The 72,089-nt window shown below is 45.4% G+C and overlaps 1 protein-coding gene across 2 annotated transcripts; it reads right to left on the reverse strand.

Moving 5' to 3' along the window:
- Window positions 1-21,856: 21,856 nt before the first annotated feature.
- On the reverse strand, window positions 21,857-47,134 carry AUNIP (aurora kinase A and ninein interacting protein). Of its 2 annotated transcripts, XM_069756446.1 has the most exons (4): window positions 46,944-47,134; window positions 30,956-31,100; window positions 30,598-30,711; window positions 21,857-23,107 (listed from the first exon to the last, which is right to left on the reverse strand). In XM_069756446.1, exons 1-4 carry the CDS (start codon window positions 47,034-47,036, stop codon window positions 22,554-22,556), a joined length of 906 nt encoding a protein of 301 aa, XP_069612547.1. In that variant the 5' UTR covers window positions 47,037-47,134; the 3' UTR covers window positions 21,857-22,553. The 2 variants fall into 2 exon arrangements, with proteins under 2 accessions (XP_069612547.1, XP_069612548.1); XM_069756447.1 differs by lacking the exon at window positions 30,598-30,711.
- Window positions 47,135-72,089: the final 24,955 nt, after the last annotated feature.

The raw sequence follows: 72,089 nt of genomic DNA on the forward strand, positions 1-72,089 counted from the left end.
TATGTCCATATCTTCTGATAACAAGTACGGGGTTTTTACACAGGGCATTAAGGACCAAGTTTAGGTCCCAAGGAGGAGTTGATTTTCTTACAAGAGGTCTCATTCTGTGTGGCCCTGGAAAATCTTGCTATCCAAGGATGGGAGGCTAGTGACATATCAAAAAATACGCTAAGCGCCGCAATCTGTACTTTTAAAGTACTAGGCCAGAGGTCCTTTTCAAAACCGAGTTGTAGGAAGTCGAGAATTCTGGGAATGTCGGGTTTTGAAGTATCCACAGGAACTTCCCCTAAAAAGGAACAATACCGTTTCCAGATCTTGTTATAGATCGCTGAGGTCACCGGCTTCCTGCTTGCCTGGAGTGTGGTAATTACATCCTCGGACAGGCCTCTGGATCTTAGGGTTCGCCGTTCAGGATCCAAGCAGATAGGTGTAGGGAGTCTGGATTTCTGTGGAACACCAGCCCTTGGAGTAGAAGTAGTAAGATTGGTTTCTCTGTTGACATCCTGGACAGTAGAGAAAACCAGCTCCTTTTTGGCCAAAAAGAAACCACAAGGATTACTGTTGCTTTTTCGTCCCGTATCTTCCTGAGTGTCTTCGGTATCAGAGGAAGCGGCAGAAATGCGTACAGGAGACCTTCTCCCCAATACTGAGACAAAGCGTCGACTCCAAGAGAGAGAAAATTGTAGTTACTTAGCGATAACGGTATTTCTCTGATCCCATGATGGCACCACGGAGAGAGGGGTCCGCCCCCAGGGACAGGAAACCTACAGGTGAAAAAGGGCATACCTCTCTCCCACATCAGTTGGATTACAGAGCCTTATACAGAACTTCAGCTGCAACTCAATATTTGCAAAAATTAAACTTAACCAATTTAACTTAACAGAGGCACTGTGACTAAAATTAATTACTAGTACATTACAATGTACACACCTGTGTGTGAAAAGGGAAGGAATATACGGGTGCCATCATGGGATCAGAGAAATACCGTTATCGGTAAGTAACTACCATTTTCTCTATCCCCATGATGGCACCACGGAGAGATTTGCATAGATAGAACTCTTAGGGAGGGACCACTGCCTCTAGAACCATGCGCCCAAAGGTAGGATCAGAGGAGGTCAAGTCTAAACGGTAATGTTTGAAAAATGTAGACTGGGAAGACCAAGTGGCTGCTCTACATATCTGTTGTATTGAAGCGCCAGCTCTCTCCGCCCAGGATGATGCCACCTCTCTGGTCGAATGAGCCTTTATATTCTCCGGGATGGCTGTCCCGCAGGATGAGTAGGATAGGGCGATTGCGTCTCTTATACATCTCGCTAACGTGGCTTTCGATGCTTTTTGTCCCTTCCGTGGACCCTGGAAGCAGACAAACAGAGCCCTATCCTTCCTGCACTCCCTAGTGGCTGATAGATATTGGACCAGACATATTTTTACGTCTAGGGTATGCAGTGTTTTTTCCCCCTGATTTTTAGGGTTGGGGCAAAAGGAGGGCAAAGAAATCTCTTGCGTTCTGTGAAATTGTGACGCTATTTTAGGGAGGTAAGCCGAGTCAGTTTTAAGAATGACTCTGTCCTCGAGTATCTGAGTAAAGGGTGGGCATGCAGATAACGCTTGAATATCGCTGACACGACGAGCCGAGATTAGGGCCACTAGGAGTGTGGTTTTTAGAGATAAGATCTTTAAGGAAACTTCTGCCAGGGGCTCAAAGGGAGGTTTGGTTAGAGTATTTAATACAAGGTTTAGATCCCACGGAGGAGAATTGTGGAGGGCAATAGGCCTGGACCTACTTGAGGCTTTAATAAATCGCATGACCCAGCGATTTCTGGCCAAATCGTAATTATACAGTGCTCCTAAGGCTGCTACCTGAACTTTTAGAGTACTTGTAGCCAAACCTCTTTCCAAACCTTTCTGTAGGAACTCAAGGATTTTCTCTATTGGGATCTCCCCGGACGGGTCTGCGCCCGATACCGACATACATTTTTTCCACACTTTCCCATATATTTTAGTGGTTACGAGTTTTCTACTCTGTTATAGAGTGGGCACTAGATTGGGTGAGAACCCTGTATCACTTAGAAGCCTCCTTTCAAAAGCCAGGCTGTCATGTGTAGATTCTTTACATTGGGGTGAAATACCGGACCCTGGGATAGAAGTTTTGGAGTGTCTCGTAGAACCCATGGACTTGATATGGACATTTTTCTTAGACAAGAAAACCATATTCTGCGGGGCCAGAATGGCGCTATTACTATCACTGTTGCTTTCTCCTCCCGAATTTTCCTCAACACTAAGGGGATGAGCGATATCGGAGGGAACGCGTAGGCGAGGTTATAGTTCCAAGGAATTGTTAGGACGTCTAGAGCTACTGGGCCCCCCGGGGATCGATTGAGCAAAATGTTTTTATTTTGTGGTTTTGGCTGTTCGCGAATAGGTCTATTTCTGGCAGACCCCAGAGATTCACGATTTGGTTGAAGACCGACTGGTTTAGTTCCCACTCCCCCTGCTTTAAGCATGTTCTGCTCAGGAAGTCTGCAGTTTGGTTTTCTGAGCCCTTTAAGTGGAGAGCTGTCAAGGACTTTAGACTGTGTTCCGCTATGTGGAAGATGGATTGGGATACCTTCATCAATGCTCGACACCTGGTGCCCCCTTGGTGGTTTAGATATGCAACCACTACTTGGTTGTCCGAAAAGACTTTTACGTGATGGGAGTGAAGGAGATATAGAAAGTGCGTTAGGGCCAATTTTACCGCTAACAGTTCTTTCATGTTTGAAGAGACTAGCTCTTGACTTTTGCTCCAATTCCCCTGTGCCACTTGATCGTCTATATGTGCTCCCCACCCCCAGGGGCTTGCGTCCGTCGTTAGGATTTTCTCCGTCGGTAGTGCCCAAGGAACCCCCTTGGTTAAATTCCCTGGGTCTGCCCACCATACTAGGGAGTGTATCGTGTTTGATGAGATACTTAATTGCCCGTCTAAATTTCCGTGCAGAGATATGCCTGAATCTAAAGTCTCCCATTGTAGGTCCCGGGAATGACATTGTGCCCACTGCACGGCCGGGATACAGGCAGTCATGGAGCCCAGCAGGGACATTGCTTTCCTCAGAGTAGTGACTGGGGATACCGTCAACTGTAACACTGCCTATGTCATTTTTTGAATCTTCCCCTGAGGAAGGTAACACTTCTGCGTCATCGAGTCTAGGACTATCCCTAAGTACTCCTGTACCTGGGATGGTACTATTTTGGATTTGGGTATGTTTAGCAGCCACCTTAGACTCGACAGTGAAGCCATGACCAGATCCAACTGTTGTTTGCAATGTTGGAATGAGGTCCCTACCACGAGGTCGTCCAGATAGGGAACTATTAGGACATTCTGTTCCCGTATGTGGGCTATCACTTCTGACATTATTTTCGTGAATACCCGAGGAGCGACAGCTATCCCGAAGGGGAGAGCCCGGAATTGGTAGCGTTTTACTTCCCCCTGGATATTCACTGCCAGTCTGAGATATCTTTGATGATCTCTGTGGATGGGCACATGGTAATATGCGTCTCGTAAGTCTAGAACACTCATGAAACACAAGGGAAAGAGTATTTTCACGCAAGATTTTATTGTCTCCATTTTGAAATGTTGAATCTCGAGGAAACTGTTTAATTTTTTGAGATTTATGATCGCTTTGTACGATCCGTCCGGTTTCCTGCGGAGGAAGAGGGGAGAATAGAAGCCCGTGCCTCTTTCCCGGTATGGGACTTCTTGCAACACTTCTTTCTGGATTAAGTTCAGAATTTCCTCCTGGAGAGCTGACTGTTCATGTGACTGTTTCTGAGGTGTTATCATGAAGGAGTTGCCAGGAGGGATACGAAATTTGAGTCTGAGACCTTCTCGTATTATACCTAAAATCCAGGGACTGATTGAAATTTTTTCCCAGGCTGGAAGAAACTCGGCTAGTCTCCCTCCGACCCGGGGAGTACCTTCATTGTGATTTTTTATTAACAGGAGGGGGGGTTTGTTGAACAAGAAGCTTCTGTTTTTGTTCCTTCTGTCTCCCCATCCATCTTTATTCCCTTTTGGGGGTCTTCTCCGCATGAATTTTCTGTTCCGAAAGGAACGCCTATAAGACTGGTTGGGAAACCCGGGGAAAGATTTCTTCTTATCCCCCGCTTTGTCAAGGATGTTGTCCAATGTTGACCCAAACAGAAATTCACCTTCGCAAGGTATTGAGCATAATTTGGTCTTTGTTTGCAAGTCCCCCGGCCAGCACTTTAGCCACAGGGCACGTCTTGCGGCGTTTGAGAAGGAGGCCGACCTGGCTGCTAATCTCGCCGAATCCACCGATGCGTCGGCCAAGAAGGCTGCCGCCCCTTTCATCATGGATACTGACTCTTGGATTGTCTCTTTTGAGACTTTCCCCTTTAATTGGGAATCCAAGTGCTCGAGCCATACCATTAAGGCGCGGGTCGTACAAGTGGCTGCAATGGCTGGTTTTAGACCACCTCCTGCTGCTTCCCAGGAGTTTTTTAAGAAAGTGTCAGCTTTTTTGTCCATCGGGTCCTTTAGGGCAGGGGTCCCCAACTCCAGTCCTCAAGGCCCACCAACAGGTCATGTTTTCCGGATTTCCTTTGCATTGCACAGGTGATGCAATTATTACCTGGGCAAGACTAAGGAAATCCTGAAAACATGACATGTTGGTGGGCCTTGAGGACTGGAGTTGGGGACCCCTGCTTTAGGGTACCCATGTCCTCGAAGGGCAGGGCGAATTTGCTATGGCCACATCCAATTTTGGTGCTTTGCTCCAGGATGAGCAGGCTGGGTCATCAAACGGGTATTTTCTCTTAGGAGTCAAGAGAACTTTTTTGTCCGTTTTTTTCCATTCTTTTTTGATCAAAGAGTGAATTTTTTCATTTATCGGGAATACTCTTTTGTTCCAATCCACTGAACATTATATCCTGTGCCGTTCTCTTAGGACGTTCATCTACCAGGCCCATGGTCGTTCTGATGGCCTTCATCAGTGCTTCTGTCTCTTCGATAGGGAAACAACTGCGTCCCCCCTCTGAGGATAGCGAAGAGGTCTCGGATGCTGAAGAGTCGCTAGAATCAGATGTTTCACTCTCTGACTCGTCTATACTAGATTCAGGAGACTTGTGGCTTGATCTGCGTTTTTTCTTTGAAGTTTTAATGCCTTTGAGGGCACTTTCCACCTGACTTTTTATTGATGATTTTAGGTCTGAGGTGAACGATGGAGATTCCTCCTGAATGGTTTTCTCTATGCACGAGCCGCATAGCTTTTTCTCCCAGGAGGAAGGTAGTTCTTCTAAACATATAGCACACACTTTGTCGTTTGATTTGCCTGTACATTTTCTTCCCTAGGAAAAAAGAGTAACCCCCTATTACATTAGTACTTTCACGTAGATCACTCACCCCTTGTGAATAAGAGATACCGTCTCTGGCCTGGGGACTATATCCACTGGATTTGTCACCGGTCGCGTAGTTTTTTCAGAGACCCGGCTGCGTTGTGACCCTGAGCGTCCACTGCTGCTGCGCTGCTGAGAGGAAGCGTTTCCCTTGCGCTGATGCTGTGAGCGCTGGTGCCGCTGTACCTGCACTTGCTCAGGAGACAATTGTACATACTCCTGTGCATCTTGCTGCTCCTTGACACTCATAGTGGCCCCACACTGCGTTTTAGCGAAGAGGAGGTTTAATCCACATATCCTCCTTGGGAATGCTCCTTTTTAAATTTGCCGCCGTCGGAAGTGGCGATCTGCGCATGCGCGCGCACCACTTCCGGTCCAGAGCACGGGCGCCCCATAGGGGAGATATAATCGGGGACGCCCGCGCGCGCGCTCTAGCGTTCCGCCTGCCTGTCCTGCCGCACCGTACTTCCGGTTTAGGCGGCCAGCGGTGCCATGAGCGCTTTAGTGCGCTCCTGCGTCTGACCTTCATGGAAGCATAGCCGCCGCTACCTCCATGTACCGATTAACGGTACGGAGGCTGTATCAGTGACCGCCGTCACCTGCCTCCTTCCTCCCCTTTTTTTTTTTTCTTCGGGGAAGGCAGGCTCGATCCTCTTCACTGCCTCCCCCCACCACACTCACCCATAGGGCCCGCCGACCCCAGCGGTGGTGCTTCAGGGCCGGAGAAAAGGGGGGAGAAAACCTGCTGGATCCAGCCGTGACGGGGCGCCCCCTGTCAGGAACCGACCGGACCAGCTCCCTGGAATCCCACGACGAATCCTTCAGGTACGTGCTGTAGGTTCCCCATCAGGGACAGGAAACCAACTGATGTGGGAGAGAGGTACGCCCTTTTTCACCTGTAGGTTTCCTGTCCCTGGGGGCGGACCCCTCTCTCCGTGGTGCCATCATGGGGATAGAGAAAAATGCTCTGGTCTTTGCATTTGACCTGGTGGCAAAAAGATCCACCTGAGGTGTTCCCCACTGCTGGCACAGACTGCTGAATATTTCTGAATTTAAGTCCCATTCTCCGGGATCTACAGGAGTTCTGCTCAAGAAGTTTTCTACTTGATTTTTGGCGCCTTCTAGTTGAACTGCCGAGATGGATTTGACAGATTTCTCCGACCATCTGAAAATCCGGTCTGCTAGGTGTTGCAGCGGTGGATGTCTCGGACCTCCTTGGTGTCTTAGAAATGCTACTGCTGTCACATTGTCGGACAGTATCGTTACGTGTCTGTCTCTGACCTGTGACTGGACTTGGTATAGCACCTTCCAGATCGCATACAGCTCCGTGAAATTTGATGACCTTGCAGAGATCTGAGGACTCCACTCCCCCTGGTAGTATGTCCTTTTTATATGTCTGCCTCATCCGAACTGACTGGCGTCTGTGGTAATGGTGACACAGGGATAGAGGACCCATGGAACCCCCACCTTTAGGTTCTCCGGTGTGGTCCACCATTATCAGCAAGTCGTCCAGATATGGCACTATGGCAATATACTGGTTCCTTAGATAGGCTACTACCTCTGACATTAGTTTGGTAAATATTCTGGGTGCTGAAGCAAGACCGAAGGGGAGACACGTGAACTGGAAGTGATACATTACTCCTTTGTTCATCAGGGCGAATCTCAGAAATTTTTGATAGGAAGCGTGTATTGGGAAATAGTAGTATGCATTGCTTAGATCTAAGGTGCGTATCACCATATCTTTGTCTATAAAAGGCGTTGTGGACCTCATAGATTCCATCCTGAATCTTTTGTACCTGATCCACTTGTTCAAGGGTTTTAAATTTATGATCGTTCGGGAGTCTCCCGACTATGTTTTTATTGAGAACAAGTGAGAATAATGGCCCTTGCCTCTTTCCGAGACAGGTACCGGGATGATTGCCTCTAACTCTAACAACTCCTGGATGTTTGTCCACATAGAGGAGACTAAGAGCGGACAGGGTCTGGTTACTACAAATCTTTCTGGGGGATGGTTTGCAGAACTCTAGTTTGTACCCCTGAGCAATTACCTGCAGAATCCAAGGATTTGGGGATATTTTCTGCCAACCCCCTAGAAAATTTTGTAACCGACCTCCCACCTTGATGTCATTTATTTGGCTTTGCTGCACTTGTATTTGGGAAGATGGAGTCTCTACCCTTTCCACCCTTGGGATAAGACCACCTCCCCGTCTTCCCTTTCTCTTTGTAGTCTGTCTTCTGACTAGGTCGGGATCTACGAAAGGGAACTTTTTTGTGTTCTCCTCAGGGAACCACTTCTTTTTACCTGAGGCTTTTTCTAAAATGTCATCTAGAATAGGCCCAAATATTTTACTCCCTGAGAATGGGATTCCACACAGCTTATTTTTTGATTGGACATCCCCTGACCAAGTCTTTAGCCAGATAGCTCTTCTGGCCGCGTTGGACAAAGACTCGTTTCTGTTGGCGAAGCGTACAGACTCTGCTGAAGCGTCCACCATAAAGGTTGTTGCGAGTTTTAGCACCGGAAGGGATTTGAGGATAACATCTCTGGAAGTCTTAGCTTTGAGATGTTCCTCCAAATCATCTATCCAAAAGTGCATGGACCGGGCTACTGATGTTGCCGCTATATTGGCCCGTATTATTGCCGCCGAGGATTCCCAAGTTCTCTTGAGCAGTCCATCTGCTTTGTGATCCATTGGCGGAGGAGTCTTCAAATGGAATTGAAGTCTTCTTTGCCACCTTTGCTAATGGCACATCGATCTTTGGAACTTCATCCCACACTTTAATATCCTCTGGATTATACAGTAAACGAAGTCTGAAGTCTCTAGGCACTACTAGTCTCTTTTCCACTTCCTGCCACTCCTCCAAGATCATGGAACAAATATGATTGTTCACTGGAAACACTTTCGTGACTTGAGCATGTAAACCGCCAAACATTTCATCTTGAATTGAGGTTTCCTCTGGCGTGTCCTGTAACTGCATGGTGCTACGTACAGCATGAAGGAGTTCATCCGTATCTGCCGCCGAGAAGAGATACCTCTTCCTAATGGTTCCGCTTTTCCTTCTTGGTTCGATTCCTCTTCCTCAAAAGGACTAGAGTCTCTCGGTCTTTTCCGCGATGTATGCGGTTCTGACTGGCTGGCGTGGGGAAGATTCAAGCTTGAGATGGATGCCTGAACTTCCTGACGTATCATTGTTCTCATATTGGCTAGCAAAGTAGTCTGTTCTTCCACAATGATCTTGGATGTGCACGTCTTGCATAGTGGCTTTCAACAATTTTCCGGAAATCTAGCTGCACAAATGGGGCATTTACTTTTCCCGGATTTCTTCTTTTCAGGTGCAGGGATGGGAGGCTCTGCCTAAAATACATAGAGATCCTAGTATGTAGGGGGATAGATAAGAAGCCTTGTGGTATGGGTCTGATTAGCCCACTCATGTGCCCCTGTGGCTGATCTGGCCCCTCAGATCTGGCTGCCTCCTCCATTGTGATAATACCTTAGCCGGGGTGCTCCCTATCAGGATGACCGGCGGCATATAGACCCCCATACATTGCTTTTATATATGTTTTACCTGGATGATCCTGCCTCCCTTACCACGTCCACGCGGCAGAATGTGCTGAAAGGCCTCTCCTGAGGACAGCACTGCCGCTGGCGTCCCGCTGTCCGGCGCTCGCTGCGACCGGAAGTGACGTGGCCGCTGTAGCGGCCGCATGCTACAATCGGCTGCTGTGCTGGAAGCGGTCGCCGCCACACCCCCCAGCAGACATACGCCTGGACCGAGAGCCCCCTTTACGGAGGAAGCGGACCCGACCCCAGGAGCAGCACTACACTGGGGAGACTGAGGGACCCCCCATGGCAGGTATCAGCCTCAGATAATTTGCAGTGGGGAAGGGAAAGGCTGGGCCCCCGATCCCCACCATCTGCACAGCACCTTCGGAGGGAAAGCTTGCCGTTCCTATCCACAGTGGGACAGAAAAAACACTGATGGGTGGAGTGGGGAGGGTCCTTTTAACCGCCTGTTGTTCCTGTCCCACTGAGGGTAATGGTGCTGTCAGGTGGTGAACTGGAAATAACATTTGCTTATGTAGCTGCAGTTTTGTGATAACTGTAGTTACAGAAGACTTTATGAAAAATTCTAAGTAAAACTGATGTGCGCTTTGGATGGCAGCTCGGACGTCACAGTTTTCAGGCCGGCGTCACACTCGGCGTAAGACAATACGGTCCGTATATTACGGCCGTAATACGCAGAAAAGTCCCCAAAATAGTGGTCTGTAGCTCCTCCGTAGGCAGGGTGTGTCAGCGTATTTTGCGCATGGCATCCTCCGTATGTAATCCGTATGGCATCTGTACTGCGTGTTTTTCTCGCAGGCTTGCAAAACCAACATACGGATATACAAGGGATCCATGTGTAAAAAAAACACAAAAACATATATACTGTCTATATAGAATAGGTGTGTATATATATATATATATATATATATATATATATATATATATATACAGTTAGGTCCATATATATTTGGACAGAGACAACATTTTTCTAATTTTGGTTATAGACATTACCACAATGAATTTTAAACAAAACAATTCCAGTGCAGTTGAAGTTCAGACTTTCAGCTTTTATTTGAGGGTATCCACATCAAAATTGGATGAAGGGTTTAGGAGTTTCAGCTCCTTAACATGTGCCACCCTGTTTTTAACAGGACCAAAAGTAATTGGACAGAATCAATAATTTTTAAATAAAATGTTCATTTTTAGTACTTGGTTGAAAACCCTTTGTTGGCAATGACTGCCTGAAGTCTTGAACTGATGGACATCACCAGACGCTGTGTTTCCTCCTTTTGCGATGCTCTGCCAGGCCCTCACTGCGGTGGTTTTCAGTTGCTGTTTGTTTGTGGGCCTTTCTGTCTGAAGTTTAGTCTTTAACAAGTGAAATGCTTGCTCAATTGGGTTGAGATCAGGTGACTGACTTGGCCATTCAAAAATATTCCACTTCTTTGCTTTAATAAACTCCTGGGTTGCTTTGGCTTTATGTTTTGGGTCATTGTCCATCTGTAGTATGAAACGACGACCAACCAGTTTGGCTGCATTTGGCTGGATCTGAGCACACAGTATGTCTCTGAATACCTCAGAATTCATTCGGCTGCTTCTGTCCTGTGTCACATCATCAATTAACATTAGTGACCCAGTGCCACTGGCAGCCATGCATGCCCATGCCATCACACTTCCTCCGCCGTGTTTTACAGATGATGTGGTATGCTTTGCATCATGAGCTGTACCACGCCTTCGCCATACTTTTCTTTTTCCATCATTCTGGTAGAGGTTGATCTTGGCTTCATCTGTCCAAAGAATGTTCTTCCAGAACTGTGCTGACTTTTTTAGATGTTTTTTAGCAAAGTCCAGTCTAGCCTTTTTATTCTTGATGCTTATGAGTGGCTTGCACCGTGCAGTGAACCCTCTGTATTTACTTTCATGCAGTCTTCTCTTTATGGTAGATTTGGATATTGATACGCCTACCTCCTGGAGAGTGTTGTTCACTTGGTTGGCTGTTGTGAAGGGGTTTCTCTTCACCATGAAGATTATTCTCCGATCATCCACCACTGTTGTCTTCCGTGGGCGCCCAGGTCTTCTTGCATTGATGAGTTCACCAGTGCTTTCTTTCTTTCTCAGGATGTAACAAACTGTAGATTTTGCCACTCCTAATATTCTAGCAATTTCTTGGAAGGGTTTTTTCTGTTTTCGCAGCGTAAGGATGGCTTGTTTCACCTGCATGGAGAGCTCCTTTGACCGCATGTTTACTTCACAGCAAAACCTTCCAAATGCAAGCACCACACCTCAAATCAACTCCAGGCCTTTTATCTGCTTAATTGAGAATGACATAGCGAAGGGATTGCCCACACCTGTCCATGAAATAGCCTTGGAGTCAATTGTCCAATTACTTTTGGTCCCTTTAAAAACAGGGTGGCACATGTTAAGGAGCTGAAATTCCTAAACCCTTCATCCAATTTTAATGTGGATACTCTCAAATGAAAGCTGAAAGTCTGATCTTCAACTGCATCTGAATTGTTTTGTTTAAAATTCATTGTGGTAATGTCTATAACCAAAATTAGAAAAATGTTGCCTCTGTCCAAATATATATGGACCTAACTGTATATATATATATATATATATATATATATATATATATATATGTCAGTGAGACACATATATGTATATATATATATATTAATATTTCATACAGCGCGAGATAGCTTTAAAGCCGGTAATTCAATTGCCGGCTTTTCCTATCTCCTTCATAAACCCGACATGATATGAGACCTGGTTTACATACAGTAAACCATCTCATATCCCCATTTTTTTTTTGCATATTCCACACTACTAATGTTAGTAGTGTGTATATGCAAAATTTGGCCGTTCTAGCTATTAAATTAAAGGGTTAAATGGCGGAAAAAATTGGAGTGGGCTCCCGCGCAATTTTCTCCGCCAGAGTAGTAAAGCCAGTGGCAGATATTAATAGCCTGGAGAGGGTCCATGGTTATTTTTTCTTTGTTACAGAGCGAGGGTCTTTAGATGGATTGAGCGTAGAATAAAATATTACAACAACCTTTGTGTTTATTTCATTAAAATACTTTTTAATAATGTGTTTTTTAACCCTTTACTACTATTGGATTAATAATGGATAGGTGTCATAATTGACGCCTCTCCATTATTAATTTGGCTTAATGTCACGTTACAATAGCAAGGTGGCATTAACCCTTCATTACCCCATATCCCACCGCTACACGGGAATGGGAAGAGAGTGGCCAAGTGCCAGAATAGGCGCATCTTCCAGATGTGCCTTTTCTGGGGTGGCTGGGGGCAGATGTTTTTAGCCGGGGGGGGGGGCCAATAACCATGGACCCTCTCCAAGCTATTAATATTTGCCCTCAGTCACTGGCTTTACTACTCTGGCAGAGAAAATTGCGCGGGAGCCCACGCCAATTTTTTCCGCCATTTAACCTTTTAATTTAATAGCTAGAACGGCCAAATTTTGCATATACACACTACTAACATTAGTAGTGTGGAATATGCAAAAAAAAATGGGGATATGAGATGGTTTACTGTATGTAAACCAGGTCTCATATCATGTTGGGTTTAGGAAGAAGATAGCAAAAGCCGGCAATTGAATTACCGGCTTTAAAGCTATCTAGCGCCGTATGAAATAATAATATATATACATATATGTGTCTCACTGACATTATATATATATATATATATATATATATATATACATATATATATATATATATATATATATATATATATATATATATATATATATATATATATATATATATATATAGAAAAAAACCAACCAGCACTCCCAATGTGAACACATGCAAGCTGCAAGCTGTATCATATAGATATAAAGAAACACAGCAGCACATGTATATGAATCTAGGCCATGTGAAAACACAGACAAATATTTGATATGAATCATACTACTCAAAAATATTTTTTCATAAAAAAATTTTTTCAAAAATTTTTTTTCATAAAACTTACAGTTATAGATAAAATGAAGATTCTTAGCGCATAAATTGGCCAATTCATGTGTGCCCATCAACCGCGGCAAGGTGATCTCCCTCTGATGGGTCCTACTCTACTGTACATGCCACTCTTGGGCCACCAGCCTACAACTTAGGACAAACATGTCACTCTGGGCTAAACCTACAATTTATGGGCAAGTAGAGATGATTACCGCCACCTGCAAGGTCAATGGGAGGAGTGCAAGATCAGGATGGATGCAGCCACATCCATACACTAAACAAAGAAAAGAAAAACCAACTTTCTTTGTTTAGTGTATGGATGTGGCTGCATCCATCCTGATCTTGCACTCCTCCCATTGACCTTGCAGGTGGCGGTAATCATCTCTACTTGCCCATAAATTGTAGGTTTAGCCCAGAGTGACATGTTTGTCCTAAGTTGTAGGCTGGTGGCCCAAGAGTGGCATGTACAGTAGAGTAGGACCCATCAGAGGGAGATCACCTTGCCGCGGTTGATGGGCACACATGAATTGGCCAATTTATGCGCTAAGAATCTTCATTTTATCTATAACTAAGTTTTAGGAAAAAAAAATTTTGAAAAATTTTTTTATGAAAAAATATTTTTGAGTAGTATGATTTATATCAAATATTTGTCTGTGTTTTCACATGGCCTAGATTCATATACATGTGCTGCTGTGTTTCTTTATATCTATATGATGCAGCTTGCATGTGTTCACATTGGGAGTGCTGGTTGGTTTTTTTTCTTTGTTTAGTGTATGGATGTGGCTGCATCCATCCTGATCTTGCACTCCTCCCATTGACCTTGCAGGTGGCGGTAATCATCTCTACTTGCCCATAAATTGTAGGTTTAGCCCAGAGTGACATGTTTGTCCTAAGTTGTAGGCTGGTGGCCCAAGAGTGGCATGTACAGTAGAGTAGGACCCATCAGAGGGAGATCACCTTGCCGCGGTTGATGGGCACACATGAATTGGCCAATTTATGCGCTAAGAATCTTCATTTTATCTATAACTGTAAGTTTTATGAAAAAAAATTTTTGAAAAAATTTTTTATGAAAAAATATTTTTGAGTAGTATGATTCATATCAAATATTTGTCTGTGTTTTCACATGGCCTAGATTCATATACATGTGCTGCTGTGTTTCTTTATATCTATATGATACAGCTTGCAGCTTGCATGTGTTCACATTGGGAGTGCTGGTTGTTTTTTTTTCTTTGTTTAGTGTATGGATGTGGCTGCATCCATCCTGATCTTGCACTCCTCCCATTGACCTTGCAGGTGGCGGTAATCATCTCTACTTGCCCATAAATTGTAGGTTTAGCCCAGAGTGACATGTTTGTCCTAAGTTGTAGGCTGGTGGCCCAAGAGTGGCATGTACAGTAGAGTAGGACCCATCAGAGGGAGATCACCTTGCCGCGGTTGATGGGCACACATGAATTGGCCAATTTATGCGCTAAGAATCTTCATTTTATCTATAACTGTAAGTTTTATGAAAAAAAATTTTTGAAAATTTTTTTTATGAAAAAATATTTTTGAGTAGTATGATTCATATCAAATATTTGTCTGTGTTTTCACATGGCCTAGATTCATATACATGTGCTGCTGTGTTTCTTTATATCTATATATATATATATATACACCTATTCTATGTGTACACATTTATTCTACCTATTCTACTGTAAGCTGTAACTGTACACCGCACTGAATTACCGGTTTTTCTCTCTAACACCGCTGCGTATTTCTCGCAAGTCACACTGCTGGTCCGTGTGTAATCCGTATTTTTCTGGCTTCCATAGACTTTCATTGGCGTATTTTTTGCGCAATACGGTGACAAAAGCAGCATGCTGCGATTTTCTATGGCCGTAGAAAGCCGTATAATACAGATCAGTAAAATATGGCAGATAGGAGCAGGGGCATAGAGAATAATTGGGACGTTTGTTAGGCGTGTTTTACAGACGTATTTTATGCGCTCATACGTCCGTAAAACTCGCTAGTGTGATGCCGGCCTCAGCCATTGCACTAGTTGATTAAGCCGGCAGTGCACCAAAACAAGCTATATCAGACCCTGAATATTTAAGGCCAGCGTACACATTAGACCAGTGTTTACTCAACCCCCCCACAGGGTAAGGAGTCTGGGGGTCTCCTGACTCTCCCCTGACAGATGCCAGAGGATATAAGAATCTGGCTTGCCTGGATTTTGGACTATCAATTCTTTTGTACTCCGTGAAATAAGTCGCCACCTCGTAGAGAACACTGGAACGCTCCTATGTATGGAGAAATCAGAAAGCCATCGTTCAGACAGCAGCTGGGACCTTTACATTTTCCAAATTCTAAAACAATAAAATACCAAATATTATTTAAAGGGAACCTGTCACCCCGAAAATCGCGGGTGAGGTAATCCCACCGGCATCAGGGGCTTATCTGCAGCATTCTGGAATGCTGTAGATAAGCCCCCGATGTTACCTGAAAAAGGAGAAAAAGACGTTAGATTATACTCACCCAGGGGCGGTCCCGCTGCTGGTCAGGTCGGATGGGCGTCTCCGGTCCGCTGCGGCGCCTCCTATCTTCTTTCCATGACGTCCTCTTCTGATCTTCAGCCACGGCTCTGGCGCAGGCGTACTTTGCTCTGCCCTGTTGAGGGCAGACAAAGTACTGCAATGCGCAGGCGCCGGGCCTCTGACCTTTCCGGCGCCTGCGCACTGCAGTACTATCCTCTGCCCTCAAGAGGGCAGAGCAAAGTACGCCTGCGCCGGAGCTGAAGATCAGAAGAGGACGTCATGGAAAGAAGATAGGAGGCGCCGCAGCGAACCGGAGACGCCCATCCGACCTGACCAGCAGCGGGACCGCCCCTGGGTGAGTATAATCTAACGTCTTTTTCTCCTTTTTCAGGTAACATCGGGGGCTTATCTACAGCATTACAGAATGCTGCAGATAAGCCCCTGATGCCGGTGGGATTACCTCACCCGTGATTTTTGGGGTGACAGGTTCCCTTTAATGCCCATCTATACAGGAAACTAATAAATCACTTGTTTTACATTGTATCTTCTCACAGTAGGAAATAAAGAAAAATCTGTCTGGGAAGGGGAACATAGGAACCTGCAGCTATAGTGGGAACCTGTCAGCAAATACAGTTTTAACTCCTTCATGACCCCAGCTTTTTTCGGTTTTGCGTTTTCTTTTTTCGCTCCCCTTCTTCTCATAGCCATAACTTTTTAATTTTTCCGTCAATATGGCTGTGTGAGGGCATATTTTTTGCAGGACAAGTTGTACTTTTGAACGTCAATATTGGTTTTACCATATCGTGTAATAGAAAAGAGGAAAAAAAATTCCAAGTGCGGTGAAATTGCAAAAAAAGTGCAATCCCATACTTGCTTATTGTTTGGCTATTTTGCTAGGTTCACTAAATGCTAACAATGACCTGCCATTATGATTCTCTGGGTAATTACGAGTTCATAGACACCAAACATGTCTAGGTTATCTTTTATTTAAGTGGTAAAAAAAATTCCAAAGTTTCTAAAAAAATAAATAAATTTGAGCAATTTTCCGATACCCGTAGCATCTCCTTTTCGTGATCTCGGGTTGGGTGAGGGCTTATTTTTTTGTGTGCCGAGCTTTTGTTTTTAATGATATCATTTTGATGTAGATACGATCTTTTGATCGCCCGTTATTGCATTTTAATGCAATGTCGTGGCGACCAAAAAACATAATTCCGGAGTTTAGAATTTTTTTTCTTGCTACGCCGTTTAGTGATCAGGTTAATCCTTTTTTTTTTTTTATAGATCAGGCGATTATGAGCATGGCCATACCAAATATGTGTATGTTTGATTTCTTGTTGTATTGTGTTGTTGTATATTGTTTTATATTGAATGGGGCGAAAGGGGGGTGATTTGAACTTTTAAAAAATATTTAAAACGTTTTTTTTTTTACTTTTGCCATGCTTCAATAGTCTCTATAAGCTGGCATAGCCTGATCGGCTCTGCTACATACAGGCGATGCTCAGATCGCTCCTATGTAGCTAAATTACAGCATTGCTATGAGCGCCGACCAGGGTGGCGCTCATAGCAATCTGGCATCAACAACCATAGAGGTCTTCAGGAGACCTCAGGTTGTTATGCCAACACACCACTGACCCCTGATCACGTGACAGGGTCAGCGATACACGCATTTCCAGCCCGATGGCCGGAAGCGCTAGTTAAATGCTATTGTCAAAGTTTGACAGCAGCATTTAACTAGTTAATAGGCGCAGGCGGATCACGATTCCACCCATGCCTACTGCGGGCACATGTCAGCTGTACAAAACAGCTGATATGTCCCGGCTTTGTTGCGGGCTCACCACCAGAGCCTGCATCAAAGCTGGGTTCTGTCCTCGGACGGACAATTCAATCCGAGGACAGAAAGGAGTTAACTCCTTCCCGACCTTTGACGCCACGTAGGCGTCATGAAAGTCGGTGCCAATCCGACCTGTGACGCCTATGTGGCATCATGGAAAGATCGCGTCCCTGCAGATCGGGTGAAAGGGTTAACTCCAATTTCACCCGATCTGCAGGGACAGGGGGAGTGGTACTTTAGCCCACAGAGATCAAAATTAAAAAAATAGTAAATGACCCCCCCTCCCCCTTTATCACCCCCATAGGTAGGGACAATAAAATAAAGAAAATATATTTTTTTCTTTTTCCACTAGGGTTAGGGATAGGGCTAGGGTATGTGCACACGGTGCGGATTTGGCTACGGATCCACAGCGGATTGGCCGCGGATCCGCAGCGGATTGGCCGCGGATCCGCAGCTGCAAATTCGTAGCAGTTTTCCATCAGGTTTATAGTACCATGTAAACCTATGGAAAACTAAATCCGCTGTGCCCATGGTGCGGAAAATACCATGCGGAAACGCTGCGTTGTATTTTCCACAGCATGTCAATTTTGTGCGAATTCCGCAGTGTTTTATACCTGTTCCTCAATAGGAATCCGCAGGTGAAATCCGCACAAAAAAACACTGTAAATCCGCAGGTAAAACGCAGTGCCTTTTACCTGCGGATTTTTCAAAAATCGTGCGGAAAAATCTCACACGAATCCGCAACGTGGGCACATAGCCTTAGGGTTAGGGTTGGAATTAGGGCTAGGGGTGGAAATAGGGTTAAGATGAGGCTGTGGATAGGGTTATGGATAGGGTTAGGGGTGTGTTGGGGTTAAAGTTGTGGTTAGGATTGGGATTAGGGTTAGGGTTGGGATTAGGGTTAGGATTATGGTTGGGATTAGGGTTACGGGTGTGTTGGGGTTAGGGTTGTGGTTAGGGGTGTGTTGGGGTTAGGGTTGTGATTAGGGTTATGGCTACAGTTGGGATAAGGGTTAGGGGTGTGTTGGAGTTAGAATTGAGGGGTTTCCACTGTTTAGGCACATCAGGGGTCTCCAAACGCAACATGGCACCACAATTGATTCCAGCCAATCTTGCGTTCAAAAAGTCAAATGGTGCTCCCTCCCTTCCGAGCCCCGATGTGTGCCCAAACAGTGGTTTACCCCCACATATGGGGTACCAGCATACTCAGGACAAACTGGGCAACAACTATTGGTGTCCAATTTCTCCTGTTACCCTTGCGAAAATAAAAAATTGCTTGCTAAAACATAATTTTTGAGGAAAGAAAAATTATTTTTTATTTTCACGGCTCTGCGTTATAAACTTCTGTGAAGCACTTGGGGGTGGAAAGTGCTCACCACACATCTAGAGAAGTTCCTTTGGGGGTCTAGTTTCCAAAATGGGGTCACTTGTGGGGTGTTTCTACTGTTTAGGCACATCAGGGGCTCTGCAAATGCAACGTGACGCCCGCAGACCATTCCATCAAAGTCTGCATTTCAAAATGTCACTACTTCCCTTCCGAGCCCTGACGTGCGCCCAAACAGTGGTTTACCCCCACATATGGAGTATCAGCGTACTCACGACAAACTGGACAACAACTTTTGGGGTCCAATTTCTCCTGTTACTCTTGTGAAAATAAAAAATTGCAGGCTAAAAAATAATTTTTGAGGAAAGAAAAATTATTTTTTATTTTCACGCCTCTGCGTTATAAACTTCTATGAAGCACTTGGGGGTTGAAAGTGGTCACCGCACATCTAGATTACCGTAGTTCCATGGGAGGTCTAGTTTCCAAAATGGGGTCACATGTGGAGGAGCTCCAATGTTTAGGCACACAGGGGCTCTCCAAACGCGACATGGTGTCCGCTAACGATTGGAGCTAATTTTTCATGCAAAAAGTCAAATGGCAATCCTTCCCTTCCGAGCCCTGCCGCGTGCCCAAACAGTGGTTTACCCCCACATGTGAGGTATCAGTGTACTCAGGAGAAATTGCCCAATAAATTTTAGGATCTATTTTATCCTGTTGCCAATGTGGAAATGAACAAATTGAGGCTAAATGAAATTTTTTGTGAAAAAGAAGTACTTTTTCATGTTTTCGGATCAATTTGTGAAGCACCTGGGGGTTCAAAGTGTTCACTATGCATCTAGATAAGTTCCTTGGGGGGGTCTAGTTTTGAAAATGGGGTCACAGGTGGGGGAGCTCCAATGTTTAGGCACACAGGGGCTCTCCAAATGCGACATGGTGTCCGCTAACGATTGGAGCTAATTTTTCATTCAAAAATCAAATGGCGCTCCTTCCCTTCCGAGCCTTTCCGTGTGCACAAACAGTGGTTTGTGACCACATATGAGGTATTGGTGTACTCAGGAGAAATTGTCCAACACATTTTAGGATCCATTTTATCTTGTTGCCCATGTGAAAATGAAAAAATTGAGGCTAAAATAAATTTTTTGTGAAAAAAAGTACTTTTTCATTTTTACGGATCAATTTGTGAAGCACCTGGGGGTTCAAAGTGCTCATTATGCATCTAGATAAGCTCCTTGGGAGGTCTAGTTTCCAAAATGGGGTCACTTGTGGGGGAACTCCAATGTTAAGGCACACCTGGGCTCTCCAAACGCTACATGGTGTCCGCTAAAGATTGGAGCCAATTTTTCATTGAAAAAGTCAAATGGCGTTCCTTCCCTTCAGAGCCCTGTCATGCGCCCAGACAGTGGTTCCCCCCACATATGAGGTATCGGTGTACTCAGCACAAATTGTACAATAATGTTTGCGGTCCAGTTTCTCTTTTTTACCCTTGGGAAAATAAAAAAAATTGTTGCTAAAACATCATTTTTATGACTAAAAAGTTAAATGTTCATTTTTTCCTTCCATGTTGCTTCTGCTGCTGTGAAGCACCTGAAGGGTTAATAAACTTCTTGAATGTGGCTTTGAGTACCTTGAGGGGTGCAGTTTTTAGAATGGTGTCACTTTTGGGTATTTTCAGCCATATAGACCCCTCAAACTGACTTCAAATGTGAGGTGGTCCCTAAAAAAAATGGTTTTGTAAATTTCGTTGTAAAACGGAGAAATCGCTGGTCAAATTTTAACCCTTATAACTTCCTAGCAAAAAAAAATGTTTCCAAAATTGTGCTGATGTAAAGTAGACATGTGGGAAATGTTATTTATTAACTATTTTGTGTCACATAACTCTCTGGTTTAACAGAATAAAAATTAAAAATTTGAAAATTGCAAAATTTTCAAAATTTTAGCCAAATTTCCATTTTTTTCACAAATAAACGCAAAAATTATTGACCTAAGTTTACCACTAACATTAAGCCCAATATGTCACGAAAAAACAATCTCAGAACCGTTACGATCCGTTGAAGCGTTCCCGAGTTATTACCTCATAAAGGGACACTGGTCATAATTGCAAAAAACGGCCAGGTCATTAAGGTCAAAATAGTTAAGTAAATAAGGCAGCACACTGCAGCGCTAAAACATGCAAACAGGAAACACGAAAATTGAACTGCATTACTGCACTAGAAATATGAAAAATGAGAGCGTTTAGCGCATAAAAATGGCCAATTTTATGTGTACCTGGTAGCCACTTTACGGCATCTCTCTTATACCAGGTCCTACACTTGCCTTTCCTCGCTGAGAATAAACGTCTCCATCTGAATGGGTACCTGTGAAACCTTCTTCTGAAGAGGTTTCACAGGTACCCATTCAGATGGAGACATTTATTCTCAGCGAGGAAAGGCAAGTGTAGGACCTGGTATAAGAGAGATGCCGTAAAGTGGCTACCAGGTACACATAAAATTGGCCATTTTTATGCGCTAAACGCTCTCATTTTTCATATTTCTAGTGCAGTAATGCAGTTCAATTTTCGTGTTTCCTGTTTGCATGTTTTAGCGCTGCAGTGTGCTGCCTTATTTACTTAACTATATATGAGTTGGCGACTCTAAGTTCAGCACCTGTTCACACTTAGTCTATGTTTGGATGTGACGGTCAGTTTTTTTTAAATGTATTAAGGTCAAAATAGGCTGGGTCATGAAGGGGTTAAACATGCGTGCCAGTCCACTTGGAAGAGCAGATGCAGGGAGAATTAAGTTATATTCCGCCAGCAGCTGCACATTTCCGTTCATCAGTGTAGTATCATCGCTCTGTACAGAGGGAGCGCTCTGTAGTCTCTGCCCTTCACACTGATTGACAACCTGTTTTGCATACACATACAATGCAGAGCAGGCTATCAAATGTGCAGGCGAGTGATTGCAGCTGTGCTTCCAGTGTACAGAGCTCTAACTGCTCATAGTCCCCAACAATACTTTGACAAATGGAAATGAGCAGCTGCAGGCGGAATATAACTTCATTTTTTTTTCTCCCTATCAGACTGCCAAGTATGTTTTATATAGCATTTACCTGCAGATTACCACCATAGGCAACTTTTAATGAAAGATTCCCTTTAAAGTTACAATGGCACAGAAATGTATGAACTGTAGTTAGAACAGATAGATACTAGCCTTTGCACAGTAGAAGAACCCTCTGGAATGTATTTTATGTGTGAAGTGCTAATATATTAGATGCATAATGGAACTCATTGCCACTACAGATGGAAACGTACCTCTTTATTTAGTCATGCAACCAATTTACAGATGAGGACAAAATAATAGATAATTAAAATGTTACTGAGCAAGATAGACATTTACAATAAATAAATGGATGGTAAGGAGCTGTGTGGGATCTTTTTTAATTGAGGACATACTCTTCAAGGTTTATTCCGTCACTGTTCACTTCTGCATTGGGAATTCTGTAGAACAGGACATGAAGCCTTCCAGTCACGTAGGCGTCCTGTATCTGCAGATATAAGTGGAACTGGTAAAGTCACCTTTCAATGTGAAAGTGAGTAGTGCCAGAGTAACCACCCTCTAAAATTAGCTAAGCTGTAGTAATTGCACATCTATGGCAGTGTCTGGATAAAACATTATCAGGGGAATGGGGGTCATATAGCTTGTCCCCATAAATAGCACCATTCCATGTGTAGGATGCGGTGATTCCAGGTGTTCAATGAAGACATGCGGAATCAGCGCGCAAACAGAAGCCGGCAGCACTTTGGATGGAGTGGGGATCCGCCGCGCTCAAAGCGCTGCCGGTACGCCATGTGGAAACATAGCCTTACACAGGCAGAATTCCAGGATCATTTCAATGATCTGCTTGTTTAGAACAGAAACTAGTTTTGATCATAAGACTAAGCATTTGCGGTTCAGTGTACTGTTTTATCAGGACTGAGCTGCAAGTCAGTAATTAATGTTTTATAACCATATTTCCTTCAGAATCTTGTGTGAACATGTTGTTGAGGGTCTCTTCATCACACACGGTCTGTAGAGTTCCTTTCATAGGACTTCTTGTGTCCCAGGTGACATTAGTTTTGTCCAGCAATGGTATTGATGAGAAGGTATTCGCAGGTCGTTCACTTGGAAACCTGTGACAGATCACTTGGTTACCTTGTGTATCCTGCGTGAAAAGCTGACTTTCAGACTGACTTGGAAGAAACAGGCTTTCTGCTTTATAATCCTCCTGAGGACATGTAGAAAGTAAAGAGTCAGATAAGTTATTCTGTGACTTGGAACTCAAACTTGTTGCGCAGTAGTTTGTAGGCTTCAGAGATTTCTTCTGTGCTCTTGAAGCATTGGGGAAGTTTCCAGCACCGTGACCAGGTTTATCAAGCACACAGCTCCAGTCAGTCTTAGTTTGTCCTGAACTTTTATTTTCTGTATCGCTCTGTATTTTATATGAAGAGAAGTTTTCCAGATTTTCAGCATGTTCACGATAGGTTTGCGTCAAACATGTAGAAGGTCCTGGTGAGAATTAAATACATACATTACCATAAAATGCTTGCCAAAAGGGTACATGCACTTTAGACTTTATGTGATTACAGTACTTTAAACGGGACCTGCTGTCACTTGTGTGTGGAACTTCTATGACTGTTAAAGGGAACCTGTCAGCAGGATAGTGCTCAGTCAGGTCGGAGCCATTATACTGAGTAAAATGATACCTTAGGTTGGTGAAATCCATCATATGGGTTTTGTTTTATCTTTATTTTCAGTTTTGAGTTAATGAGATTATCATGCTCTGGGGCTTCATGTAGTCTGCTTAGGTATTCATGTGAAGACACAAAAGCGTACAGCGAGGTCAAAAATACTCTGTTGTAAAAAAGTCACAGTAAATACGCAAGTGCTAGTCAAAAAATGAAAAAAAAATACAGGGTATTTAGTTAATACGTTTTTTTGCAAAAAAAATGTATGTTAAGCTGCTCCACCAATCGCCAAGGTATACCCATAATAGAGCAGACTTGTTCACTGTGCAAGTAGCCCATGTGTTTTTTGGTTCTATAATTGTTTTCTTGTTTCTACAAGACTGGGGAGTCCACCACTCCTCTGTGGGTCATTTGCATTGTAGCTGTTCCATCCTGCACGTCCACATGGATATATTTTCTCTCTGAACCCTGCTTATACAGGTACTATATAGATGATCAGGTTTTTAAATACATCAGATAGGGATTATATACATTAGATAGGACTGCTCTATTATGGGTATACCTTTGCGATTGGTGGAGCAGCTTAACATACATTTTTTTGCAAAAAAACATATTAACTAAATACCCTGTATTTTTTTCATTTTTTGACTAGCACTTGCTTATTTACTGTGACTTTTTTACAACAGAGTATTTTTGACCTCGCTGTGCGCTTTTGTGTCTTCAAGTTCTTTGGTGGTATGAACAGGTTTCTACAGACTTGTTCACTGTGCAAGCAGCCCATGTGTTTTTTGGTTCTTAGGTATTCATGTGTATGGCTTCTGACAGGTCACTGATCCTCAGTGACCTGCCCTAGAGTTTACATAATGAATATTATATACATCTTGGAAAAGAAAATACCGGATTACGTACCGGTAATGCTCTTTTATAGAGCCCACGACAGCACCCACTAGAGAGAGGGGATCCGCCCCTAGGAACAGGAAACCTACAGAGAGATAAAAGGGGCGGCCCCCCCTCGCTCCTCAGTTGTTTTACAGAGAATAGGAGGAACCGCCGCCAGGTTTTAGTTAACAGGTTCAGGTATATCCATATATATATACATATTTACAACCTTATGCTACTTTCTTCTAATATTTACACCTCACCAAAGAAGCACCACGTGCGACTATATACAGAAAAGGGAGGGATGTGAAAGGGTGCTGTCGTGGGCTCTATAAAAGAGCATTACCGGTACGTAATCCGGTATTTTCTATTCGCCACGACAGCACCCACTAGAGAGAATTTCAGAGACTATAGACTGGGTGGGTTTACTGAGTCAAGGACCGATACCCCAAAAGTCAGATCAGAAGCAGAGGATAGATCTAATCTATAATGTTTATAGAAGGTATTAGGTGAAGACCAAGTTGCAGCCTTACATATAAGGTCTATTGGCACATTCGCCCTTTCTGCCCAGGAAGTCGACAAGGCTCTTGTAGAGTGCGCTCCCACATGCATTGGAGGATCTTTCCCTCCAGCTTTATACGCCAGGATTATGGCCTCTCTGATCCAGCGAGATAATGTGTTCTTTGTCACTCTGGTACCTTTGGTTTTACCCTGGAAAGACACAAAGAGAGCCCTACTCTTCCTCCAGTCCCTAGTTCTCTCTAAATAGGTCAGGACAGTCCTTTTAACATCTAGGGTATGAAGTCTTTCTTCTTCTGGAGTTGAGTGGTTCTCATAAAAGGTAGGTAACAAGATCTCCTGGGTTCTATGAAAAGTAGTGGCTACTTTAGGAAGATAACAAGGGTCTGTTTTCAAAATTATCCTATCTGATGTTACAGATAAAAAGGGAGGATCTATAGATAATGCCTGGAGATCACTCACTCTTCTAGCAGAAACTAATGCCACTAACAATACCGTTTTCAAAGAAATATTTTTTAGTGAGGCTGTATGGAGAGGCTCAAACGGTGGCTGTGTCAATGCTTCCAGGACTATGGATAAATCCCACTGAGGTACCTGCGGTATGCTAATTGGTCTTGAACGCTCACAGGCAGATATGAATCGGGATATCCACCTATTACCCGCAACATCATAATTAAAAAGAGCTCCTAAAGCTGAAACCTGGACCTTCAGAGTGCTTACGGAGAGTCCTAATTCCAAACCCCTTTGTAGAAATTCCAACACTGGAAATATAGGAACTTCAGATGAAAGTTGTGCAGTATGGAATTGAAGAAATTTTCTCCAAATTCTAACATAAATTCTAGTAGTTGAAGGTTTTCTACTCTTCATAAGAGTGTTAATTAACCCACTAGAAAACCCCCTTATACTTAGTAACTGCCTCTCAAACTCCAGGCAGTCAGGTTCATGCCCTTTGCCTGAGGATGGAGGAATGGTCCCTGAGAGAGCAAGTCCTTGGACTGAGGTAGAATCCACGGGTCTGACACTGACATCGCCCTCAGCCATGAGAACCATGGCCTTTTGGGCCAGAATGGGGCTATTAACAGAACTCTTGCGCCTTCCTCCCTTATTTTTCTTATTACTATAGGTAATAGATTCCATGGGGGGAAAGCATAGGCTAGGTCGAATGTCCATGGTACTTGGAGGGCATCGAGTATGTCCGGCTTGTCCTCCCTGCATAGAGAGGCAAACCTCCTGACCTGACGGTTGGCTCTTGTGGCGAACAAGTCTATTTGAGGAACACCCCATCGAGCTGTTATTAATCTGAAAATCTTCCTGTTCAGCATCCATTCTCCCTGATGAAGAGTGTGACGGCTGAGGAAAGCGGCATGAAAATTGTCTATGCCCCTGATGTGCACTGCTGACAAGGATAGCAGATGACCTTCGGCCAACTCCATGATGTCTGAAGCCACTTTTCTGAGTTTGTCCGACCTTGTACCTCCTTGATGGTTCAGATACGCCACCGCAGTGGTGTTGTCGGAGAATACTCTTGTGTGTGAGCCGCTGAGCTGAGGAAGAAAGTGAAGTAGGGAGTAGTATATAGCCCTCAACTCTTTGACATTTGAGGAATTATTAAGTTCTGAACTGGACCAAATACCCTGGACCCATTGATCCTGAAAATGTGCCCCCCAGCCTTCAGGACTAGCGTCTGTGGTCACTATACTAGAAGGGGTGATTACCCATAGAACCCCTCTCGAAAGATTTTTCCGATTCAACCACCACATAAGGGAGTGTACTACTTCTGACGTTAGGAAAACTGTTTTATCCAGACATCCTCTATTTTTAATGTCCTCATCCAATACAAATTTTTGTAGATGCCTAGTATGGAACTGCGCCCACTGGACCGCAGGAATGCACGATGTTAGAGAACCTAATAGTGACATGACATTTCTTAATGACATACTACGCTTTCTGATCGCTAAGGACACTTTATCGAATATGGAAGTTTTCTTATCCTCAGGAAGCTTGCAAATCTGGTCAACTGAATCTAGAAGGAGCCCAAGGAATTTCTGACACGTTACTGGCTGGAGTCTAGATTTTTCCCAATTAACCAGCCAGCCCAGGTTTTGTAACGATGACACTACCTCCTGTAACCTCTGCTCACACTGTAGGGAGTTCTTACCTACAATCAATAGGTCATCCAAATACGGAATGACCAAGGTATCTTTTATCCGTAAAAAGGACATTACTTCCAGTAGCAATTTTGTAAAAACCCTTGGGGCCATAGATAAACCGAAGGGCATTGCCCGGTATTGTAGATGACGAATTTGCCCTTCTATACAAACTGCTACTCGAAGAAATTGCTGATGTAAATGGTGTATAGGAATATGGTAATAAGCATCTTTTAGATCCAATACTACCATGTAACAGTTCGGAAATAGATTTTTTATGGCCGAACGTATGGATTCCATTTTAAATGTTTTGGGTCTTATAAAGGAGTTCAGTTTTCTCAAGTTAATTATAGTTCTGAAAGAGCCATCCGGCTTACTAATCAGAAATAAGGGAGAGTAAAATCCCCTCCCTATCTGGGAAGATGGAACCTCTACCAGCACTTGTTTGAGTAAGAGGGATTTAACTTCGGTTTCAAGTGCCTCTTGTTGAGGCCTGGATCTTAAGGTGGTAAGGAGGAAGGAGTCCGGAGGCCTTCTAATAAAGTCTAATGTGAGGCCTGAAGATATTAAATCAATGGCCCATGGATTAACCGTTATGTCTTTCCACTGCTTACTAAATTGTTTTAGTCTTCCTCCCACCGGTGAAATATAATCAGCGGAATTTATCTGCTGGCTTGAAGGGGCGCTTATTGAACAAATTTCCTCTTTGTTTGAAATCCTTGTTATTCCATCGGTCCCTGAAGCCTCCCTTCCTTCCGAATGGTGGCTTCTTGAACGCCCTTCTGTAAGAAGGAATAAAGGGATTAGGGAACCCCTTCTTCCTTTCACCTGCCTTAGTGAGAATTTCGTCTAAGACCGTTCCAAAGAGGTACTCACCCTGGCAGGGTATAGTACACAATTTAGCCCTGGACTGGGCATCCCCTTTCCAATTCTTTAACCATAAAGCGCGCCGTGCCGTATTAGTGAGGCTGGCTGTTCTGGCTGCTAGGCGGAGAGAGTCTATAGAGGCATCAGAAATGAAGGCTGCCGCCCCCTTAATCAAAGGAATAGAGGCACGTAGTTTCTCCCTAGATACACCACTCTTAATATTTTGGTCCAACTGCTCCAGCCAGACCAGCATAGATCTACTAGTGGACGTGGCTGAGATCGCCGGTTTAAATGCCGTGACACAAGCTTCCCATGACCTCTTAAGCAGAGCGTCTGATTTTCTATCCATGGGGTCAGGCAAGGAGCCCGCATCCTCTACGGGTAAGGAGGATCGGCGAGAAGTTGATGCTACAGCCGCATCCACTTTAGGAATTTTAGACCAAACTGCCAAGTCCTCATCATCAAAGGGGTACCGCCTCTTACATGATACCGGTACAAAGCCCTTCTGTCCTTTAGCCCATTCTTTTTTAACAAGGTCTTTAATGGCCTGATTCACAGGGAATACTTGGCCCTTTCGCTGCGATAAACCTGCGAACATGATGTCCTGTGGTGTCTGGGGATCTTTAGACTCTGACACCCCCATTGTTCCTCTTACAGCTTTAACCAAATTATTTACATTGTCTGTAGGAAAACAGACATAATCTTCCTCCTCCGAGGAATCCAATCTCTGAGAGATGTCTGAGTCCACCTCTCCACTTTCTGCTGATGTGTCGGCTATAGGTGAAAGAGTCCTTCTACTTCTCCTTTCCATATTAACCGCCGGACTACCCCTCAAGGACTGAAGCTCTTCCCGGATCATGAGACGTATGTCATTCATCCTGACCGAACTCTCCTGCTGTAAAGTGTTATCAATGCAATGTTGACATAGCTCCTTAATATATGAGTCAGGTAGGGGCTCATTACATATCTTACACTGCTTATGTTTAGATTTTGACGTCCGCTTAGCCTATAAAAAAGACACAAGCAGAGGAGACTACTGTAAGAGATATGAAGCTATATATACACTTATCCGGAAAACAAAACATATACCGGCTGCAGAGTTGTCTGGTCGGCCTGGGGTTTGGAACGGGACGATTTTTTCCCTGATTTATCCGTGGAATCACTCATTTTTGAGTGTCCGCTGATTTTCTTATTAGCATCACCACTAGGCAGGATTACAACCTCCAGTGGGCGCTCAATATCTTCCTGAGACGACATGGTGCGCACAGTGCCATGTGTCTCCAGCCTTATATAGAGCCGTTCTTACAAGGGATACACGCCCCCATGTTTCCTCCCCCCTTTTTTTTTTTTTTTTTTTTACCTGACCAACTTTATTGGTCCTCTCCACCGCTGTTGAGCGCCAAGCGTCCACGCCAGCATGCTCAGCTGACCCCGCATACCCGGAAGTTGCTCTTTACATCCGGGTACGCCGACCATACAGCGCCTGCATGTGCGCTCGCGCATCTTCCTTCTATGCTGCAGAGGAAGAGAAGCTCCTGCTACCGCGGCCGTTCATGTCCCACTGTGGCCGGAGGGTAAGCGCTTTCTATAGCGACACTTACTTGGTGTGCTGACGGGGATTCTTTAGGCGGTGGAGCAAAAACCAACGGTCTCCCAACAGGGAGACTGTTGTAATCCCGGCATGCTGATGTATCCAGATGAGGGGGGAACCAACAGGAACCCCCGTCTCTGATGCTCGCTCTGGGGCCCCTGTCGCTCAACAGAGACGTACAGGCTGTGTTCCAGGCGAGCTTTTCCTCTTCTTAGCTGCAGAGATTCTCTCTGAGGGTTCCCTCCTTGGGAACAGGAAACCAACTGAGGAGCGAGGGGGGGCCGCCCCTTTTATCTCTCTGTAGGTTTCCTGTTCCTAGGGGCGGATCCCCTCTCTCTAGTGGGTGCTGTCGTGGCGAATAGAAAAAAAAAAGTATGAAGAATATGTTATATTTCACTTTGTTAATGACTTCTTCCAAGCTCCGGTCATGTGATGCCTCAAAGAAATCCTTACGTCCTCTCCTCATTACAATAATACCCCCTTCCCATGCACGTCAGTTATGGACCCAGAATCCTGCGCCCTGCACTCCCTCAGAAATACATACCTCGTCCTCTCTTCTGCACTCAGGGATCTTCTTCGCAAGCGACTTTCGCTCCAGTGACCTCCGGCGTGCGGGTCGATAAGGTGCTCTCCCCACTCTGTCCCGACACAGTCATCGCCATGTACACATGGTTCCGAGCAGGGAGGAAGTGGGGAGAGCACCTTATCAGTGCACACCAGAGGTCACAGTGTCTCGCCGGCGCCTGAGCAGAAGATCCCTATATGCAGTGCTCACAGAAGGGAGGATGAGGTATGTATTTCTGAGGGAGTGCAGGGCGCAGGATTCCAGGGCTGTAACTGACGCTGATGGGAGGAGGTACAGTAAGTATAGGCCAGGGTCACACTTGCGTGTGCAATGTGAGAAACTCGCGCATCAATACCCGACACTCAGGACCAGAGCATGCGGCTGCATATAAATAGGAATGCTCCTGTCCATAGTACCAGCAGCAGTGACAGGTATTGATGCGTGCGCGAGTATCTCGCATTGCACACGCAACTGTGACCCCAGCCTTACAATGAAGACAGGAGGCAGGGATTTCTTCCAGGTACTGCACGCCCTGGAACCTGGAGGAAATCATTAACATAAAGACAGAATATAATATTTATCAGCAAGAAGACCACTAAATATGAGGCATACAGGTAGGACTACTGTAACATTTCTATTACATGTATGCCCAAATTAATAAGTCATGTGCATCCTGGGGGGTGCGGGTGACAGATTCCCTTTAATTGAGCAGAGATAATTAAAAGCAGACAATGGCCACATACCAATGGCTGATGGTTTCATCTCATTTGGTGCTTCTTGTCTTTTCTCACAAACAAGAGGAACATCTTGAGTCAATGTATGAATATTAGTAATACAGGACTGTTTGTCCCTATTGTCTGAAAAAAGAAAAATATGGTATTTCGTATAGAAAAAAAAATGTGAAAAGGAGTGTTTATTTGTAAATTTAGTGGGGGTATGCCATCATATAAGAACTGTATATTTCACATAAACATATAAAGACAAATGAAGTAAAACATAAAGAAGTAAACATGTGGTTATAAAGGTCAATGAAATATTGTCAGTTTTCTGAATCTACCTTCTTCATTACACTAGATTAGTGGTCTATGAAATAACCATTACCAGTCGGGGAGAAGAAGGAATACATGGACGTCTGCTTGGTGCAAAGCTGAGGGGATTTTGTTTGTGTACAATCAACCAGCACAGAATCCGTAGATTGTCTTCTTCGCAGTGGATTAAATCTTGAGGATGTACAGCTAATCACGGTCTAAAAAGGAAATAGGAACGTTAATGATTAAATCGAAATGGAAACTTTTCATATCTCCATATATAAACACAGGAGCTTACAATTGGAATTATCTACCGGGATCCATAAAGGATCCTCACTGCAGAGCATAACAACTGATGCCATGTAGTGATAGGTTTGGAAAGATACTTACTGGGCAGGACAGACACTTACCCTTACTCATTGAAAATGATTACAGCCAGCACAATGCTCTTTATTGTCATTCATGTCTAACATGCAATCCCTGCATGTGTTGTGGCTGTCAAACAGCGGCAAGACATGCAGCCGCGGAAACTTGATTACATTTTTTGCACTGCGTCACATTCCTGGGGGCTGCCTGTATTGTACCGTGCGCATGTCTAATGACATCGCTGGGTCAGAGGTTGCTCGACATACGCACAGCGTGAAGACGACCATAAAGGAAGTGACTTGTTGGCGGTAAGGAATGCACTGGAATAATCAATATTTTACTCTTCGCCACGACAGCACCCACTGGAGAGATAGGGATCCGCCCCAAGGAACAGGAAACCTACAGAAGAATAAAAGGGGCGGTCCGCCTCTCCTCAGTTTAGGTTTCCTGTTCCTAGGGGACAGGTTCTCTGGATTATCACAGAAGATCATACCTGGGTCAGGGCATCCGCCTGTGCGGTCTCTGTGAGAACGGCAAGGGATGCGGTCCAGATGCAGCGTCGGGGAGTTTCTGTTAGACGGCTCCCCCCTCGGCTGTCGGGCATAGTGATGACTGGATCCGGGAGAGGCCGCCCGGTCTCACTGGGGAGCTCTGCGGGACGAGGCGTGCGGGCTGAAAGATGGTTCCGGGACGCCGGCCGGCATATGGGGGTCCGGTTGTCCGCCGCACGGTCTCCAGCAGCAGCCGAGACGCCGCTCCATAGCGCTGGCCGAGGTAGGATCGCGACCGCGCATGCGCAGATCGGCGCAAATCTCTATTTTTCCTGCTCAGAAGTGATCATAGGACTTCTGTGGATACAGCGCAGCGGTGGGGGAAAGCGTGGTTCGCGCATGCTCAGTGCACTGCAAAAGGAAAACAAAAAAATCCGGATCTCATGCTTTAAAAAGGGGGATGGTTGCGGGCGCACAGGCGATGCAACAGGTCATCCCCAGGCAAGACGGTGGACCCAGCAGGGGATTCAGCCAGCAGGAGGTCCTCAGACGTCAGCTGTAAGAGTGATGCCGCGGATTCAAGGTCAAGAACAGCGCTTCTGCCACCTGATCCAGTACCAAAGAGACTCACTGGGAGAGTGTTAAACTCTCTACCTATTAAGCTGACACTCTTTTCTACAATATTTTCCCCCCCAGGCCAAAAAGAAACAAAAATCCAAACATAAACAGTGTGCGTTATGTGATCAACCTCTCCCACATTCCTACTCTAAAAAGCTCTGCAAGCAGTGTATCAGTGAAACCATGCAGGGTCCATCTATGTCCGTTACGGATATACGGGCCATAATCAGGGAAGAATTACAAGCCATCACCCAAGTCAACGTACCCCTTCAGAAAACTAGTAAAGAAAAAAATAGCGTCCAGCTCTGAGTCCGATGATGATCACATAATCAACTCGGACTCCTCACATGCATCATCATCCTCCTCTTCATCACCATCAGATATTGAAGGTCGGTCTTGTTTTCCCCTTGATGGGGTAGACAACTTAGTAAAATCAATCAGAAACACAATAGGTTGTGAGGATACAAAGGATGACCAGACGACAAAAGATATCATGTTTGCGGGGTTAGCGGAGAGAAAAAGGAGAGCTTTCCCAGTAATCCCTGTAGTTAAAGCATTGATGAGGAGAGAATGGGAAAAACAGGACCAGAGAGGTTTTCTTCCGTCAGCCTCCAAATGGAAATACTCCTTTAGTGATGATGAACTTATATCATGGACTAAAATCCCTGAAGTGGACACAGCGGTCGCCTCCACTTCAAAACAATATTGCGTTAGTGCAATCCGTTTAGCGCCTAGCGCTAGCAGATTGCGCTAACGCAATGTTGTTTTATGGGGTCGCGTTAAACGTCCCCGCTCTCGCAGATCTCCGATCTGCGAGAGCGGGGAACGGACCTCGGGCGCGCCACAAAACACCGGCACATCGCCAGCGCGTGCCGAAAATGGCACGCGCTAGTGATGCGCGTCCCCATTGCTGTTAATGGGTGCGTTAACGGACGCGTTGCACGGCGAAATTAACGCCGTGCAACGCGTCCGTTAGCGCGGTCACATTAACGCAATATGAACCAAGCCTTAACACTTGAGGATGCAGGCCTACTTTCTGATCCTCTAGACCGGAAAGCGGAATAGTCATTAAAAAGATCATGGGAAGCTTCCACAGGTATATTAAAGGTACCTTCACACGAAACGATATCGCTAGCGATCCGTGACGTTGCAGCGTCCTGGCTAGCGATATCTTTCAGTGTGACACGCAGCAGCGATCAGAATCCTGCTGTGATGTCGTTGGTCAGGGCTAGAGGGCCAGAACTTTCTTTGGTCGCTGGCTCTCCCGCTGACATCGCTGAATCGGCGTGTGTGACACCGATTCAGCGATGTCTTCGCTGGTAACCAGGGTAAACATCGGGTTACTAAGCGCAGGGCCTCGCTTAGTAACCCGATGTTTACCCTGGATACCATCCTAAAAGTAAAAAAAAAAACAAACGCTTCATACTTACCTTCCGCTGTCTGTCCCCGGAGCTGTGCTTTCCTGCACTCACTGTGAGCACAGCGGCCGGAAAGCACAGCGGTGACGTCACCGCTCTGCTTTCCGGCCGCTGTGCTCACAGCCAGTACAGAGAAGCACAGCGCCGGGGACAGACAGCCGAAGGTAAGTATGAAGCGTTTGTTTTTTTTTTTACTTTTAGGATGGTATCCAGGGTAAACATCGGGTTACTAAGCGCGGCCCTGCACTTAGTAACCCGATGTTTGCCCTGGTTACCGGCGTCGTTGGTCGCTGGAGAGCTGTCTGTGTGACAGCTCTCCAGCGACCAAACAGCGACGCTGCAGCGATCCGGATCGTTGTCTGGATCGCTGCAGCGTCGTTTAGTGTGAAGGTACCTTTAAGCCGGCAATTGCCAGTACATGTACTGCTAGATCCATGCTTGTCTGGATTAATCAGTTAGATCAACAGATTGAACAAAGAGTCTCTAGAGAGAAATTGCGGGATGCTATACCATTGATTAGAGGGGCGGCAGCCTTCATGGCTGATGCATCAACTGACTCTCTATGCCTTGCAGCAAGATCAGCGGGTCTAGTAAATAGTGCCAGACAAGCCTTGTGGATGAAGAGTTGGAAGGGGGATACGCAGTCGAAGACCAAAATCTGTGCGAGTTTCTATTTGGGAAAGCTCTGGATGATATCCTCAAAAAAGCAGAAGAAAGGAAAAAAGCCTTCCCTGACCCCTCAATTCCTTTCTATAGGAAGACTTTCAGGAGGAGACCATTCGGGAAAAGGAGACAAAATGAAAGACCAACGCAGTGGGCCACAAAAGAAGAAAAACAGAGGGGTACTATGTGTAAAGGACCCACCTTCCGCAAAGACAATAAATATTAAAACACCGGTCACCCCAGTAGGTGGTAGGCTAAAATTATTCCTCCCTCAATGGGAAAAAAATAACATCAAATCCGTGGATTCTAAATATCATCAAAGAAGGAATTAAGATAGAATTCCTCCAAATTCCCCACGATTCATTCATTATAACAACCCTTAGCTCACCGATACAACAAAGGGCCCTTGAACTTGAGATTCAAAGCCTGATGGATAAAAATGTTTTAGTAACAGTACCAAAGGGACAAGAGGGTAGTGGGTTCTACTCTCCATTATTTCTAATCCCTAAGCCCGATGGTTTGTTCAGAACAATTATAAATCTTACAAAACTCAATACATTTATTAAAAATTATAAATTCAAAATGGAATTCATTAGATCCACCATTAAGCTCCTTTTTCCAAACTGTAAAATGGGGGGCATTGATTTAAAAGATGCTTATTACCATCTTCCTATCCATAACAGATATCAAAGATACTTCAGAGTCGCAGTAATACTCGAAGGGGAGATTCATCATTTCCAGTACACGGCCATGCCCTTTGGTCTCTCCACGGCACCAAGGATCTTCACCAAAGTAATGTTAGAGGTGATGGCCTACGTTCGTCAAAACGACACTTTAATCATCCCCTATTTGGATGACTTTTTAGTTGTCGGAAATTCATCTTTTCAGTGTGCTAAACGCTTAGCTTACACTGTCTCATCTTTACAGGACCTGGGTTGGATCGTCAACTCCGAAAAATCCAGACTTATCCCACTTTCCCTCCAGACATTTTTAGGGTTTCATCTAGATTCTACAAAACAAAGATGTCTACTCCCTCAGGTAAAAATATCACTAATTGAGAAAAAAAAAATAACTGCTGCAATTCATACACCCCGCAAGCCCCTGAGGGAAGGAATGTCCTTATTGGGATCCCTTTCTTCCTGTACTCCAGCTGTTAAGTGGGCTCAAATCCATAATAAACTCCTTGGCCACCTTGAATCAAAGATAACCTTATCGCAAGATGTTCTAGCTTCCTTGATATGGGGGTTAGATAGTAAACATTTAGCGGGGGGGTTGGTTTGGTTGTCCCATACTTTAACTACTGATGCTAGTCCACACGGGTGGGGCGCACATATGGGAGATAATTCCATATTCCCTGGCAGAAACTAAGAAGAAATCCAATATTCATCTAATCTGAAAGAACTACCGTATTTTCCGGCGTATAAGATGACTTTTTAACCCCTGAAAATCTTCTTAAAAGTCAGGGGTCGTCTTATACGCCGGGTGTCGTCTTGTACGCCGGGTGCAGACCAATGTGTATATGGTTGGTGGGTGGGGAGTGGTCCCGATGACGAAGAGACGACGGGAGACGAGATCTGAATCTGAGCATGCGCCGTCCCCAGCGGCCATTTTCCCAGAGGCCACCGCATCGCAGCAATGGAGCTGCCGGTGCCTCCGGACTTTGATGCATTGGGAAATGCCGGAGGAGCCCCGATTCTGCACGATAATTTGCCACTCCATAGCACAGAGCCCTGACACTGCACGAAGAGGAGCCGCCGCCCCACAGCACAGCTCCCACGCGGCACAAAGAGGGGCAGCCGCCGCCGCTCCCCAGCACAGAGAACACACGCTGCTGCTACAATGAGGTAATGGGGGATACTCCACTCACACTTTCCTGTGAGATGCCCCCTCCTCGTCATCGGGACCACTCCCCCCCAAAAGGCACATTAGTCATCAGCCCTATAAGACGACACATGGCATATAAGAAGACCCCCGACTTTTAAGAAGATTTTATATTTTAACTGGAAAAGTTGGGGGGTCGTCTTATACGCCCAGTAGTCTTATACGCCGGAAAATACGGTAAATGCGGTAAACTATGCATTACAACAATTTCTTCCACAGCTTCGAGGAAATCACGTCAGAGTCTGTTCAGACAACACTACAACAGTGGCTTACTTAAACAAACAAGGGGGTACTCGATCAGACGCTCTAATGTCTTCCGCAGAGAACATCTTGAACCTGTCCGAAAAACATCTGTTGTCTCTCTCTGTTCTCTCCCTTGATGTGGAGGGCAATCAACAGGCGAACTTCCTAAGTCGACACACTCTACATCAGGGAGAATGGTGCCTAAATCCTCGCATTTTTCACAAGATAACATTATTATGGGGCCATCCTCAGATAGACCTGTTTGCTACGAGACAAAACAGACAAGTACAGAAATTTGCATCTCGGTCCCGTGCAGACCACCTGGACATTCTAGATGCTCTTCAAATACCCTGGCAATTCAATCTAGCATATGCCTTTCCTCCGATAATTCTACTTCCTCCAATCATATGGAAAATCAGAGCGGAGGAGGCCAGGATAATATTAATAGCACCATTTTGGCCCAAGAGATCGTGGTTCTCATGCCTGCAATCAATGTCAGTGACAGACCCATGGGTCCTTCCCTCAATCCCAAACCTACTCTCTCAGGGACTTTTCTTCCACCCCCAAGTGGACAGCCTCCACTTGACGGCCTGGAATTTGAAAGGCAGATACTAAATTCTAGAGGTTTTCCAAAAGGTCTAATCGATACACTCCTGCTTAGCAGGAAACCATCTACTACAAAGATCTATGCCAAAATATGGAAAAAAATTCTTCAGTTCCATACAAGTTCCGACCCCTCAGAAATTCCAATAAGACCTATCTTAGAATTCCTACAAAGGAAAAGAGTTAGGTCTTTCTGTTAATACACTATAAGTCCAAGTATCCGCTCTAGGCGCCCTCTATGGCCATAATGTTGCAGGGAATAAATGGGTGTCCCGTTTCATCACGGCCTGTGAACAAGTTACTGCTGTCCACATACCTAGAGTATCTCCTTGGGATTTAAACCTAGTCCTAGTCTCTCTAACAGAACCTCAGTTTGAGCCTATAGATACAGCATCTCTAAAACACCTATCGTAAAAACGGCCTTCTTAGTAGCACTAACATCGGCTAGAAGAGTCAGCGTCATTCAAGCCCTATATAGATCCACCTTTTCTTCTAACATTTCAGGACAGACTAATTTTAAAACAAGACCCTTTATACCTCCCTAAGGTAGTAGGAAAATTCCATAGATCACAAGAGATACATCTTCCCCCTTTCTTTAAAGACCCCTCCACTCCTGTAGAACAAAAGTTTCACACTCTAGACGTCAGGAGAATAGTTTTACAATATATTGAAAGAACTAGTAGTTGGAGGCAGTGTAGGGCTCTGTTCATATCCTTTCAGGGCAAAAAGAAGGGGTATGGAGTCACAAGAGCCACATTATCCCGGTGGATTAGAGACGCTATCCGGCTGGCCTACTCCATGAAAAATAAGGAACTTCCGGACGGCATTAAAGCACATTCCACCAGAGCTATGGCATCTTCCTGGGCCAAAAGGGGGAAACGTTCCAATTGAGGACATATATAAGGCGGCAACGTGGTTGGCTCCTTCTACCTTCTATAACCACTATAGGCTAGATCTTTCATCAACTTCTGACCTACACTTTGGCAGGACTATCCTCAGCACGGTGGTCCCCCCCCCCTAGCTGTTGGTCTCTGGAAATCTCTCCATTGGGTGCTGTCGTGGTGAAGGGTAAAAAGCTGGATTACTTACCGGTAATGCTCTTTTAATGAGTCCACGACAGCACCCAGTCACATCTCTCCCTAATAATTAATAGATACCAATTGAATTACTTCCTTTGTAGAGTAAATAAGTTTAAATATATATTGTAAATATTTGGACTAATACTGGTGGTCCTCCCGGTACTCTGAAAACTAAACTGAGGAGGAGAGGCGGACCGCCCCTTTTATTCTTCTGTAGGTTTCCTGTTCCTTGGGGTGGATACCCTATCTCTCTAGTGGGTGCTTTCGTGGACTCATTAAAAGAGCATTACCGGTAAGTAATCCGGCTTTTGCCCACAAGTGTGGGTATATATAATGGAATGGGACTTTACATATGACACCCATTTGAGAAATCAGCCATGCGAAACACGCATTATGGGGCTGAAAGTAGAGGATTGTTTGTGGTCCTGGCAAACTATGAGTAAGCAACTGTGATCTACAGTACAGATCAAAAGTTTGGACACACCTTCTCATTTAAAGATTTTTCTGTATTTTCATGACTATGAAAATTTTAAATTCACACTGAAGGCATCAAAACTATGAATTAACACATGTGGAATTATATACTTAACAAAAAAGTGTGAAACAACTGAAAATATGTCTTATATTCTAGGTTCTTCAAAGTAGCCACCTTTTGATTTGCACACTCTTGCCATTCTCTTGATGAGCTTCAAGATGAAGTCACCGGAAATGGTCTTCCAACAATCTTGAAGGAGCTCCCAGAAATGCTTAGCACTTGTTGGCCCTTTTGCCTTCACTTTGCGGTCCAGCTCACCCCAAACCATCTCGATTGGATTCAGATCTGGTGACTGTGGAGGCCAGGCCATCTAGCGTAGCACCCCATTACTCTCCTTCTTGGTCAAATAGCCCTTACACAGCCTGGAGGTGTGTTTGGGGTCATTGTCCTGTTGAAAAATAAATGATGTTCCAACTAAACGCAAACCGGATGGAATAGCATGCCGCTGCAAGATGCTGTGGTAGCCATGCTGGTTCAGTATGCCTTCAATTTTTAATAAATCCCCAACAGTGTCACCAGCAAAGCACCCCCCACACCATCACACCTCCTCCTCTATGCTTCACGGTGTGAACCAGGCATGTAGAGTCCATCCGTTCACCTTTTCTGCGTCGCACAAAGACACGGTGGTTGGAACCAAAGATCTCAAATTTGGACTCATCAGACCAAAGCACAGATTTCCACTGGTCTAATGTCCATTCCTTGTGTTCTTTAGCCCAAACAAGTCTCTTCTGCTTGTTGCCTGTCCTTAGCAGTGGTTTCCTAGCAACTATTTTACCATGAAGGCCTGCTGCACAAAGTCTCCTCTTAACAGTTGTTGTAGAGATGTGTCTGCTGCTAGAACTCTGTGTGGCATTGACCTGGTCTCTAATCTAAGCTGCTGTTAACCTGCAATTTCTGAGGCTGGTGATTCGGATAAATTTATCCTCAGAAGCAGAGGTGACTCTTGGTCTTCCTTTCCTGGAGCGGTCCTCATGTGAGCCAGTTTCTTTGTAGCGCTTGATGGTTTTTGCAACTGCACTTGGGGACACGTTCAAAGTTTTCCCAATTTTTCGTACTGACTGACCTTCATTTCTTAAAGTAATGATGGCCACTCGTTTTTCTTTACTTAGCTGCTTTTTTCTTGCCATAATACAAATTCTAACAGTCTATTCAGTAGCACTATTAGCTGTGTATCCACCAGACTTCTGCTTAACACAACTGATGGTCCCAACCCCATTTATAAGGCAAGAAATCCCACATATTAAACCTGACAGGGCACACATGGGAAGTGAAAACTATTTTGGGTGACTACCTCTTGAAGCTCATCAAGAGAATGCCAAGAGTGTGCAAAGCAGTCATCAAAGCAAAAGGTGGCTACTTTGAAGTTTCAGTTGTTTCACACTTTTTTGTTAAGTACATAATTCCACATGTGTTAATTCATAGTTTTGATGCCTTCAGCGTGAATTTACAATTTTCATAGTCATGAAAATACAGAAAAATCTTTAAATGAGAATGTGTCCAAACTTTGTCTGTACTGTATATTGCGCATCTGTATATCTGATAGCATGATCTTTGCTGGGGATGTTCCTTCCTCTGTATTCTGTGTGCTGCTCCCATACTCCTCATCTGACTGCACCTCTCCTTTCCATGTTTTTTCCATGTCTCCTCTTTATATATAAACCTTGACAGTTTTACATTTTGAATATTTGTTTTATTTTAAATTTGTTTTCTAATAAAGTTACATTATCATTTTTATCTTTTTGGTGGTTTATGGCTACTCCAATTGTCCATGCAGTTGTCAATATGTTTGGGAGTACTCCACCATCCTTATTTGTTTGATTTAATAATAGGGAGAACATTACATGCTTCTCAGGATATGGTCTCAATCGGATAGATATAGATATACAGGGTGGTCCAAAAGTAGGTGGACAGTATGTATAATAGGGTTATGAAGGGGGAGATTTATCAAAAATGGTGTAAAGTGAAACTGACTCAGTTGCCCTTAGCAACCAATCAGATTCCACTTTTCATTCTTCACAGACTCTTTGGAAAATGAAAGGTGGAATCTGATTGGTTGCTAAGGGCAACTGAGTCAGTTTCACGTTACACCATGTTTGATAAATCTCCCCCTTCATAACCCCATTATACATACTGTCCACCTACTTTTGGACCAGTATGTATTATATTATAATATATACACACACCCACTCGCAAAGCCCCGTATAATAAATATCTAATACACTGTTAAAAAAAAATAAAGGGAACACTTAAACAACAGAACATAACTCCAAGTAAATCAAACTTCTGTGAAATCAAACTGTCTACTTAGGAAGCAACACTGTTTGGCAATCAATTTCACATGCTGTTGTGCAAATGGAATAGACAACAGATGGAAATTATTGGCAATTATCAAAGCACACTCAACAAAAAGTGGTTCTGCAGGTGGGGACCACAGACCACATCTCAGTATCAATGCTTTCTGGCTGATGTTTTGGTCACTTTTGAATGTTGGTTGTGTTTTCACACTCATGCTAGCATGAGACGGACTCTACAATCCACACAAGTGGCTCAGGTAGTGCAGCTCATTCAGGATGGCACATCAATGCGAGCGGTGGCAAGAAGGTTTGCTGTGTCTGTCAGTGTAGTGTCCAGAGGCTGGAGACGCTACCAGGAGACAAGCCAGTATACCAGGAGATGTGGAGGGGGCCGTAGAAGGGCAACAACCCAGCAGCAGGACCGCTATCTCGGCCTTTGTGCAAGGAGGAACAGGAGGAGCACTATCAGAGCCCTGCAAAATGACCTCCAGTAGACCACAAATGTGCATGTGTCTGCACAAACAGAAACTGACTCCATGAGAATGGTCTGAGTGCCTGACGTCCACAGATGGGGGTTGTGCTCACAGCCCAACACCGTGCAGGACGCTTGGCATTTGCCACAGAACACCAGGATTGGCAAATTCGCAACTGGCGCCCGATGCTCTTCACAGATGAAAGCAGGTTCACACTGAGCACATGTGACAGACGTGACAGAGTCTGGAGATGCCGTGGAGAGGGATCTGCTGCCTGCAACATCCTTCAGCATGACCGGTTTGGTAGTGGGTCAGTAATGGTGTGGCGTGGCATTTCTTTGGAGGGCCGCACAGCCCTCCATGTGCTCGCTAGAGGTAGCCTGATTGCCAATAGGTACCAAGATGAGATCCTCAGACCCCTCGTGAGACCATATGGTGGTGCGGTTGGCCCTGGGTTCCTCCTAATGCAGGACAATGCCACACCTCATGTGGCTGGAGTGTGTCGGCAGTTCCTGCAAGATGAAGGCATTGAAGCTATGGACTGGCCGTCACGTTCCCCAGACCTGAATCCGATTGAACACATCTGGGACATCATGTCTTTCACCATCCACCAATGTCACGTTGCACCAGACTGTCCAGGAGTTGGCGGATGCTTTAGTCCAGGTCTGGGAGGACATCCCTCAGGAGACCATCCGCCGCCTCATCAGGAGCATGCCCAGGCGTTGTAGGGAGGTCATACAGGCACGTGGAGGCCACACACACTACTGAGCATCATTTCCTTGTCTTGAGGCATTTCCACTGAGGTCAGATCAGCCTGTAACTTCATTTTCCACCCTGATTTTGAGCATCATTCCAACTCCAGACCTCGGTGATTTACATTGATCATTTTTAGGTATTTATTGTTCTCAACACATTCCACTATATAATGAATGAAGATTGACAACTGGAATATTTCATTCAGTGATATCTAGGATGTGGGATTTTAGTGTTTCCTTTATTTTTTTGAGCAGTGTATATATATATTTCATAGGCACATCTTCTTGACCACAACAGGTTACACTGCCTGTGTTGCCCATAGCAACCAATCACTAAGCATCTTTCATTTCACCAGAGCTGTTTAAAAGATGAAAGCTGAGCTGTGACTGGACCGGATGGGAGAAATCTAGCATCCCCAGGATCATAAGCTCCCAGCCATTGTCTGTCCCCCAGAAAGGAGCAGAGAGCACATGACAGAAATGAATCACCCCCTCCTCTATTACTGACGGGCTCTATTGTTACTGGTGTAGAAAATCGCATCATCAGCGGCCGCAGACAGAACCGCACTGTCAGGTTACATAACAGCACATCTCCAGGAACTCCCTGCTCAGCGCCACCCAGCTCAGGACTATGGGATGATTTGTGATGGGTATATGGGCATGAGACTATGGGATGGAGGTTATGTGTGATGGGTATATGAACACGGGACTATGGGATAGAGGATATGTGATAGGTATATGGGTACGGGACTATTGGATGTGTGAGGGGTATATGGGCACAGGATTATGGGGTGGAGGATGTGTATGATGGGTATATGGGCACGGGACTAGGGGATGGAGGATGTGTGACGGGTATATGGGCACTGGATTATGGGATCCAGGATAATCATTATAATTTGTTATAACTAACCACAGTCAGTTTCTATGCCCTGGCAACGCATATATACACATATACATACATACATACATACATACATACATGTTAGTTGTACTGTACATATATTGCATAGCACAAGTCTGCAATGACTTTAGTCTGCTGTGTGATTTCTATAAGTGTGTCCTAGAAGTGTGAAGATTAATTTAGAATTAAAACCAGAATTGAACCAGAAGGGAACTGAAGGTAACTGGACACAGTCACTGTAAACAATGTTTCTGTTTGTTTTCACTTTCACCCCTATAATTCTTCACTTTCTGCAAACTCCCCTAATCCCTACTCCTAGTATAGAACTGTTCATCTCCTCTTCAATCCTCTCCATCCATCTCACCTCCTCCTCAGACCTGTTCCTTAACATACAATCCTGTCTCCAAGCACAGACAGCCACCTCATGCCCTCTCCAGCTCCCACCTACTAACACTTTCTATGCTCCTTCTCACTGCTGGTGATATCTCTCCAAATCCTGGTCCTCCTCACCACATCCCCACAGTCAGTTCTACCTCCCATCCACGCTCCATCACAAATTTCCGTAACCTCTCTAACCTTATACCCATTTGCCCAGCCCCCACTTCCCCAGTCCCACTTACAGGAGCTCTATGGAACGCTCGCTCTGTCTGCAAAAAGCTTTCCTACATGCACAATCTTTTTGTTACTACCAAACTTTCCTTCCTCGCCATCACTGAAACATGGCTCACCCCTTCTGAAACAGCCTCTCCTGCTGCAATTTCCTATGGTGGCTTCCACCTTTCTCACACACCCTGCCCCAGCAGCAAGCATGGCGGAGGAGTTGGATTTCTCCTGTCAGATAGCTGCTCCTTCACCCCAATCCCACTTCCACCCTCTGTTACCCTCCCTTCCTTTGAGGTGCACTCTGTGCGCATCTATGCCCCCACCAACCTCCAACTGGCTGTCAGTTACCGCCCCCAGGGCCAGCCACCACCTTCTTTGACCACTTCACCACCTGGCTACTTCACTTCCTTTCTGCGGACATCCCTACTATCACCATGGGCAACTTCAACATACCCATTGACACTTCCCTCTCAGCTGCCACTAAACTTCTATCTCTCACTTCCTCCTTCAGCCTCACCCAATGGTCTTCTGCAGCCACTCACAAAGATGGTCACACATTGGACCTCATCTTCACCCGCCTCTGCTCTCTATCTAACTTCTCTAACTCACCTCTTCCTCTTTCTGACCACAATCTACTCACATTCTCTTCCTTCTCCACTCCTTGTCTACAATCCCCACCCCACAAACTTACACACCCTCGCAGAAATCTTAAACACCTTGATCTTCATTCACGCTCTGAATCCCTCCTCCCTCTCACAGACATAAGTTCCCTACACAATGCGGATGACGCTGCCGTTCTATATAACACCACAATAGCTGCAGCTTTGGAATCTCTTGCCCCTCTCACACACACAAAAGCTCACAAAATCAACAGGCAGCCCTGGCACACCAGCCTGACCAAAGAACTGAGGCGAGCTTCAACGGGTGCAGAGCGGAGATGGAAAAGATCCCACTCCAACGAGCACTTTATCGCATTCAAACAGTCCCTCAATACTTTCAAGACCACACTCACCACAGCTAAACAAACCTACTTCTCGTCTCTCATATCCTCCCTGTCTCACAACCCTAAAAAGTTATTCAACACCTTCAATTCTCTCCTCCGTCCCCCAGCACCTCCTCCCTCCCCACTCATCTCAGCTGAAGACTTTGCCTCATTTTTCAAGCAGAAGATTGAGATCAGAGACAGTTTTAGTCGACAACTCCCAGAGCCCTTCCTCCCAACTACCCAGCCCTCCACCTCCAAAACCAACTTCTCCACCATTACAGAAGATCGACTCTCCACTCTACTCTCAAGATCGCATCTCACCACCTGTGCACTTGACCCAATCCCTTCCCACTTCATCCCAAACCTTGCCACAGTCTTCATCCCAACCCTAACCCATCTCTTCAACCTATCACTAACAACTGGTGTTTTCCCCTCAAGCTTTAAACATGCCTCAATCACACCTATCCTCAAAAAGCCCTCTCTTGACCCATCCTCTGTATCTAGCATCGCCCTATATCACTTCTCCCCTATGCCTCAAAACTACTGGAACAACACGTCCATCTTGAACTGTCCTCCCATCTTTCTGCTCCCTTTTCAACCGCTTACAATCAGGCTTCCGGTCACACCACTCCACTGAAACTGCCCTAAGGTCACCAATGACCTATTAACCGCCAAGAGCAAGCGACACTACTCTATCCTCCTCCTCCTGGACCTGTCCTCTGCCTTTGACACAGTGGACCATTCCCTATTACTACAGACCCTCTCATCCCTTGGCATCACAGACTTGGCCTTATCCTGGATCTCGTCATACCTAACAGACCGGACATTCAGCGTCTCCCATTCACACACCACCTCCTCACCTCGCGCCCTATCTGTCGGAGTCCCGCAAGGTTCAGTTCTAGGGCCCCTGCTCTTCTCCATTTACACTTTTGGCCTGGGACAGCTCATAGAATCTCACGGTTTTCAGTATCATCTCTATGCTGATGACACACAGATCTACATCTCTGGACCAGATATCACCACCCTACTAACCAGAATCCCTTAATGTCTATCCGCTATTTCATCCTTCTCCGCTAGATTTCTAAAACTTAACATGGACAAAAGAGAATTAATTGTCTTTCCCCCATCTCACGCGACCCCCCCCCCCCCCAACGAACCTATCTATTACAGTAAACGGCTGCCCACTCTCCCCAGTCCCACAAGCTCGTTGTCTCGGGGTATTCCTTGACACTGATCTCTCCTTCAAACCGCATATCGAAGCCCTTTCCACTTCCTGCCGCCTTCCACTCAAAAATATTTCACGGATCCGTACATTCCTAAACCAAGAACCTGCAAAAACGCTAGTCCATGCCCTCATCATCTCCCGCCTCAACTAATGTAACCTCCTGCTCTGTGGCCTCCCCTCTAACACTCTCGCACCCCTCCAATCTATTCTAAACTCTGCTGCCCGACTAATCCACCTGTCCCCCCGCTATTCCCCGGCCTCTCCCCTCTGTCAATCCCTTCACTGGCTCCCCATCACCCGGAGACTCCAGTACAAAAGCCTAACCATGACATACAAAGCCATCCACAACCTGTCTCCTCCATACATCTGTGACCTCGTCTCCCGGTACTTTCCTGCACACTGGTGGTCGCCGCACCCCCGCCACAGACACTCGGGTCGTCACATCCCCACCACGGACACTCGGGTCGTCACATCCCCACCACGGACACTCGGGTCGTCACATCCCCACCACGGACACTCGGGTCGTCACATCCCCACCACGGACACTCGGGTCGTCACATCCCCACCACGGACACTCGGGTCGTCACATCCCCACCACAGACACTCGGGTCGTCACATCCCCACCACAGACACTCGGGTCACCACATCCCCACCAGACACTCGGGTCACCACACCCTCGCCACGGACACTCAAAGAACGATGTAAAATAATAGAGAAATTGCAGTTTTTCTTTCAGTTGGAGTGTTTTGATATGGGAGCATGAATGGTGTCAGTCACAACTACAACTCATCCCACAAGACCTGATATGGCTACAGAGGGGCTTTACAGGTGGCCCACTGAAACTTCCTCCCCGGAAGTTAGCCTTTCCCCTCAAATCACCACACAGCTGCTTCCCATACACCCTGCCTCCCATTCTCCGTCACCTCACCTGATGGGGCCTCTTTTTCAGCTGTGACGCATCTAACCAGACTCCGCACTCTTCTGGCTGCGGCAGCGCACGGACACGTTTTTTGCTCTTCATCTCCGAGCTGTACAGCGGAGCGGAGGAAGACGGGGTCACTGACTGCGTGAAGCACTGACTGTGCGGCTGCACTTTCCAATTTCCCGCGCCGGGGCCTTGTCATGTGGGTCCTTGCAGTGAGGTGTCCTGCGTACTGCCTGTAGAGAGAGCTGCAGCCGTGGCTGTGCATGGAGCTGCCTGCTGTGTGTTCCGTGTTACCTTGGGTGATACATGCCGCGAGCCCTTATACACAGACTGCACCTCGTCCTCTGCTGTCCCCGAGCAGGAGACCCCCCAGACCCCGGGGAAGCTTGGCAGGTTTCCATCGCACAGAATAGGGACAGTTGTGGAGAAAACGCTCATAGTCCAGACACTTTCAGGACGGCTTCACACCCTGCTCTCCACAGACTTGGTTTCTTATTCGCAAACTTTACTTTTTTGTTTTTGTATTGTACAGGTTCAATACGAATCAGAAATAATCACAATAATACATTGCGGTGTGGTGATGTGGATACTCCTGAAGGCAAAAAATATGGAAATGATCAAAGTGGGCACAGAAGGGCGTTCTGGAAAGGGTTAACTGACATTGGGCCACTGATAGCCCACCCAACCCGGAGGCGTAGCTGGGGGGCAAAACAGGGACATATCATTGGTGCAACCCACGTGGGCACAAGAGGTAAGGGGGCCCATTTCTACCTCCCAAAAGGTGCAATTTTGCATTTTCAGGAGATCTTGGGCTACAAAGGGCCCATACATTGTTCTTGCACAGGGGCCTTTTCTGTCTGTGTCCACCTGTGGCCCCTAACCAAGTAATCATGATTATAACTGGTGGTTCAGGAGAACCTCAGGAGCACTGTTATTGAAAATACAACTCTACACAAAGACCAGCACTGATCTTACCGCCATGCGGTGACACATAGTGGTAGATACCAGTCCTGCAGAATATGTAGAGATCACAGCACAGTTACAGATGGTGACTTACCGCTGACGTTCTTTCTAGTGGAGTCCTTCACTTTTCCATCTGGCCAGACAGATATGTCGACTTCTCCAGCCAGTACTGTCTGCAGAGATTACAACAAAGACACATCTGTCTTCTCTCATTTCCAGCACCGTTCACATGTAGAATAATGAAATCCTAGAATGTTCGAGTTGGAAGGGACCGCCAGGGTCATCGTCAGTGGCGTAACTACAAAGTTATGGGCCCTGGTGGGAACTTTCAAATGGGGCCCCCACCCATGCAAAAATATATACAGTGCCTACAAGTAGTATTCAACCCCCTGCAGATTTAGCAGGTTTACACATTTGGAATTAACTTGGCATTGTGACATTTGGACTGTAGATCAGCCTGGAAGTGTGAAATGCACTGCAGCAAAAAAGAATGTTATTTCTTTGTTTATTTTTTTTTTTTAAATTGTGAAAAGTCTTTTCAGTGGGTCATTTATTATTCAACCCCTGAACCCACCAGAATTCTGTTTGGTTCCCCTAAAGTATTAAGAAGTAGTTCAGGCACAAAGAACAATGAGCTTCACATGTTTGGATTAATTATCTCTTTTTCCAGCCTTTTCTGACTATTTAAGACTCTCCCCAAACTTGTGAACAGCACTCATACATGGTCAACATGGGAAAGACAAAGGAGCGTTCCAAGGCCATCAGAGACAAGATCGTGGAGGGTCACAAGGCTGGCAAGGGGTACAAAACCCTTTCCAAGGAGTTGGGCCTACCTGTCTCCACTGTTGGGAGCATCATCCGGAAGTGGAAGGCTTATGGAACTACTGTTAGCCTTCCACAGCCTGGACAGCCTTTGAAAGTTTCCTCCCGTGCCGAGGCCAGGCTTGTCCGAAGAGTCAAGGCTAAGCCAAGGACAACAAGGAAGGAGCTCCGGGAAGATCTCATGGCAGTGGGGACATTGGTTTCAGTCAATACCATAAGTAACGTACTCCACCGCAATGGTCTCCGTTCCAGACGAGCCCGTAAGGTACCTTTACTTTCAAAGCGTCATGTCAAGGCTCGTCTACAGTTTGCTCATGATCACTTGGAGGACTCTGAGACTGACTGGTTCAAGGTTCTCTGGTCTGATGAGACCAAGATCTTTGGTGCCAACCACACACGTGACGTTTGGAGACTGGATGGCACTGCATACGACCCCAAAAATACCATCCCTACAGTCAAGCATGGTGGTGGCAGCATCATGCTGTGGGGCTGTTTCTCAGCCAAGGGGCCTGGCCATCTGGTCCGCATCCATGGGAAGATGGATAGCACGGCCTACCTGGAGATTTTGGCCAAGAACCTCCGCTCCTCCATCAAGGATCTTAAGATGGGTCGTCATTTCATCTTCCAACAAGACAACGACCCAAAGCACACAGCCAAGAAAACCAAGGCCTGGTTCAAGAGGCAAAAAATCAAGGTGTTGCAGTGGCGTAGTCAGTCTCCTGACCTTAACCCAATTGAAAACTAGACCTGTGCCGGCCTGATCAGGTCTTATAAAAGACGATTATTAGCTGTAATTGCAAACAAAGGTTATTCCACAAAATATTAAACCTAGGGGTTGAATAATAATTGACCCACACTTTTATGTTTAAAATTTATAAAAATTTAACTGAGCAACAAAAATTTGTGGTTTGTAAGATTTATGCATCTGTTAATAAATCCTGCTCTTGTTTGAAGTTTGAAGGCTCTAACTTATTTGCATCTTATTAAACCTGCTAAATCTGCAGGGGGTTGAATACTACTTGTAGGCACTGTAGGTGAATTAGAAATGGCGACACGCACGCACGAACACGATCTGTTAGTATACATGCACCATTACAGAATTAGTTGTAGGCTGTGTTCACAAGAGTGAAGTTCACGGTCTGTATACAGACCACAACCTGCAGCCTCATGGAGGGTATCCCGATCCAAGCTCACACCCTCGTCCTGGACTTCCTCTTCACGTTCAGTTTGTCCGAAGATGGAGAAAGTGACACCAGCGCTGACTGGTGCCGGGAATCACAACAGCACATCACAGCCACTGTGGGAACAGCGCCGGCACATGAGGTGAGTATAGGCTTTATTAATTTATTGGGGCCGAACATTCAGTTTAAGAGGAGGTTGTCCTAGTGGGAGACAATCCCTTTAAACAGTGGACTCTTTATTGGCCCATGTGGCAACATTTCAGTTTCATATCAGAGAATTGTTCAGTTATTGATCTGAAACGTTGCCACATGGGCCAATAAAGAGTCCGACACTTTTATCACAATGAGAGTGCTGTGTGCGTAAATATATAGTATATATAGACAGACACACACACATTATATAGGTGAAACTGCGACGGCGGTATGTATGTTCTATAGGTTATACCACTGTGTGCAATATACTGTGCCCGCTGTCTATAGCTCATATAGGCCAGCCGCAGTGTGTGTATTGTACACACACACACATATACACACACACACTGCGGCTGGCCTATATGAGCTATACACCGGGGGCACAGTATATCACACACAGTGGTATAACCTATAGAACGTACATACCTCAGTCGCAGTTTCACTTATACAATGTATATAGACTGCTGTACATACATTATATAGGTGATACTGTGATTGCAGTGTATAGTCACTATATATATAAATACACAGCAGTATCACGTATATACACGTTAGTCACAGTGTCACCTATATAATGAATATAGACTGCTGAACATACATATAGGTGATACGGTGATTATATAATACAGCAGTGTCACCTATATATTATACATGCAGCAGTCTATACACAGTATACAGGTCAGACTGCAAATGCTGCATATACGTAAAAAGCTTTCATCCTGGTACTCACCTGAGATGGAGGAGGATGAGGAGGGTCCACTGTCCAGCCAGCGTCTGAGGTGCTGAGGACTTGGAGCGGATGCTGGCCGGGGATTAGTGAGGAGAGCGCTGTTCAGAGTGAGGCTCAGGCGTCTGTGTGGCCTTTTCACACTTCTGCACAGGCCCTTGTGTGCGCATGCTCTCTTGTGTGCCCGCACTGACCAGGGCTGCAGACACACGCCCAAGCACGAACGAGGGCCGCACTCACAAAGGGCACAGAAGTCACAGGGGGCATATAGCTGGGGGGCACAGGGATCACGGGGGAACAGAGATCACAGGAGGCACATAGCTGGGGGGCACAGAGATCACATAGCTGAGAGGTACACAGATCACAGGGGGCTTATAGTTGGGGGGGCATGGAGATCACATGGGGCACAGAGATCATATTGGGGCACACAGCGTGGGGGCACAGAGATCATATTGGGGCACACAGCGTGGGGGGCAGAGATCATATTGGGGAACACAGTGGGGGGGGCAGAGATCATATTGGGGCAAACAGTGGGGGGTGGCACAGAGCTGAGGGGCACAGATCACCTGTAGAGAGGCACAAAGCTGCCAGCACAGAGATCGCTCTTGAGTCTCTGTGTCGGGCAGCAGCTCCTATTCCAGGACTCGAGAGCATTGGGCGGTAACTCCGCCCACCCGGTAACCCCGCCCACCCCGATGACATTATTCCTGTGCAGGACAGGCAATGTTCTGTAATGAACGCTGCTCAACCTGCACTCGGGGATTAACGGGTCGGCAGCCGGCACGATGCAGCAGGCGGCCGCCGGAGCATTGCGGACCTGCCTGCGGGCCGCATGAAAAGCCACCTCCTGATTTAAAGGGCCGGCGGACAATTTTGTAGCTCAGTGCTTAGGGGCCCGCCCAGTCTTTGCTGGACTGGGCGGGTCCCTAAGCACTCCGGGTCCAGTCGCAGCTGCGACTGCGGTAGTTCTGCCCCTGGTCATCGTGTCCAACTCCCTGCTCAATGCAGGATTACTGAATCCTCTCAGACAGATGTCTGTCCAGCCTCTGTGTGAACAATTCCACTGAAGGACTCACCACTAGTGATAAGCGAATATTATTGTTGCTCGGGTCTCCCTGAGCATGCTCACCTCGACTGCTTGATTTACGGCTGCTGGACAGCCTGAATACATGTGGGAATTCCCTAACAAACAGGCATTCAGCACATTTATTCAGCCTGGCTAGCAGCCGTAAATCATGCAGCTGAGGGAGGAAATCTAAATGTCCGAGTACTACAAAATACTCAGAGATCACCTGAGCAACAATGCTATTCGCTCATCATTAGTCACCACCTCTCACAAAGTTTTTTTCTAATATCTAATCTATCTTCTCCCTTTCAGTTTCATGCCGTTGCTTCTCGTGTTTCCATGTGCAAATGTATTCCCAAACTGCACAATCTCCTCATCCTGCTGATACCCCAATACTGAGCTGCTGCCTCCGTATGTGTCACTATTACTGCACCTACTGTGTAGTGCAAAAACAGAGCTCATCTTACTGTCCCGCATAGTAATGCCACCACTGTGACCCTTACATCATAATAATGCCTCCTTTGTGCTCTCTAGATGGTAAAATTGCCCCTTAGAAAATATTAATTTCCTGTGCATGCGCCTTCCAAATTTTGTCCCAAGAAAGTAATACTCCATGTGCAACTTTGATGGTCAAAATACTGAGAGACCCTATAACAATAATGTAAATAAGCGCCCACTTAATATTTAATAATGTGCCCTGAGTGCCCCATGTATAACTCCTCTATATACAGTATGCTGGGCCCACAGCTGACCTATACACCGTATGATGATCTATACACCGTATGATGATCCCACAGCTCCCCTATACACAGTATGATGGGCCCACAGCTCCCTTATACACAGTATAATGTCCCCAGAGTTCCCCTGTATATAGATTGATGTCCCCACTGCTCCTTCAATACACAGTATAAGGCTGTGTGCACACGTTGCAGATTTTTCACGTTTTTTTCATGTTTTTCGCTATAAAAACGCATACAGTATGCATCCCATCATTTAGAATGCATTCCGCAATTTTTGTGCACATGATGCATTTTTTTCCGCAAAAAAAACGCATTGCGGTAAAAATCCCAGCATGTTCATATTTTTTGCGGATTTCCCACTATATTATTGCATTGGAAACCTCCAGAAAAATCCGCAAAAAAAATGCACCAAAAACGCGAGAAAAACGCATGCGGATTTCTTGCAGAAAATGTCCAGTTTTGCTCAGGAAATTTCTGCAAGAAATCCTGAACGTGTGCACACTGCCTATTAGCTAATAGCGTTCTGACACCGTGCGGCGCCTGCACTGAGAGCCCCTCTGCCGGGAGGAAATTAACTTTATTCCTCCTGGCAGCCTTGCTCTTCCAGTCATAGGGTTTGCGCTGGCACGGTTTCAGTCACCTCTGTGCATAGAGAGTGGCAGCTGTAACCTCACCCCGGCACTGATTGACAGCCGCCTCAGCACCGCCTGCCACCCAGTAGTTACCCTACTGGTGCCGTTATAAAAATGCTTAAGTGCCCACTTAATATTTAACTGAGTCCCCCTATGTACAGTAGTAATGGCCCCAGCATCGCTGATGTGAGCAGGGGTGTGACAACTTTTTGCAGTTTGTAGTTTCAGAGTGACTGCAGACAATTATCCCGAGCCTTTAATAACTTTATTATAATAATTAATTGCTTATTATTAAACAGAATGCAGCTCGTGGTTACTGTATTGTTATACTTGCTAGGGGGCTGACAGACGGGAGTATTTCTCGTGCAAGGATCGCATTGCAATCCTCGGACTGACCGTCAGTTCTCCCACTGAGTGTGACAACTGCATAGTAATCCATCACGCTCAAGTCAGGAGCGGTACCAGCCAGTTCGAGTATTGCGATGCGATCATCGCATGAGTTATACGGCGTCTGTGTGCGCCCTTATGCTAATACTTATCTTTGTTATACTAATACTGAAATATTAATCTATTATTAAAGTATTAACGCTGTTAATATAAAAGGACAAACTATCGTGATACCATCACCACGTGATACATATAAGGTATTAAAAACACAGGGGTTTTCACCCACTCTCATGGACACAATCGGGTATGTCAAATAATTAGCTGATACGCCTGTATTGGTTTTGTACAGAATGACAAGGTATATCCTTTCTGTCTTGTTTCTCAGATGATACGCTTATATTTACCAATTATGCGGAAAAAGATGTATATATACGCAACTATTTCCTATAGTGCCTACACATGGTCTGTAACCCATCAAGTCTTAGATGCCCAAAATACTGGGATTCCACATATCCATGTGTAATGTCACATTCCAAAAGAAAAAGCGTATCCAAACCAAAAATATATACATTCAAATCGGTGTATACACATAGCAGTTAGGAGGCCGACACAACATGATCATAATGAAACCTATTCAATAGTATACACATTTTATGGGACATTCACATACCCTTCCTATCCCAGAGGTGGGTTCCCAGGTGTATAATGCAATGTTATGTTTCAATCATATATGACATGTTTGCTTATTCATAGTAAATTCAAGCTATTAGGCCTGATATTCTAGCATGGTACGATCTCACCCATTTCGATTCATGTACTGTGGGTGCTCGGCCTCCTGGTATGCAGTGACGTCTCCCAACGCGTTTCGTCCTACCCAGGACTCATCAGGGGGGTAACAGGGATACCTGCGAAGCTGAGTTACCTGATGCTCGCTTGTGTCTCCTTAATGTCAGGGATAGCGTCCGTTGAGTGGGGGCGCCCTCTGCGCAGGACTTTATGGTGCCAACCTCCACGTTGGAAGGGTTTCAACAGTCTAGCTTCCTTATAGGGTATATAGGATACATATGCCTCTATGGTCTGTGGTGTCCCCTATGATGAATTTCATATACATTACAATAAGCCTTTATGGGCACATTTTATTCTTCATTTTTTCTTTTTTACATATTTTTTACTTATTTTTACTTATTTTCATTCATTTTTGTTTCCCCTCTCTGGCTTCTCCGTATCCCAAAATATTATGTTGGTACATTTACAAAACCGGAGTAAATCCGGACCATGACCTCGGATAAACGGAGCAATACTTCTAAAATAAATAAGATTGGCTCTGTTTCAATATGGGTATTTGATGTTGCCACGCGTGCTAGATAGCATGTTTATTCAGCCCTGTAGGGCACTCTCCACCCGGATCACATTTCTGGTGGTGTTCGCCTAAGCTTATTATGACCTCACTTGGCCCCTTCTGGTTTCAGTAAGCCCATTAGGATAGCGCCTCTGCAAATGATTGCGTTCCACCGCACTTCTCATATGCAGTTCACGCTGTACGCATGCGCAATTAGTGTCTCGGGCAAACCGGAACTGAGGGCACATGTACTGGAAGTAGGACGCACGCCGAGGATGGTGAGCGTTACACTGCGATCTGGTCTATCACTACATTAAGGAGACACAAGTGAGCGTCAGGTAACGCAGCTTTGCAGGTATCCCTGTTACTCCCCTGATGAGTCCTGGGTAGGACGAAACGCGTTGGGAGACGCCACTGCATACCAGGAGGCCGAGCACCCACAGTACATGAATCGAAATGGGTGAGATCGTACCATGCTAGAATATCAGGCCTAATAGCTTGAATTTACTATGAATAAGCAAACGTCATATATGATTGAAACATAACATTGCATTATACACCTGGGAACCCACCTCTGGGATAGGAAGGGTATGTGAATGTCCCATAAAATGTGTATACTATTGAATAGGTTTCATTATGATCATGTTGTGCCGGCCTCCTAACTGCTATGTGTATACGCCGATTTGAATGTATATATTTTTGGTTTGGATACGCTTTTTCTTTTGGAAAGTGACATTACACATGGATATGTGGAATCCCAGTATTTTGGGCATCTAATTAAGACTTGATGGGTTACAGACCATGTGTAGGCACTATAGGAAATAGTTGCGTATATATACATCTTTTTCCGCATAATCGGTAAATATAAGCGTATCATCTGAGAAACAAGACAGTACGGATATACCTTGTCATTCTGGACAAAACCAATACAGGCGTATCAGCTAATTATTTGACATACCCGATTGTGTCCATGAGAGTGGGTGAAAACCCCTCTGTGTTTTTAACATTATGTTATATGTATCACGTGGTGATGGTATCACGATAGTTTGTCCTTTTATATTTACGAATAAAAGTTAAGTTTTGGTCCAATTGCTTTACATATACAAACAGTTTTGTTGGATTACATCCTGCTATATATATACATATTAACGCTGTTAACTTGTATTGTTATGCTTGGTATGCTAATATTTATAAAAGACTGCGCTCACAAGTATAAAAAGCACCCTAGCTCCCCCCTATCCCCCTCCCATGCCCCAACAGCCCATCCTCTCACATGCAGCCCCCGTGCTCTGTCCCCAACCCCCACAATACCCCCATCCTCTCACTTTCACCCCCAGTGCTCTGCCCCCACTCCCCCACAATCCCCCCCATCTTCTCACATTCACCCCCGGTGCCCTGTCCCCCCTGCCTCACAATACCCCCATCCTCTCAGAATCACCCCCAGTGCCCTGCTGCCACTCCCCCACTTCAGCCCCCACAATACCTCAATCCTCTATTAACCCCCCAATGCCCTGTCCCCCACCTCCACTTCAGCCCCAACAATAGCCCCCATCCTCTCACATTCACCCCCCAGTGCCCTGTTGCCCCTCTCTCATGGCAGCCCTCACAATACCCCCATCCTCTCAAATTCACCTTCAGTGCCCTGTTGCCCCCTCCCTCACTTCATCCCCCACAATACCCCTATCCTCTCACATTCACCCCCAGTGCCCTGAACCCCCTCCCCTACAATACCCCATCTTCTCACATTCACCCCCCAATTCCCTGTTTCCCCTCCCTCATTTCAGTCCCCACATTATCACCATCCTCTCACATTCACCCCCCACAATACCCCCATCCTCTCACATTCACCCCACAGTAACCATGACATTTCAAAACTGAATGAATTTATTAAATTCCATCCCCACTTACTGATGAAGTTTGCAGTCAGTGAGGCTGGACCAGGAAGCATTCAGTTTAATACACAGAGGGCACTAGGTCAGGGCTGCCACTAGGAATTTCGTGGCCCCATACTGGCAAAATTTTCGGGGCCCCCTTGAGACTCCACCCCATCCTCTCATTCACTCCCAGTGCTCTGCCCCCCCCTCCCCCACAATCCCCCATCCTCTCACATTCACCCCCGGTGCCCTGTCCCCCTGCCTCACAATACCCCCATCCTCTCAGATTCACCCCCCAAGTGCCCTGTCGCTCCTCCCCCACTTCAGCCCCCACAATACCCCATCCTCTCACATTAACCCCCCAGTGCCCTAGCCCCTACAATACACCCATCCTCTCAGATTCACCCCCAGTGCCCTGTCGCCCCTCACCCACTTCAGCCTCCACAATACCCCTATCCTCTTACATTAACCCCCAATACCCTGTCCCCCACCTCCACTTCAGCCCCCACAATACCCTCATCCTCTCACATTCACCCCCGGTGCCCTGTCCCCCCTGCCTCACAATACCCCCATCCTCTCAGATTCACCCCCCAGTGCCCTGTTGCCCCTCCCCCACTTCAGCCTCCACAATACCCCCATTCTCTCACATTAACCCCCAATGCCCTGTCCCCCACCTCCACTTCAGCCCCCACAATACCCCTATCCTCTCACATTCACCCTCCAGTGCCCTGTTGCCCCTCCCTCACTTCATTCCCCACAATACCCCTATCCTCTCACATTAACCCCCCAGTGCCCTAGCCCCTAAAATACCCCCATCCTCTCAGATTCACCCCCAGTGCCCTGTTGCCCCTCCCCCACTTCAGCCCCCACAATACCCCATCCTCTCACATTAACCCCCAGTGCCCTAGCCCCTAAAATACCCCCATCCTCTCAGATTCACCCCCAGTGCCCTGTCGCCCCTCCCCCACTTCAGCCTCCACAATACCCCCATTCTCTCACATTAACCCCCAATGCCCTGTCCCCCACCTCCACTTCAGCCCCCACAATACCCCCATCCTCTCACATTCACCCTCCAGTGCCCTGTTGCCCCTCCCTTACTTCATTCCCCACAATACCCCTATCCTCTCACATTCACCCCCAGTGCCTTGTATCCCCTCCCCTACAATACCCCATCCTCTCACATTCACCCCCAATGCCGTTTCCCCTCCCTCATTTCAGTCCCCACAATATCACCATCCTCTCACATTCACCCCCCACAATACCCCCATCCTCTCGCATTGACCCCACAGTAACCATGACATTTCAAAACTGAATGAATTTAATAAAAGTCCATCCCCACTTACTAATGAAGTTGGCAGGCAGTGAGGCAGGACCAGGAAGTGTTTAGTTTAATACACAGAGGGCACTGGCCAGCGTGCCTGTGCCAATCAGAATCTGCAGGGCAGAAACTAACTGCAGCTGCTGCCGCCCAAGAGGCAGCTCCTGAGTGAGACAGCAGCACCGTACACTGCGCAGACTGAGGCGCTGGAACCTGCCGCTGAGAAGAAAATGTCCAGCTTCACCGAATCCGTGAAAAAAGTTTTCTTTATTCACAATCTTAAACATGGAGGATACAAACTTCAGCACAAACCATATGGGTAAGGCTACGTTCACATTTGCGTTGTGCGGTTCTGCGTCGGCGACGCAACGCACAACGCAAACAGAAACGCATGCAAAACGCATTGTTTTGTGACGCATGCGTCCTTTTTTGGCATGATTTTGGATGCAAAAAAAATGCAACTTGCTGCGTCCTCTGCGCCCTGACACTTGCGTCAAAAAAGACGCATGCGTCACAAAACACAAGAAAACGCATGTCCATGCGCCCCTATGTTAAATATAGTATACCAAAATAGCTGGCGCACTACGCTGTATAAGCATAAATCCAATAGACAACGGGGGTGCAAAAATAAGTGGCTGACATTAATGCTATATGGTTATTTATGTGTAGCATGCAGTATGTTTTATTGTCATTTGTGCAGCCATTATCTATGCATATATTTTTGAACGGGTCGGATGGGGGAGTTGTGTTGGTATCTCTTGTATTTTAATTGTTTTTAACTATTGTGTCACCAATAAAGTTGTTCTTTTTGATACTTATTATGGGTGGTGTGCAGAATCTTCTTTAGTGGCTTCTTTTCTTTTGTTTTAGTCATGTTAAATATAGGGGCGCATGACGTATGCGTCGCCGCGGCTGCGCCTGACGCAGCCCCGCAAAACGCTAATGTGAACGTAGCCTTAGAATCTCAACACGTTTCTGGAGACTAAGCTCCATTAATCATGACAACATGTCATTTAATTGTTTTGTTTTTCAAATAAACTCATGGATGGTATTGTGTCTCAGGGCTCAATGGATCACTTAAATCAATTTTAAACACGTGATAATTAGTTTTCCAGGTGATTCTAATTAATGGAAAACTACTTAAAAATGATGTTCCACATTATTAAGCAGACCACAGTTTTCAAGTAACATGGGAAAGAAAAAGGATCTCTCTGCTGCCGAAAACCATCAAATAGTGCAATGCCTTGGTCAAGGGATGAAAACATTAGATATTTCCAGAAAACTTAAGCGTGATCATCGTACTGTTAAGAGATTTGTGGCTGATTCTGAGCACAGACATGTTCGTGCTGATAAAGGCATAATGAGGAAGGTTTTTGCCAGACAAATTAATTGGATTAAGAGAGCAGCTGCCAAATTACCATTACAAAGCAGCAAACAGTTATTTGAAGCTGATGGTGCCTCTAGAGCAGTGGTCCCCAACTCCAGGCCTCAAGGGCCACCAACAGTGCAGGTTTTCAGGATTTGCTTAGTATTGCACAGGGGTTGGAATCATCACCTGTGCAGATGATCACATTACCACCATGCAATACTAAAGAAATCCTGAAAACCTGAACTGTTGGCGGCCCTCGAGGCCTGGAGTTGGGGACCCCTGCTCTAGAGTCCCTCGAACCTCAAGGTGTAGGATCTTTCAAACGCTTGCTGTTGTGCATAAACCTACTATTTTGCCACCCCTGAACAGTGTTCACAAGCAGAAACGGTTGCAGTGGGCCCAGACAGTCTTGATTACTGATGAGTGTCGAGCAACCCTGGATGGTCCAGATGGATGGAGTAGTGGATGGTTGGTGGGTGGCCAGCATGTCCCAACAAGGCTGCGACGTCAGCAAGGAGGTGGTGGAGTCATATTTTGGGCCGGAATCATGTCATTTCTGACTGACAACTTTCTTCCATGGTATAAAAAGCAGAAACGTGCCTTCAGGAGCAAAATCATCTTCATGCATGACAATGCACTATCTCATGCTGCAAAGAATACCTCTGAGTCATTGGCTGCTGTGGGCATAAAAGGAGATAAACTCATGGTGTGGCCACCATCTTCCCCTGACCTCAACTCTATAGATAACCTTTGGAGTATCATGAAGCAAAAGATCTATGAGGGTGGGAGGCAGTTCACATCAAAACAGCAGCTCTGGGAGGCTATTCTGACTTCATGCAAAGAAATACAATCAGAAACTCCCCAAAAACTCAGAAGTTTAATGAATGAAAGAATTGTGAAGGTGATATCAAAGAAGGGGTCCTATGTTAACATGTAACTTGTCCTGTTAGGATGTTTTGGAGTTAAATAGCTTTTTTGTTCAGTGAATGTGACCTCCTAATGCTGCAAATTCAACAAATGAGCATTTTCAGTTCTTTAAAACATATCAAATGTTTAGAAATTCTACTGTGCCTAATAACTTGGAACAGTGCATTTTGAGTTTTTATTCATTTTGGAGATTATACTGTTATCATTTTGAGGTTTCTTCAATAAAATTCGATGTCGGGCCTCTCTGACCTTTCCCGGCGCCTGCGCACTGCAGTACTTTGCTCTGCCCTTAACAGGGCAGACAAAGTACAGTTGTGGCCAAAAGTATCGACACCCCTGCAATTCTGTCAGATAATATTCAGTTTCTTCCTGAAAATGACTGCAAACACAAATTCTTTGTTATTATTATCTTCATTTAATTTGTCTTAAATGAAAAAAACACAAAAAGAATTGTCCTAAAGCCAAATTGGATATAATTCCACAACAAACATAAAAAGGAGGTGGACAAATGTATTGGCACTATTCGAAAAATCATGTGATGCTTCTCTAATTTGTGTAATTAACAGCACCTGTAACTTACCTGTGGCACCTAACAGGTGTTGGCAATAACTAAATCACACTTGCAGCCAGTTGACATGGATTAAAGTTGACTCAACCTCTGTCCTGTGTCCTAGTGTGTACCACATTGAGCATGGAGAAAAGAAAGAAGACCAAGGAACTGTCTGAGGACTTTAGAAACCAAATTGTGAGGAAGCATGAGCAATCTCAAGGCTACAAGTCCATCTCCAAAGACCTGAATGTTCCTGTGTCTATCGTGCGCAGTGTCATCAAGAAGTTTAAAGCCCATGGCACTGTGGCTAACCTCCCTAGATGTGGACGGAAAAGAAAAATTGACAAGAGATTTCAACGCAAGATTGTGTGGATGTTGGATAAAGAACCTCGACTAACTTCCAAAGTAGTTCAAGCTGCCCTGCAGTCCTAGGGTACAACAGTGTCAACCCGTACTATCCGTCGGCGTCTGAAGGAAAAGGGACTGTATGGTAGGAGACCAAGGAAGACCCCACTTCTTACCCCGAGACATAAAAAAGCCAGGCTGGAGTTTGCCAAAACTTAAAAATACAGATACCACTGATGCATATCAGTATAGCCTATTCGTAGGGAAACACCCTATCATGGACATGAACAATAACAGGGAACAACTCCACTATGCAATAAATCCTACAGAGAAAACAACGGAGTATCAAAGAACCCAATAAGCGTAACAATCTAAAAAAATGTAACAAATTTTATTGAATATCATAATTACATAAAGATAACAGAAATCACAAACAAGGGACACGTATAGTACATGTACGACAGACAACTACCACTGCAGTAACACCACGGGTATAGAGAGGGTACTAGTTCAACAATTGCTATAAGGAGCACATAAGTCCATGGTTAACTTATTAGTAAAGTGCATAGTGTGTTATGAAAGGCAATTCAGTATCACAATGGACATGGAGGTCAGAGCACATACAGTGATCTGACAATAACCCAAAATAATAGAACGAGCTCTGAGACGTGGGAACTCTGCAGACCGCAATCCCTGATCCTCTCCAAACACAACTAGAGGCAGCCGTGGATTGCGCCTAACGCTACCTATGCAACTCGGCACAGCCTGAGAAACTAACTAGCCTGAAGATAGAAAAAATAAGCCTACCTTGCCTCAGAGAAATACCCCAAAGGAAAAGGCAGCCCCCCACATATAATGACTGTGAGTAAGATGAAAAGACAAACGTAGGGATGAAATAGATTCAGCAAAGTGAGGCCCGATATTCTAGACAGAACGAGGATAGGAAAGATAACTTTGCGGTCTACACAAAACCCTAAAGAAAACCACGCAAAGGGGCAAAAAGACCCTCCGTACCGAACTAACGGCACGGAGGTACACCCTTTGCGTCCCAGAACTTCCAGCAAAACAAATAGACAAGCTGGACAGAAAAAATAGCAACAAATAGCAAAGAAGCACTTAGCTATGCAGAGCAGCAGGCCACAGGAATGATCCAGAGAAACACAAGTCCAACACTGGAACATTGCCAGGAAGCATGAATCAAAGCATTAGGTGGGGTTAAGTAGAGAAGCACCTAACGACCTCACCAGATCACCTGAGGGAGGAAACTCAGAAGCAGCAGTACCAGTTTCCTCCACAAACGGAAGCTCCCAGAGAGAATCAGCCGAAGTACCACTTGTGACCACAGGAGGGAGCTCTGCCACAGAATTCACAACAGTACCCCCCCTTGAGGAGGGGTCACCGAACCCTCACCAGAGCCCCCAGGCCGACCAGGATGAGCCACATGAAAGGCACGAACAAGATCGGGAGCATGGACATCAGAGGCAAAAACCCAGGAATTATCCTCCTGAGCATAACCCTTCCATTTAACCAGATACTGGAGTTTCCGTCTTGAAACACGAGAATCCAAAATCTTCTCCACAATATACTCCAATTCCCCCTCCACCAAAACCGGGGCAGGAGGGTCAACAGATGGAACCATAGGTGCCACGTATCTCCGCAACAATGACCTATGGAAGACGTTATGTATGAAAAAAGAATCTGGGAGGGTCAGACGAAAAGACACAGGATTAATAACCTCAGAAATCCTATAAGGACCAATGACACGAGTTTTAAACTTCGGAGAGGAAACCTTCATAGGAATATGACGAGAAGATAACCAAACCAGATCCCCAACACGAAGTCGGGGACCCACACGGCGTCTGCGATTAGCGAAACGTTGAGCCTTCTCCTGGGACAAGGTCAAATTGTCCACTACATGAGTCCAAATCTGCTGCAACCTGTCCACCACAGTATCCACACCAGGACAGTCCGAAGACTCAACCTGTCCTGAAGAGAAACGAGGATGGAACCCAGAATTGCAGAAAAATGGCGAAACCAAGGTAGCCGAGCTGGCCCGATTATTAAGGGTGAACTCAGCCAAAGGCAAAAAGGACACCCAGTCATCCTGATCGGCAGAAACAAAGCATCTCAGATAGGTTTCCAAGGTCTGATTGGTTCGTTCGGTCTGGCCATTAGTCTGAGGATGAAAAGCCGAGGAAAAAGACAAGTCAATGCCCATCCTACCACAAAAGGCTCGCCAAAACCTCGAAACAAACTGGGAACCTCTGTCAGAAACGATATTCTCTGGAATGCCATGCAAACGAACCACATGCTGGAAGAACAATGGCACCAAATCAGAGGAGGAAGGCAACTTGGACAAGGGTACCAGATGGACCATCTTAGAAAAGCGATCACAGACCACCCAAATGACTGACATCTTTTGAGAGACGGGAAGATCTGAAATAAAATCCATAGAGATATGTGTCCAAGGTCTCTTCGGGACCGGCAAGGGCAAAAGCAACCCACTGGCACGAGAACAGCAGGGCTTAGCCCGAGCACAAATCCCACAGGACTGCACAAAAGAACGCACATCCCGCGACAGAGACGGCCACCAAAAGGATCTAGCCACTAACTCTCTGGTACCAAAGATTCCAGGATGACCAGCCAACACCGAACAATGAACCTCAGAGATCACTTTATTTGTCCACCTATCCGGGACAAACAGTTTCTCCGCTGGACAACGATCAGGTTTATTAGCCTGAAATTTTTGCAGCACCCGCCGCAAATCAGGGGAGATGGCAGACACAATTACTCCTTCCTTGAGGATACCCGCCGGCTCAGATAAACCCGGAGAGTCGGGCACAAAACTCCTAGACAGAGCATCCGCCTTCACATCTTTAGAGCCCGGAAGGTACAAAATCACAAAGTCAAAACGAGCGAAAAACAGCGACCAACGAGCCTGTCTAGGATTCAAACGCTTAGCAGACTCGAGATAAGTCAGGTTCTTATGATCAGTCAATACCACCACGCGATGCTTAGCTCCTTCAAGCCAATGACGCCACTCCTCGAATGCCCACTTCATGGCCAGCAACTCTCGGTTGCCCACATCATAATTCCGCTCAGCAGGCGAAAACTTCCTGGAAAAAAAAGCGCATGGTTTCATCACTGAACAATCAGAACCTCTCTGCGACAAAACAGCCCCTGCTCCAATCTCAGAAGCATCAACCTCGACCTGGAACGGAAGAGAAACATCAGGTTGACACAACACAGGGGCAGAAGAAAAACGACGCTTCAACTCTTGAAAAGCTTCCACAGCAGCAGAAGACCAATTGACCAAATCAGCACCCTTCTTGGTCAAATCGGTCAATGGTTTGGCAATACTAGAAAAATTGCAGATGAAGCGACGATAAAAATTAGCAAAGCCCAGGAACTTTTGCAGACTTTTCAGAGATGTCGGCTGAGTCCAATCATGGATGGCTTGGACCTTAACAGGATCCATCTCGATAGTAGAAGGGGAAAAGATGAACCCCAAAAATGAAACCTTCTGCACACCAAAGAGACACTTTGATCCCTTCACAAACAAAGAGTTAGCACGCAGGACCTGAAAAACCTTTCTGACCTGTTTCACATGAGACTCCCAATCATCCGAGAAGATCAAAATGTCATCCAAGTACACAATCAGGAATTTATCCAGGTACTCTCGGAAGATGTCATGCATAAAGGACTGAAACACTGATGGAGCATTGGCAAGTCCGAATGGCATCACTAGATACTCAAAATGACCCTCGGGCGTATTAAATGCAGTTTTCCATTCATCGCCTCGCCTGATTCGCACCAGATTATACGCACCACGAAGATCAATCTTGGTGAACCAACTAGCCCCCTTAATCCGAGCAAACAAATCAGATAACAAAGGCAAGGGGTACTGAAATTTAACAGTGATCTTATTAAGAAGGCGATAATCTATACAAGGTCTCAGCGATCCATCCTTTTTGGCTACAAAAAAGAACCCTGCTCCTAATGGCGACGATGACGGGCGAATATGCCCCTTCTCCAGGGATTCCTTCACATAACTGCGCATAGCGGTGTGCTCAGGCACGGATAAATTAAACAGTCGACCTTTTGGGAATTTACCACCAGGAATCAAATTGATAGCACAATCACAATCCCTATGCGGAGGTAGGGCATCGGACTTGGGCTCATCAAATAAATCCCGGTAATCAGACAAGAACTCTGGAACCTCAGAAGGGGTGGATGACGAAATTGACAAAAATGGAACATCACCATGTACCCCCTGACAACCCCAGCTGGACTTTGACATGGATTTCCAATCCAATACTGGATTATGGGCTTGTAGCCATGGCAACCCCAACACGACCACATCATGCAGATTATGCAACACCAGAAAGCGAATATCCTCCTGATGTGCAGGAGCCATGCACATGGTCAGCTGGGTCCAGTATTGAGGCTTATTCTTGGCCAAAGGCGTAGCATCAATACCTCTCAATGGAATAGGACACTGCAAGGGCTCCAAGAAAAACCCACAACCCTTAGCATATTCCAAGTCCATCAAATTCAGAGCAGCGCCTGAATCCACAAACGCCATGACAGAATATGATGACAAAGAGCAGATCAAGGTAACGGACAGAAGAAATTTTGACTGTACCGTACCAATGGTGGCAGACCTAGCGAACCGCTTAGTGCGCTTAGGACAATCAGAGATAGCATGAGTGGAATCACCACAGTAGAAACACAGCCCCTTCAGACGTCTGTGTTCTTGCCGTTCAACTCTGGTCAAAGTCCTATCGCACTGCATAGGCTCAGGTTTAAGCTCAGGTAATACCGCCAAATGGTGCACAGATTTACGCTCACGCAAGCGTCGACCGATCTGAATAGCCAAAGACATAGACTCATTCAAACCAGCAGGCATAGGAAATCCCACCATGACATCCTTAAGGGCTTCAGAGACACCCTTTCTGAACATAGCTGCCAGCGCAGATTCATTCCATTGAGTGAGCACTGACCATTTTCTAAATTTCTGGCAATATACCTCTGTCTCATCCTGACCATGACAAAGAGCCAGCAAATTCTTTTCTGCCTGATCCACTGAATTAGGCTCATCGTACAGCAATCCGAGTGCCAGGAAAAACGCATTGATATTACTCAATGCAGGATCTCCTGGCGCAAGAGAAAATGCCTAGTCCTGAGGGTTGCCGCGCAAAAAAGAAATAATAATCAAAACCTGTGGAACTGGATCACCAGAGGAACGAGGTTTCAAGGCCAGAAATAACTTACAATTATTTTTGAAACTCAGAAACTTAGTTCTATCTCCAAAAAACAAATCAGGAATAGGAATTCTTGGTTCTAACATAGATTTCTGATCAATAGTGTCTTGAATCTTTTGTACTCTTGCCAAGAGCTGATCCACAAATGAAGACAGACTTCTAATGTCCATCGCTACACCTGTGTACTGAACCACCCAAATGTCTGGGGGAAAAAAAAGACAAAACACAAAGCCAAGAAAAAAAATGGTCTCAGAACTTCTTTTTTCCCTCTATTGAGAATCATTAGTACTTTTGGCTTCCTGTACTGTTATGAAAGGCAATTCAGTATCACAATGGACATGGAGGTCAGAGCACATACAGTGATCTGACAATAACCCAAAATAATAGAACGAGCTCTGAGACGTGGGAACTCTGCAGACCGCAATCCCTGATCCTCTCCAAACACAACTAGAGGCAGCCGTGGATTGCGCCTAACGCTACCTATGCAACTCGGCACAGCCTGAGAAACTAACTAGCCTGAAGATAGAAAAAATAAGCCTACCTTGCCTCAGAGAAATACCCCAAAGGAAAAGGCAGCCCCCCACATATAATGACTGTGAGTAAGATGAAAAGACAAACGTAGGGATGAAATAGATTCAGCAAAGTGAGGCCCGATATTCTAGACAGAACGAGGATAGGAAAGATAACTTTGCGGTCTACACAAAACCCTAAAGAAAACCACGCAAAGGGGCAAAAAGACCCTCCGTACTGAACTAACGGCACGGAGGTACACCCTTTGCGTCCCAGAGCTTCCAGCAAAACAAATAGACAAGCTGGACAGAAAAAATAGCAACAAATAGCAAAGAAGCACTTAGCTATGCAGAGCAGCAGGCCACAGGAATGATCCAGAGAAACACAAGTCCAACACTGGAACATTGCCAGGAAGCATGAATCAAAGCATTAGGTGGGGTTAAGTAGAGAAGCACCTAACGACCTCACCAGATCACCTGTGGGAGGAAACTCAGAAGCAGCAGTACCAGTTTCCTCCGCAAACGGAAGCTCCCAGAGAGAATCAGCCGAAGTACCACTTGTGACCACAGGAGGGAGCTCTGCCACAGAATTCACAACAATAGTGCTCCTAAAGTGCATACATCAACCTCATATCGCCATATACATAAGTATTAATCAGACCTAAAATAGTTAAAACTAAAAGTAACCAAGGCTCTGATCATCTTACCCAGAAAACAGGTGGTGCCAGTGTGTGTCCGGAGGCCCCGACGCGCGTTTCGCGTAAGCTTCCTCGGGTAAGATGATCAGAGCCTTGGTTACTTTTATTTTACGTGTCCCTTGTTTGTGATTTCTGTTATCTTTATGTAATTATGATATTCAATAAAATTTGTTACATTTTTTTAGATTGTTACGCTTATTGGGTTCTTTGATACTTCGTTGTTTTCTCTATAGTTTGCCAAAACTTACCTGAAAAAGCCTAAAACGTTTTGGAAGAATGTTCTCTGGTCAGATGAGACAAAAGTAGAGCTTTTTGGGCAAAGGCATCACATAGAGTTTACAGGAGAAAAAAAGAGGCATTCAAATAAAAGAACATGGTCCCTACAGTCAAACATGGCGGAGGTTCCCTGATGTTTTGGGGTTGCTTTGCTGCCTCTGGCACTGGACTGCTTGACTGTGTGCATGGCATTATGAAGTCTGAAGACTATCAACAAATTTTGCAGCATAATGTAGGGCCCAGCGTGAGAAAGCTGGGTCTCCCTCAGAGGTCATGGGTCTTCCAGCAGGACAATGACCCAAAACACACTTCAAAAAGCACTAGAAATGGTTTGAGAGAAAGCACTGGAGACTTCTAAGGTGGCCAGCAATGAGTCCAGACCCGAATCCCATAGAACACCTGTGGAGAGATCTAAAAATGGCAGTTTGGAGAAGGCACCCTTCAAATATCAGGGACCTGGAGCAGTTTCCCAAAGAAGAATGGTCTAAAATTCCAGCAGAGCATTGTAAGAAACTCATTGATGGTTACCGGAAGCGGTTGGTCGCAGTTATTTTGGCTAAAGGTTGTGCAAACAAGTATTAGGCTGAGGGTGCCAATACTTTTGTCTGGCCCATTTTTGGAGTTTTGTGTGAAATGATCAATGTTTTGCTTCATTCTCTTTTGTGTTTTTTCATTTAAGACAAATTAAATGAAGATAATAATACCAAAGAATTTGTGATTGCAATCATTTTCAGGAAGAAACTGAGTATCATCTGACAGAATTGCAGGGGTGTCAATACTTTTGGCCACAACTGTACGCCTGCGCCGGAGCCGCAGCGTGAATACAAGAAGAGGACATTATCGTAAGAAGATGAGAGGCCCCGGACTGGACCGTGACGCCCATCGGACCAGAACCGGACCGGGACTGCCCCTGGGTGAGTATAATCTAACCTCTTTTTTTCATCTTTCAGGATACATCAGGGCTTATCTACAGTATAACAGAATGCTGTAGATAAGCCCCTGATGCTGGTGGGCTTAGCTCACCTTCGATTTTGGGGGTGACAGGTTCCCTTTAATGACTTGGGCTACTGATATCACACCACTGTTACACAGACAGTGATGCCTGCATCAAATTCAGGTCACTCCAGCCTGACTCAAATTGGTTCTGGGCATCAGAACTGGCATTAAAATTTTCAGAGATTTGAATAAACTGGTGTTTTTAAAGGGATAAATGCACTTGGGCCATTTATATTACACCACCATTACACAGATAGTGAGGCTGTATCCGTGACTCTGAGTCGCTTCTCGCTAACAAGCCATTAGTCGGGATATTCAAGGAGATCAAGGTCAATAGCCAGGAGGAAAGCAGATGAGAGCAAAGGGGTTAAGCAAACAGATTGCTAGAACAAGATTCAAGGTCTGGCAGCGACAGATCAACAAGCAAAGCACTAGGCACAGAGCAAACAAACCACGCAGAGCTGCAGCTATGGCTGGCAGCGATCTGGGTAGCCCAGTTAAGAAACTGAGTAATCAAGGGAACAAGGAGCACCTGATGAGAGCTAAGCACCTACCAGTCTCAGATTGGATGGCCAAGCTCTCAATCAAAGCAGACTGCTCAGCACATCCAGTACTAGACTGGATGACTGAGCAGTCATTCACTGCATCTTCATACATATCGAGGGATGGAATCATTACAGTACCCCCTCTCCCAGGGGTGCCACTGGGCCCCCAGGTTTCCCAGGAAACTTCAAATGAAAGGTCTTCACTAATTGTTCACATCTTGATCTAGGACCCAGGATCTCTCCTCAGGTCTGTATCCCCTCCAGTGGATGAGGTATTGGAGGGAATTTCAGACCCTACGAGAATCCTCAACTCTCTGAACCTCACATTCCAAGCCCACATCGACCGGTACTAGAGGACAAACTCCTTTAACAGAGACTTATGCAAAACATTAGGGATGCGAAGGGATGGAGGAAGCTTTAGTCTGAACGTCACAGGATTTACCAACTTCAGGATTTCTTATGGACCAATACATTTTTCACCCAACTTCACCAACAGCACTTTATATTTAATATTTCTGGATTACAACTAAACCTTAGCCCCAAGCTTAAAAAGAAGACGTTCGGTGGGTACTCTATCGGCCTTCCGGTTTTGATGAATCTTAGAAGTCTCAATATTCTTTTAAACCTCCCACTAGACATCCCCAAGTCGCTGCACAGTGACCTCCACCCCAGGACATTCAGAACTAATTCTAGAAAACTCACCAAAATGGGGATGCAAAACAGAATTACAGAAAAGGAGCAAGTTTGCCTTAGTCTGATTTATCTGACTGTTAAAGGCAGACTCAGTGAGAGGTAAAATGAATACCAGTCATCCTGCTGAGTTGTCACAAAGCATCTTACATTTGCTCCAAAGATTGATTTGTCCTCTCAGTCTTGTTGCATAGTTTAGTCGCAGAAGAAACTTGTGAGAGTAGATTATATGGGGTAATTCAACTTTATCTTCAAAGATCAGGCATCAGCTACTTAATACAGCATAACAGTAAGTCTGAAGAACCTTTTACCAAAGAGAAAGTGAAACCAAAGTAAAACAAGTATATGCATTACATTCAACTAAGCATATAACAGTAACAACATTGCCTTCTACTGTCAGAAAAGTCTAAACTCCTGCACACAAATAAGTCTGTATCTGTTGCATATCTGCCAACACCCTTTCTCAACAATAAGGACTTATTGAGTTAAGCCTGATTTCTTCATCAGTCTATGATGTCTTTCAGCATTCAATGCCTTTGTGAAAATATCTGCTGTCATATCTTCAGTTGGACAGTTTGTCAGGGATTCACTTGTCTATCCCACTTTCCAGTTCTGGTTCAGAACTTGCAGCTCTCTGGCACCCCACTTATCCTCAGGTTGGTCAAGGAGCTCCACCTAGGATAAGTAGTTGTCAGAAAGGCTGCCCTGCCGTGTACTGACTATTGGGCACTCTGCAGTGAGGGCGCTATGTATATCCCCAGTCTCAGGCAGGAAATACACACATAATCCTCCGTTCCATCACTGCCAGGGTCTCCCAAATACCCCAGAACACTTTGCTGCCACCAGATCCTCATTTGATATGGAAACCACTATCGGGTCAGGAGCCCACCCACAAGGTCGCGTAGTTTAGCATGGAGGACATGGCGGTTCATTCATAGAGCAAGGAAAAACAAAACTAGTAGATTTTATAGATTTACTCCAGAAAATATAGGCAGTGTTTACAAAAATGCAAAAGATGTTATCAAAGAGACAAAATACAGTATATACGGATAGTTAGAAATAAAAGGGATTAAAATAAGAACTTACACATCTTAGTCACTAGTATGCCATGTGCATGAGGGGGGAGGAGAAACTTCCTAGAACCAAAGGGATACAAATGCAAAGCTTCCTGCAGCTGATTCTCCAGGCAAAAGACAACTTCCTAATTGAGCATCCTAGCTTCATTCCTTTCCCTTGCTGACCTCACTGGGTGGGCTGAGCTAGAGGACATACGCCCCCTTTTAAAAATTTCTTAAAACTTCTATTTGTCATAATTCTGGGTGGAAACCTCAGAAAGAGGCGACAGGGGTATCATTTTTCTTATTACGACATTATCTTTAATTTAAGACCAGACCTTACGGATCTGGGTGGTGCTGGTGGGCAGAAATCCATTTCTCAGTTTCTGGCATCCGCACTACTTACTGTGAATAGCTTTAATTGTGCAGATTCCAGAAATATATATTTATCCTGCCCCTATGACTATTCTGTGCTTTTATATTCGAGTTTGAATGAACAAAGAAACGTGCTTAAACAAAGCCGGATTTAACTGGTCAGGAGCTCACATTACACAAGCTTGCTTACCTGCAGGGAGGGACGAGTGGATATTCCATCAGGGAGAAAGAGGAAAAGGGTCTGGAAGTGGCGTGGGGAATAGAATTGCACAGTGATTGGAGAGAGAGGACTGCAGCTACGTGCCTGCA

The sequence above is a fragment of the Ranitomeya imitator genome, chromosome 3 (assembly GCF_032444005.1).
Source record: "Ranitomeya imitator isolate aRanImi1 chromosome 3, aRanImi1.pri, whole genome shotgun sequence".
NCBI lineage: Eukaryota > Metazoa > Chordata > Amphibia > Anura > Dendrobatidae > Ranitomeya > Ranitomeya imitator.

Excerpts from the sequence above, each read along its gene's own strand:
- AUNIP (XM_069756446.1), bottom strand. The coding sequence starts at position 47,036 with ATGAAGAGCAAAAAACGTGTCCGTGCGCTGCCGCAGCCAGAAGAGTGC. Across the intron at positions 31,101-46,943 it reads TGAAAAAGAGGCCCCATCAG|ACCGTGATTAGCTGTACATC; the intron begins GTGAGGTGACGG and ends TTTCCTTTTTAG. Across the intron at positions 30,712-30,955 it reads TTCCTTCTTCTCCCCGACTG|ACAATAGGGACAAACAGTCC; the intron begins GTAATGGTTATT and ends TTCTTTTTTCAG.